We start from the raw sequence: 69,024 nt of genomic DNA, 5'->3' as shown, positions 1-69,024 counted from the left end.
CTGTTTACATCCCGTTTATCACGTCCAAATACCAGGATCGCGATACATGGTACAAACTGATGGCAACTATCAACACTGCATTAAAGTGGAAATCACCAGCATCGCATTATACTCATCACCAGCGCTGGTGGTGAATCAATGATGATGTATGCGTTACCACGGCTCCACGCCCATTGTGGCACAATGGCTAGCCCATCAACAGACGCGACCCGGGCCTGGTGGTATTGCTCGCGCGAGAATGATCTCATCGACCGCACTGTTATATCATCTGCACATGGGCTTCAACCGTGTCCATTTTACAGCTGTTTTAGCACCCATCCGCATTTGTTATGCAAAGTTTTATTTGCCCTCCCACTATCGCCGAGGCGTTGGAAAATTGACGCACCCAACTAACACCCAATTTTCACGGTTTGGGGCGATTAAAACAACATGGCCTAAAGAACTGTTGCTTGTTAGCTTCATATTTGCTCCGTTTCTTGCTGCGGGCAAATAACATGCATGCACCTTGCAGTTCTTGTGGACGTCAAGATTTGCAAGCTCTTCTGCACGGACACACAAAACCGTCAACAGAATTTAACGTGCTGCTATACTGTCTTCTGCCTCGCCAATGCAAGGAGAATAAAGTTAAACGTTATTAACGCGGCGAACAGAACTCAATTCCTCTACCTTTGTTTCATTTCTGTTTTTGCCGAACGGCGCAACACATCCCTGGAGATTTTTGCCAGTCACGTCTGTTTAAGCGACCGCACCAAATTTCGCCAGGCTGGGAGCTCCCTCAACGTCCATCCGCGAGGCTGAGCCAAATACGGATTGTCCGCCCCCAGATAAATGACCCTCCAGTTGGCTCGCTCGGCTCGCGCAGCTCGGAGCAAAACAAAGGGAACGAAACGAGAGAAAACCGCTCTTCGTTCGCAAAAAGGATTGTGCGGTCTGAATGGACTGTCCAGAGCCTACATCCATTCGTAAAGCTCTCAGTGGTTGCCAAATGATCTCCGTGATGTGCCGGACCGCCCGCATGTGTCTCGCGGGATGCTGCACGCTGCACGCTGCATGCTGCTGCTGACTTCGCACTGAGGTGGCCGACGCGGGACGCAGGTCCGAGACGCGAGTTACGGAAGGTTTGAGGGCGGGTCACCGAATGGTACGATCGCTTGACTCGACCTGTGTGTGTGCTTCCTGGCAACGTGCAAGAACGACGGTCTGCTTTCGACGTCCGACGCTAAGCCCTTCACGGAGAAAAGGGCGAAGGAGGAAGCAGATGGGCGTCGAGAACCGCAACCTCCACTGATGCTCCGCAGACGTGTCCCTCTCGTGAGGCTCAGGGAGCTCACAACCACCTCTAGGCAAGGATATGTTCGGAAGCTGCCCGTGTGAACTGCTCGGAGAACATTTTTAAAGCGTTAAAAAGTGGAGAGCACTGACCTTACTGCCGGGTCGCGCTGCCAGCTCACCCTCGGAGCCGGCCAAACAGCACCGGATACCTCGGCCGCAGCGCGCGGCACACCCATCGGTCTCTCATCTGGCGCCACGTCAACGGCCATCAAACCGAATAAATTAATTACCACCCGGTGGTCGGCCAGCGTCACTGTCCGACGGTATACCCCCTCTCGCTGGCAGCTGAGTCAGGGGACCAGCCCCCCCCCTCGGCAAGCTCCCCCACCGAAGTCGATCTGCGCCCATCTGGCTCGCGGCGGATCCCCTGAGGGCATCGGCCGAGGGGAGGTGACCGATCTTAAATCAAAGCCAACTCATCTCCATTAGGCGCATTGTTATTCCGCGCGGCTCCATTTGGTCGTCTCACCTTTTCCGTGTTCGTGCTCGGCCGCGGAGGGGACGGCGGGCTTTGGATGAGGGGAAGGGCGGGCGGGGACGCGGCGCTCCCCGGCTGAAAGCAGGCCAGTGATGCTCAGCCCAGACCAATTGAAAAAGCTCCGGGGAGCGGGGCTGTGACGGCGCCATTCCCCGGGGACGCGGTGACTGACAGAAAAACATCTCTATTCAGAAAAGGCCGAGCATTTATTGACGTTTTGTTACCTCCGAGATCACGCTGTGTGCGTGGGCTGCCGCTGTGATGTGGTTGCCACATTTGCTTGCAGGCGTTTTAGGGCGTAGAGAACAATGGCAATGATAAAAACGGTGCATAATTGTGTGAAGGCGCTCGAAACCGGAATAATTGTATTGGTCCACGGGGTTTTTAGAGCTGCACGTCACACCATATACGTAAAAGTCCTTATCGAGCTGATATGTTTCAATCATCACTTTATATTCAGAGCATCGTGTTCCATAGCACGTGCGGACGCCGCATTTTCCAATACAGACAGCAGCATTTCACGCCCTTCACCATATGCACACACAGATCCATTCCAGGTTATATTTTTCCATTCGACACGTATGTACATTGAACAATGGCAGCATTATGACTGGGCAGACCGGCCGCTCAAGCTTAGGATGGGAACAAGCATTCACAGAAACGTACCGAACCGGGATGTGTAACGAGGACTCGGCAGGAACACGTTAGTTGCGCGGCTTGTATCTTCAACCAGGATACACAGGCCCCACAGGTCAGGTCAATGTCAGGCGGCTGTGGTAGCAGGCTGTCGAAGGGCGACTGATCCAGTCTGCAGGATAGCTTGGCGTGAGATATAATTGTCATTGTGTGGCGGAAGATGTCTGTCACACTTGTCTGGGTGGGCAACGACGCGTAACGACGTGTGCGAGGTGGCGCTGAAGCAACCCTGTGAAAGCCATGCACAACGACCGGCACTGAGTGCCTTTGTGTGACTGAAACGCGAGCGTGGCTGAACCCTCGACCTGGCGTTGACACCGACGATCGACGCACGCAGGTCACGACGGTCAAGGGTCAAGGTCAGCCGTGGCTTGTCGTTGGGGGGAGGGGGGGGGGACGCGGTTCAGTATGAACAGCGACGGAGACAGTGCTGGGCGCGCTCGACCGAGGAAGACAGGTCGTCAAGTACTTAAAATCATGGCCACAGTGGGATTCGTATCGCAATGGCGAAAGAGCGGTTGAGATTGATGGCTTCCACAACTGCGGGGACAAAGCGAGCACATCATCATGTTCAAATAGACGCACTAACTCGCACGCCCCTGGCTTAACATTGCATGGGTCAAGAATGCGACTCAAGGGTAGCGTATGTCACAGCGAGCTTCACAGGCATGGCGAAGAAACCCGAATGATGGCACCAATTATGAACAGAGTTCCACCGACCACAACCATAGCTTGGGTGCTAAGGGCGGGCGGGAGGGAACAGCAGAGCAAACGAAGACAAGCTAGTCAACAACAGTGTAACGCCACGGTATTGCCTTGGCACAATCAACTTAACACGATGAGAAAACGGCAAATACGCACGCAAACACATCACCGTGTACCGAGCCAACACATTCGGCGTCAGCACGTCTGTCTACTCCTCTATTTTACACGACATTTACGTATGCACTATAGGACTAACCGGTCCATCAAATACGTATGATATCACAGCTTTCACGTAGCAGGTCACGGGGTCGTCTTCACTGCAGCGCGGCGCTCTCCAGCTGCAGGTCACACCCGGCACAACGCCGCTCCTCCGATTGGACGTCGCTGCTCCAATCAGCGGCGGTGGCGGCCGAAGCAGGACCTTGCTCAAGGTCATTGCACCGGTCAGGCCCCCTTGCAGATAATAATGTTGTCGTCGCCAGCAGGGGACGTATTGCACTATGGCAGACGGCGATCATTCTGCAAACAGGGGTGTCCTTTGTTAGTGGGCGTTGATGTGAAGCAGCTCCGCAAAAAGTCGGGCACTTTCCGTCGGGCATCTCGCCGTCGGGCATCTCTCCGTCGGGCATCTCGCCGTCGGCATCTCTCGGTGAGTTTGTTGTGGTGTCACATGACTTTGGCACCGCATGACCGGCGATAGCTGACTCCTCGTCCACCGCGCATCTAGCGATAAGAAACGAACCCTGACCTGCAAACATGCCTGCCAAAGCAGGAAACACTCGTAAAAACACTGCGCAATGTGCCTTCCTGTTGATCGCATAGGCCCATCATTGGAGTTAATGGTGAGCAGCACGCCATGCTAATCGCGAGCTCAGGACCTGAGTTGAGCATTTCTGGTCGAGAATAAGCGTCGCGCCCACCGATTGCTGCACAAAGTAGACCAAACAATGGGACGGCGTCTCAGCACCGCATCGGGCGGGCAGCGTCGACAAAACGGGGAAGACGTCATTTGTAGTGCGCAGCCTGATGCTGACTCGGCCTTAAAAAGTATCATACGCGGAGGCCAGTCGTTTTTGGACAGGCGTCCCGTGACACTGGACCAAAGTTGGTGTCGTTAAGCCTCTGAATAGTGATGTACGGCCTTACATCGAGGTGACAGTGGTGGCGCTATCGCGCGCCGATCTTTGCCAAGTAATTGGCAGATTAATTTCCTGCAAGGCATCGTTTGCCGTGGAAGGGTTGTTAAGCTGACAAACACCCGGCCAGCTCCGGCGGGCGGTGTCGGTCGGCCGGCCGGCGGTCCCCGGGAGAGAGACGGCCGCTCACCTCAGTGGGCAGGAGCGCCCGACCGGAAGTAAGGTCAGAGGTCGGCCGGCCGGGCCGGAGGTCACGCCCTCACACGGGCGACACGTACTCGGCCGGCGGGACGGAGCCGGAACTACCGCTGAAACGAGAGGACGAGACTAGTGAATGTAAATACACGACTAGTGAAACAGAAAAGCATGGCTGAGGAGACGGAGATATACGCCTGGGGGACGGAGAGATGTCAGTTGGCGAAGGGCCTCAGGTACAGCTTGGAAACGGAGAGACGTCTGGAGGAACGAAAAGAGAAGACTACGGAACAGGGGGGCACGACAGAGTGGCGGAAAGGCACAGGAAAAGAACAGGGGGAAAAGATGGGACAGAGACGGGAGCTGACTGAGGAACTGACTTTCGCTAGGTTCGAGAGCAGGGATTGCAGGAGAACAAAAATAGTATGTGAATACTGAAGAGAGCCGAGCTATCGCGCCTCTGTTAACTTCCCAGACTTCCCACAATAAACGTTCCACAGCAGGCAGTGTTTGCATCGCACGCCAGGCAGCAGCCGCGCGCCGTCCTTCTTTTTTGGAAAGGAAGAGGAGCTTGGAAACTTTGAGGCGAAGAAACTTTGGAGAACGGAAAGAAAAGACAAGAGAAAGAAAACGCACGACAGAGGAGCCTTCTTGCCGCTTCTCGCCCTTTAATTCGCTTTCCCTTTCTCGTTTCTCAACCACATCGAACTGAAATGCCGCTGCGGGCTCGTGTCTCAGGCTTTCCGCTGTCAACGAATGGCTGGAACGCCGCAGCAGTGCTGTCATATTGAAGCCGGGCGACAACCAAGAACGGTCTGCTGCCACCGGGCTACAGAATAACTGGCGGTGGTGGAGAGAACATCGGCTGGGCGCAGGCCGTGAATATCCCAGGCCTCTGCATGAACCTGAAGAGCGTGATGGAATGCCAGGCACGAAGCCAGGGACGTTGCTGGGGGTTATCAGTCATTGTGTCATCGGTCGAGTGGCCCTGAAACGCACGCAGCTGCTCAGGCTGCCCTCTCGCCTGGCAGAATTCGGTCATTGTTTCCACGAACAAAACGCGCACCGCAGCGCTCCATATGGCAGGAACAACTTGCCATCCGCTGTACCCATCAGGAGAGGCCGTGCAAGGACAGTCGCAAACTTCCCTTCCACATCGCGGCGGCCGAGGAAGGCCAGCGGTTCCCTTGAAGACAGGTGTTACCGTGTTGACCTGAATTTGTCGCTCGTGGCGCCGCCCTCCACTTGCTCCGAGTCGTTTGGCATGGCACGTCGCCTGCCTGTCGGATAGCATCAGCGAAGGGCGGGTATCGCTCGGGCCGTTCCTTCCAACATTCACGCCTTTGTATGCGTGCTGGCGCCATGCCGCCGAGTATGCATCGTTGCGCAAGATGTGCAGTAATAAAGTTGCACCGATCCAGGTGTCAGCTAATCTGGGTTGACATCTTATCTCAGCCATCGTGTCACGCACGTCGAAACGGCACCGCAATATGTCATCCAGCTCCAAGTTTGGTTCGCGCGTGGGACGCGTTTCGCGATAATGATTTCAATTATTTCGGCAGCCCGGCATATCTGGTGCAGATTATGGAATTCGAAAGTCGTTCGTAAGATATTCGCCTACGCGCTGCCTGGACACGAGGTTGTGTAGTAGATAGCGCGATATAGCCTGGTTGGCGGTACGTGTCTATAAATAACCAGCCTTTTACGGTTTAAAACAACACCGGCGAGCGAGCCAGAATTAGAGCTCATACGCCCGTCAAAGGAGCGCAGTGGGTGAATAAGCAAAGCTCCGAATATTAACGTTCAACACCTTTTTTATCCTGCTTTTGTAGCTCGCTGTACTGCAGTCATTGGATGCTTCGGCCGTAACCCATGAGAGATCAAAGGTGCACGCAGGTAAGAGTTTTTGGAGGGGAAAGGATAGAATCACTGACGACCTCGCCCCGCAGCCATCTATGCGTTTGTATCTCACTATTTTGACTACCTTCACTGCGAATGTCCTCTGAGCGTTCATTTTGGTTTGTTCACGCGCCACATATGTATACATCTCCCCACCTATCTACCACCACCTGCACCTGCAATGCCTATCATAGATTGCAGTGATTGTTGCAGCCAGCGCTGGCTATCCCCGTCCTCCAATTAGCACCTCAGCTGCCCCCAACGGGATCTGAGTGACAATTACCGCACACGAACCGTGCAAACGAACAATCTAACGATGCACAGCATCGAAGCGGCTGCTGCTATTGTTTGTTTGACCACTGCTGTAGGTATGGCCACACACACACACACACACACACACACACACACACACACACACACACACACACACACACACACTATATATATATATATATATATATATATATATATATATATATATATATATATATATATATGTGTGGTGTGTGTGTGTGTGTGTGTGTGTGTGTTGTGTGTGTGTGTGTGTGCACATGTGTGCGGTGTGCGGTTATATATATATATATATATATATATATATATATATATATATAGTGTGTGTGTGTGTGATGTGTGTGTGTGTGTGTGTGTGTGTGTGTGTGTGTGTGTGTGTGTGTGTGTGTGTGTGGTGTGTGTGTGTGGTGTGTGTGTGTGTGTGTGGTGTCTGTGTGTTTGTTGTGTGGTCTGTGTGCATGTACGTGTACGTTATCAGGATTTCTCGATTGCCATCTGCGAGGCTTGGGAATGGCCTCAAGAATCAACGTCAAAAGGTCGTGATTCGACACTTTCGTCCGACGTGGCCTGTCACAGCGGCGCAGCATCACGATGCAGTGAAGTGGCGTGTGCTGCCGTGTTGCTGTGGTCTGTGCCAGGTCAGTCCCAAGCCACCCCATGGGACATGGACCGACTTGCGCCCGGGATGGGCATGACAACGTGTGTGAGCTGTTGCCCGTGTTGATCTGTGCTGCACCATAGCCAGTTACCTTTCGTGACATGTTGACCCACGTGACCTGTGTCACGTGACCTGTGTCACGTAACCTGTGTCACGTGACCTGTGTCACGTGTGGTGATATGGGGTGAAATGTGGTCTGCGGTGGTACCTCATCTCACGTCAATGACCTGAAGCATCGCCGTGGCTGACAGTGCACCGTGACCCGATATCCAGCCAGTGGCTGACATCTTGCAGCCTGAAATCGGGCTAGAGCTCAACACCTCGATGAAATCGGAAGTCTTATCGTAGCCAAATACCCTGTCGTTGCCTTCCATCCTATCGTCATTTGGTACCGAGACATGATGCCAGCGCCCGTGACGTTGTGCCAGAACATGACACTCAATCATTACCTGACAGCCCTCCACAACACCTGCCAGGGTCCGACGTCTTGTCTCATTTGACCCCATCCTGCGACTCAACGACCCATCATAACCTAACACCCTGACACGACCCGAGGTCGTGTTTCAGTCTGACACCATGTTGCGACCCCCAGCACACCATGACCCGACCCCCGGTGGAGAGCTCCGCCCCCGCACCGAGTCAGGGCCTGCGACTGCGCGCGCTGTGGCCGCCCCCGCCCGGCGCGACGACACAGGTGTCCGCGGGCCCGGCGGCCGGAATGCTAATGTGGTCCTGGCGTGACTGAGACGCCCTGGACAGCATTCTTGCGGTAGATAGAACGCCTGTCGTGCGCCCGCCGAGGAGGCCGAGAGCGGGACGCACGCACGCAGAGATGACATCTGAAGCAAGTCTGGTGGCGGCAGGTCGAGGTCGAGGTGGTCTGGTCGAGCAGGTCTGGAGGCGCCGAGGCGGGGACGCCTGGCGGTGGGCAGGCTACCAGGGACATCCTCTAAAGGAGCAGGCCTTAGGCGTCTCACCCCCGCCCCGCGACACGCAGATGAATGCGGAGCCGCTGAGGACGGACGCGGGCGCATCCGTCGGCAGGAGCGACGCCTTTGCCGGTACTGCGATGCAGCTTCCCCATTTGGGGCTCTGCACCCGATGGCCAACGCGATGCGGCGCTGTTTTGACGGTGTTGGGTCGGTAGCTGCTTATCGTGCCCGCTCGTCAAGCGGCCGTCTTCACCCCGAGCCCGGTGACACGCTGGGGTTGCGTCAGATTTGTCCCTCGCTCCGCTGCCCGAGCGGTGTCGTGACACTAGCCTTGAATTTGCGGTGCCGTGAGATCACGTGTAACAGCGCGTCCTTTGCAGCGCCTGAAGTGTACCAGGTGCTGTGTGGGGCGTCCCAGGCGGAGCTGAGGCTGTCTCAGCGACCGTCGCTGCGGTTGACACCGGAGCCGGGCGGAATGTCCCGGACGGGTGAGACCTGGCCTGACTTCCTCGCAGTGAAGCCGGCCTACCTTGGGAACCGCCGCCGCGGTACTGACGTAATCCGAGGAAATCGCGCACATGATGTATGTGAGCGCATTACAAGGTGGCATTTTTGCGACTCGACTGATATAGACATTAGACCTGTCCGGTCTGGTGCACAACCGAACCACTCGAGAGCGGTTTTTTGAGGTGGGCTGGGCCAGTGGGTCAAAGTTTTCTGCTCGGGTAGCCGTGCAAAATGCGGCAGATCAATTAGAAGTAGTGGAAAAGACTGGGCAAAAACAAGTGGGACGTGACAAGCGGTACAAGGGACCACCCTGCGCCCGCTCGTTCGCTATCTGGCCACCTTGATGAAACGCCTGCCAGCTGGGCAAAAACTGGTGCAATTTGTCCCACCTGCCGCTGATTGATGTCGAGAGAGCTGATTCCTACCCTATCGCGGGACACTCACTCTTTGTATGCGGCTGCGTATGAGGCCATCTCCACAGGCATCTGTTGTCGCGCCGTCTGCTGACTCTGCTGCACGTGCTGCTGCTGCTGCTGGTGCTGCTGGAGGTGGTGCTGCTGCTGGGCCGACAGCTGCGTCTGGTACACGTCCGGGCGCCGCTCCAGCGTCGACGGACGGGTCGAGCCCAGCGACGAGCCCGGGTAGGGACCGCCGTAGCCCATGGCGCCGCTGTTGAGGTGCGCCAGCTTGCTGAGCGAGCTCATCTGGCCAAGCTTGAGGCTGGGAGGCGTCTGCGGCGGGGTGTCGGTCGGCGCGTCGCTGTACGAGCCGCCGGCGGCCGGCAGGCTGGGCGGCGGCGGCGCTACCATGCCGCCGTAGCCGCCGCCGCCGGCCGCCGCGCTGGCGTAGCCTCCGCCTCCGCCTCCGCCGCCGCCGCTGCCTGAGCTGTGGTGGTAGGCGGCCGAGGCGGCGGCGACCGGCGACGCCTGCGCCTGCGCCTGCGCCTGCGCCTGGTGCGAGTAGCGGGAGAAGGGCGCGGCGCCGGGCGCGATGGTGGGCGGCAGCGGGAAGGTGGTGGCTGCGGTGTGTGCCGGCAGCCGCTCGGCCGGCCAGCCGTGGCCCGGCGGCGGCGGCGGCGTCTTGCAGACGGCCGTATCGGCCAGCGACCAGATCTTGGGCTTCTGCGGGTCGCTGCAGTCGTCGAGCGGCTTGTCCTTCCAGTCGCCGCCCGGCGAGAGCGTCTCCGACTTGACCTCGGCCCGGGCCAGCGGCGACAAGCCTTCGCTCGCGGCGTTGCTCAGCGGCGACTCTGGAATGGTGACGATGCGACATGAATATCCCGATCAGTTACGCGATTAGATAAGTTACGAGTTTTGAGCAACTAGCTGCAAGCTATTGCGAATTTTATGTGTGTGGACTGCGCGCTGTATTAGTTACCAAAACGGTGGGTTTTCTTATAGTCTGATACGTTTTGGGCTACTTGGATAATACAGCGTGCCTTTTTCTGAGGGGATCGAAAACATATCAATGATGTCAAAGTTGTTATGATACTCTTAAACGAAACACATTTGGGGTGCAAAACATCGAGCGCATGACATCAAATGAATAAACTGAATTGATAGATAATTGATCAACGATGCATTGAAAAATCCAACAGAAGAAATGAAATGCAAAGTTAGCGCACCGCAAGAACCAAGCATTTTACAGCGCCTTCACGAAAGTCATGCAAACCAACGGCCCAATGTGAGGCGGCTGGCGAATGCGAGGAAGGCAGCATCAACTTGGCGGCGTGCGGATCTCATGCCCGTCTCACTTGGGCGAAAGGCCGGTCCTAATTGATGGACCGAACCTGTCATGGTCTGACCTTTTTCACCGTCCGTTTCGTCCTTGTCCGTCTTGTCCTTCTCCGCGGCATTGTCGTCCGCCTCCTCGTCCGACTCCGTCTTGTTCTTCGGCTCCCAGGTCATCTTGTTCTCCTTCTTCAGTCTTCGCCGGGCGTTGGCGAACCACGTGGAGACCTGCGTCAGCGTCATCTTGGTGATGATGGCCAGCATGATCTTCTCGCCCTTGGTCGGGTACGGGTTCTTCTTGTGCTCGTTCAGCCACGCCTTCAGCGTGCCCGTGGACTCGCGAGTGGCGTTCTTCCTTCTCGCCGCCAGATCGTAGGGCGCACCGTACCTGCGGCAGGGAGGACAGACTAGTGAGGTGTTTCGTGAGGGCGCCTTATGTGAACAGGTGATACAACAGCGGTGATCAAGACGGAACCGTATCTACGGTACATAATGCCCCTTCTCACGATGTGAAGTGAGCTAATGAAACGCGATTCCAGACGTTGATTCCCCTGAGAATAACACTGCACAGCCCTACAACGTTCCTCTCGTGACTGCAGGCGGGACGACGAGGCTGAATTGGCTGCAGTTGACGAGATACATTTGTATGCTAATCAGTAATTAGCGTCTTGCAATTGCGTCTGCCGCAAAACAGTTAAATGTCTTTTAGCAGTCAGCTTCATCATCGTGTGCATCACACACCATGTTGTGCATTGCCTGCTGCCGTATCAGGCTGACTACTTATGAAACTCTATTGGGTGGGCTTCTCTTTTTTCTCAGTTGACATGTATGAAGCCTGTTTGAGCGTAATTCGGCAAACGTTCACCACCCGGCCCGTCCAGTCACCCAGTCCAGCCCTCTGGCTGAAGCCCGGTGGGGTGTAGATCAGCACACACCTGCTGCCCACCCTTTCCAGCCACCCAGTCCAGCTCTCTGACTGAATCCCGGTGGGGTGTGGATCAGCATACGCCTGCTGCCCACCCCTCTCAGCCACCCGGTCCAGCCCTCTGACTGAAGCCCGGTGGGGTGTAGATCAGCACACGCCTGCTGCCCACCCCTCTCAGCCACCCGGTCCTGCCCTCTGACTGAAGCCCGGTAGGGTGTAGATCAGCGCACGGCTGCTGCCCACCCCTCCCAGCCACTCAGTCCTGCCCTCTGACTGAAGCCCGGTGGGGTGTAGATCAGCGCACGGCTGCTGCCCACCCCTCCCAGCCACCCAGTCCTGCCCTCTGACTGAAGCCCGGTGGGGTGTATATCAGCGCACGCCTGCTGCCCACCCCTCTCAGCCGTTCGTCACCGCCGGCTTATCTGGCCGACGGAGGTCCCGCTGCTTGGTTTATGCACGCGCCAGCCGGGGCCGACATATCGCGTGAGATCAGGCTCAATTATGGGCCGTAAATCCGAGCTCTACCGGCTGGCGCAGCTCTGGTGTGCGTCATGTCCGAATCCGACCAGGAATCCGGCCCGGACACTGGACAGCGGAGAGTCCGGAGTCCGGACGGGGGAGGTTTGGGCAGGCGGATGCCCGGGCTGGGCAGGGTTGTCCGGCGAGTCCAGCCGGGCCAGAACGGGAATCCGACCCAAGCAGTGCCGGACAGTCCGAAGTCCGCATGATTAAGGTCATGCAGGCGGGAGCCCGGCGGGTCCGGGCAAGGCAAGAATCCGACCTAGCCGGGCCCGGTCCAGTGGGGATGAGACCAGACCGGATTTCAGCCCGCCGGAAATGGATTCGGGGTGCGTTAGAAGTTGGCATCCGAGGAGAAGCAGCCGGGGCCTGTTTGTTCCAAATGCAGTACTCAGAAATGCATTCGAATGCTCACAACTCACTTTAGAATGTCGATGATCCATGTTATGAGTCTAGTTTCTGCCGCACTGCTGCATACCATTCTTACCCCGACACCTTTCAGACCTTAGATGCTGCTCGCGTCGTGCAGATCCGCCCGACTTGCGCTCCCCTCTGGCGTGAAGCCGCGTGAGACGCCGTGACCCAAGTTTCCCAGACCGGAGGCGACGCCGGTGGCCGTGACCCTCCCGAGCTGTCCCGACGCGGGTCCCTGGCGATCTGAGTCGCCTCTAATGAAGCGGGCCATCCCTGCACGGCGATCCATCGCGGGAGCTAATCCACCGTGCCCGGCCGGCGACGAGCTGGCGTTAATCAGACGGGGAGGAACTGTGACGGCCGGCCCGGCCGCCACCCCGGGCGGGAGGCCGGGAGGCCGGGAGGCAGCGGCGCTCCCGTCGCTCAGCTGGGTGCTGTCACTCGGCTGGTGGCTCGGCAGGCCTCCCGCGCTAACCGGCGCTGGCTGGCCGCCGCCCGGCTGACCACTGCTGGCTGACAGCTGTTGGCTGGTTGGCCTGGCCGCTAGCGAGCTCGCCGCTGAGTCGGCCGTTGCTGGTTGGCTAGCGGCTGGGTGGCCGTCGGTTGGCTGGTCACCCGCTGCCGGAACTCTAGCTGGGTAGAGGTTTTCTGGCTTGCTCACTGCCGCTAAAAGACTTCCGGCTGTCTGCCGCCGCTGGCCGACAGCTGAGTGCTTCATCACTGCTGCCTAGTCGCTGGTCGGCGGACCACTATTTGGGGGCCTCTGCCGGATATCGGTCGGACATTTCATCCACGGCATGTCTAACCGCCCAGCCTCTTCAAGCGGTGTACTTTCTGGAGGAGCACAGTCCGATGGAGGCGGGAGATCAAGCATGACCATCTTCATGCCGCAGAAGGCAAACGACGCAATCACCCGGCTGTGCTTAATAACGGACAAACATCATCCGCCCCACAGTTGCCGCTGGTCAACTGCCGCTTCCCGACGTCCATCCACGACCGATCTCCTCCAGGATCTAGCTCATCTCAACCACTTTTAGGCCCAGCACGCTTTTCCTTCGCGCGGCCTCATTGCGTCTATAAATAAGCCCCACGCTTTGTCATTCAGACAGTTACAGATGGCCGCTCGAGACGATAAGCGTCTGCACCTCGGCCACGGCCGGTACATGAACTCATATCGGTTGCAGGACGAAGTGACGCCCTCGTGCGCTGTGCCCCGGAAGCCGTTCGGCGATTCTGTCAATCAGCTGTGCCCCGGCCGTGAACCGAGTTCCATAGACGGGGTGGTGGCGGAGTCGAACATCCATCACTGTCGCGGGGACTGATAGTCCACTTCGCTGTAAGAGCGCACGGGGTCCATTAGAAAGGAGTGGATCTTTGTGGTAAACTATGCGTCGACGTCGATACAGTCGTCCGTCCTGTTTTGCAAGTTGCAGTCAGTGCGGAGGAATGTGGCAGAAATTTGAAAGGAAATTCATGCGGATAGTTGCAAAAAAGCCAAGTCGCGAAATGGAGCCCCATCGGCAATGGGAAGAGAAGGACACGTATGAGATCTCCACGAAGTCTGCTTAAAAAAGAAGTCACTGGCCCTCGACTTATCATTTCAACCAGGAGGGATGGCGTTGTACCGAAGAGATCCCTGTGTTCAGAGCCGGACCAGGTCGTGACGCTGGCAAGGTTGAACCCGCATTGAATGGCCCGGTTCCTTCCCACCGCGCTCTCGTCAATCATGCTCATCCTCGGCACACAAGAAGTCGACAGTTATATCATTCCCGTGGACATAAGTTGGATTTTATTAGTTCTATTAGGCTGACGGTTGGCGCCTGGCTGGCGGGGGCGACCGGCGAAAAAGCGATCCGTCCAGTCCACTCAGGGGCGGGGTAAAAACTGGCTGGAGCGGACGGACGACGCTGGACACGGCCGGACCGGGGTCGGCTGAAGAGGCGGCGGCGCTGAGAGGGCGCCCGGCCGGCCACTGAGCCGACGCCTGCTGGCGACCGCCCGGCGCCGGCCGGCGGATCTCAGACATGTTTGGTGCCAGTTGCGTGGAAGTCAGGACGCTGGCGAGGTTCTCGTCTAGAAGGGCAGCTGGCAGTGTACTTGACGTCGTAGATATGGAGTTAGCTTATCGCATTTGGTTCAGCGAGCCACTGTAAACCGCTAAACAAGAGAACAGGACGGATGCGCGGGATCTACTGTCACGTCTCGGGGATTTTATCTGCCTTTAGCATCTTCGCTCTTCACAGAAAACTTAACTCCGGGCATTCTCCCTCACAGTTCAGCATTCGAGCCAGCATGTTTCGCAGGGCCGTCTGCAGTCAACGAGGCTTAAACAAAATGGCAGCACATTATTGCTTTTGTATCTCGCATTACCTGCGACCATTTGCAAGTAATGCCATCAATAAATCTCTTCAGGAATCGCCGCAAAGGAAGCGTCCTGTCCGGAAACGCCGTGCATAAGGCGACCGCAAGCATGCCGTTTGCATTTCAACCGCCAGGCCGTCGCGGCGCTGAGAATTTCGCTCACCACTAAGCCTCCTCAAGCACCTCTCAACATTATCAGCACGCGCTCCACCAGCCCATGACATTTATTCGCCCGTCAACTGCACCACGAGCGCGTCAATGACGGTCATCGCCATCAAGACGCGCCATCGCAGATCGACCGTCGCTCCGTCGGCGGCGACGCAGCGTCGGCATCGGCGCTCGATGACCGGCCGTGCCGACCCTGCCGCCGACTGATGTCGTCCCTGCGTGACGACCGGCGCCACATGTCTGCCAGCATGCAGCGTCGGTCGCGCCGCCTCCCCATGTGCCAAACAACTTTATGTAATAAATGTAATACTAATTTGTCGGGGCTGCGCCAAACACTTCACGTGCGGTGATCACACTGCAATAAAACCGGCCGTAAAGAGCGGACGGTGTAGTTTTGAGGTAATTAGGAGCCGTTAAGCGTGCTGGCACGTTAGCAGCGGCCGGCACGACCGCTGCCAGCACGGTCGGTGGCCGGCGAGCTGGCAATGTCGGCAGCCGTCTGGCAGGCAATCGAGCTCTGGATGGAGCGCCGCTGGCCGTTTCATGAGCTGCTGCTGTGTTCAATTAGCAGTCGTCTTGTTTTGGAAATGTCAACTTGTTCGCTGCTGTTTTCCGGACTTCTTGGGTTTCGGTTATTTGCGAGATGAGTGCATCTGTTCCCTGCTTATTAGATTAGCATCAGTTGGCTGTTTTCTTCATCATTCAGCCGATTGGGCACCAGGCCGTCTGCCGGTCACTCCGCCTTTGCAATCCTGCAATCCATGACGCGCTCATCACGGGTCCCTCCTTCCTCAGTCCGAGCCCCCTCAGTCTGCTGCTCAGTCCCATCATCCAGCCTTTAGCCCCCATTGCCCGAACGCCAGCTTTCAGTCCCCAGTCTCCCAGTCCCCAGTCTCCCAGTCCTCAGTCCCTAGTCCCTAGTCCCCAGTCCCCAGTCCCCAGTCCCCATCCCTGCAGTCCCTGCAGTTCTCCATCTCCGCCCTCGGGCCGGCTTCATGTCTGGCGATCATTGGCGTGCCGCACCACAATTACGTCCCATTTGGCCGACATAGCTCAACATCCATTGCGGACGGACGGAACAAAACGCCGGCCGGCCCGGCCGCCATAGCTGTTTGCCCTGGGGCTGACCGTGCAGCGAGCGGAGCGGGGCAGTCGGGCGCAACGGGGCAGGGCTTCACAGCTGACGACCAGGAGGGAGGGGCAGTGGGGAAGGGGCGGGGGGGGGGAACAGGACAGCGCGCAGAGCTTGGAAATCAGTGGGTATCTGTGGTTGTCCATGGTGCGGCAGAGGGGTAAGATGGGAGGAGGTTGCTTGTGAGGCATGGAGACCTGGACGGTGTGGAAGCAGATGTGAGGGGGATGGGGACGAGGGAGCATGGCGCGAGCCGGAGCGAAAAATGCAGCATGACATGCGGGGCAGTGACCACGCAAACTTTCCTCAAAAAGGCACAATTTTAGCTTTTCTTGACTGAGACAGGTTTACTCCAACGCATTGGCCAGCCAGATACTCGCATCTCTTTCCATTTGGGACATGGATGGTGACAGGAACTCCTCGAGAAATACCAGTGGAAAAGGTTGGCATAAGGGGAGAGTGAGGTGGGCTATGGAGAGCACGCCTGGTCTCTTGTATATATATATATATATATATATATATATATATATATATATATATATATATATATGTGCGTGTGTAAATATTAACCAGGCTTTCAGTTATTTGCGAACCTTCTTAACAGGTCTCCATTGCTTAAAGTAAACCAGCGTTACCCAGCTCAGGCTAGGGCGGGTCCGTCACAAAATCTTCACCTCCGAGCTAACGCATGTCCGACACCCTCCAGCTGTTGTGGCAGACGCCGCGACCGAGAGTTGCGTGGCGCAGAAGCCGTAATGCAATGTCTGCCACGCCGCGGCCGACAAATTGGATACACAGCGGCCGGCGGGGCTTCTCGGCGGCGTTCGGTAACCAAACCCTACGTCACGCACTGCTGCAGCGGCGGCCAACACAGACAAGCTCTGGTCGGGGGCGTGCCCGATCGGCCTGCCCTGGTCGGCTGCAGGGCTCAAGGCGATGCCGTAAACACCGCACGATCGGCTGGAGTTGATGGATGGACCCTGTAATACCTTCTTCAAAGTTCCGCTGCTGGTGGCTTAGAGCGCAGTGATTGCAACGTTAGATGCATTGGTCGGCATAACCGGAATGTTTGACGTGCTCGGCCCGCACCGTCCGCCGTCGTTTGGCTGTCATTGTTTCCAGCGGTGGTCAATGGAAATGGCTCTCTTGACGTGCCACGCTTCCAGGGCGGCCTGGCTTCGAATGACAGCTAGAAAATAATAGTTGAGTGGTGCGCACTCAGCTTAAAGCATGAACACAGCGTACCTCCCGAGCGATTGAAGGTAAGATAGGTTAGAGTAGCAAAGCTGCCCGAACGAAAGAAGCTTCGTTCGAACGAGATATTTCATGAAAAAGTAGTACAATTTTTGCCTTCAGTTGGGGCTTATTGGATTCTTCATACGCGTACGATACGACGCTTGCTACTTGTTCTGCGCTCATTTTGCAAAAGGAGACAACATTTGATATTTTTCACATTGACATATTTCGAAACAGTATGGCGTGCCCCTGCTCCAGCGTTCGCCCGGGCTTCCTTGTGGCGACAGCCCCATCGGCACCTGCCGGAAGCGCCCAGCAGCTCCGCGGCCGTCCATAATCAACTTATTAACCGAGAGGCGCCGGCGCAGATTACGCCGGTCTGCGCGAGCGCCGCCGCCGCCGCCGGCCGGCGCCTCTGAGTGGATTACGAAGCGGCGACGGCGGCCGCTCGGGCGCCGCCATCCACAAAAACGCCGCCCGCCGCGGCCCTTCCGGCGGGCCGGCCGGCCGTCACCGCCCCGTGTGAATCGATGCTGGCGCCGCCGAAGGCATGGCCGACTCCTCACGGGCAGGTGAAGATGAATGGAGCAAATCAGGCGGACGGGCCGGTCGGCGGCGGGGTCGACTCCGGGCGAGTGGAACAGACGGCGCCCGCTGGACGACAGGCTAGGGCTTAGCGGTGTTGTGTCGCGTGCCGGCCGCTCAGAGGCGAGTAATTAACTGGTTAAATGGGCACGTAACGGCCCGGAGTCATGGCGGTTGTCATAGGCCTTTCAAGGATAAATGCAGGAATGTCGCGTTCTCAGACGGCAGGTATCTGACTCCACACCTTCATGGAAGCGTCAGTAAGCTCTTCAAGGCGAACTCAAGAGAACAAGCTAGTATCCAACCAGTAAACGCACAGGCACATGCACTGTATCACGCAACACAGGTCCAGTCTCTCCCATCACTAAACCGTATGACAATGGTCACTGACTGACGCTGGGCGGCTGTCCACAGCTTCTTCCCAAAGGTGGTAAAAAACGAGCTTTCTCCTCCCTAAGCCTGGTTATCGGTTCATTGGCGTATAATTTGCGACAGAACCCCACAGATTCGATGTCGGCTCCACCCCTGATATTGCTCGCGCGGGGTCGGCGCCGACGCCCCGTCTGCTGCCGATAATGCGGCACAGATGCGGCTGCCACCCGGGGTCGTAAGTTCACCTGAGCGTCGTCGCTCGACGTCGAACACTTGCCGAGCATGCCCACGCGCGCCGGTGCCGGCGTCGGCGCCGGCGCCGGTTCATTAGCGCCTCGGCGTCGGCCAGTCGCGGCCGACGCGTCGGGAATTAATTAACGTCAGCGGGCCCGCGCGGCCCGGCAGATGTCGGAGAGGGTGAGAGGGGTTTCTCGGCAGATGTCGGAGAGGGTGAGAGGGGACTCTCACCCTCTCCGAGAGGTGTGGGGAGAGGGGTGGGGGGGAAGTTAGAGAGGAAGGGAGATAGGATAGAGACAAAGAGAGAGAGAGAGAAAGAGAGAGCGGGAGAGAGGGGAGGAGAAAAGGGGAGAGGAGGAGAGAGAGGAGAGAAGGAGAGTGGATGATGGAGGCTTCCTGGCTCTCTCTCTCCCCCTCGATTCCCTCTCTCTCTCTCTCTCTCTCTCTCTCTCTCTCTCTCTCCTCTCTCTCTCTCTCTCTCTCTCTCTCTCTGCACGATAGGGATGGAAGGAGGAACAGAGAAATGGAGCAACGAAGAGAAAGGGAGAAAGAGAGAACAGATGGAGATCGGGAAAGTGGGAGACATAAGAAAGAGAGCAATAAGAGAGTGGAAAGATAAGGTGAAGACAGAGACGAAAAGGGTTTATTGGATAGTTGATGTTAAAAGCAGCGAGAAAGAGACGGATGGAAATGATCGAATAGTTTGAGAACCGTTCTCAAACAAGAAAGAAGCAAGCAACTGGAAAAAAGAAGTGAATAACCAGTCTACCTCATGCACTTATCAGAATTAATAGGATAATAATTGGAACCTTAAAGGACGTCACATTCGCAGGGCGACACCATTCTGATCCACAAGTAGAGAACGAAAACACTGCCTGTTTGTCAAATGCAGCCTATTCACAAACATGCAACGTCCCTGAACGGGGCCCGATCAAAGCCGAGATAAGCTAAAATAAGCAAAAACTACAGCATCACTAACTAGCTTTGGAAACGGCACACTGCGAGCCACGGTGGACGGGGTGGGTGGGACCTAAAGCAGGGCCACAAGGCCCGCGCCTGCTAACTCACAGCCGCAGGCGACAGCGGCGGCCGGCTCCGTGCCTGACTTAGTCATTTTGCTGCAGCCTCAGTAGCAGCACATGCTGTCCTAGTACACGTGGGTAATGCCCGCCAATTTGTCTCTAGCATTAACTGAAACAGCACCCAAAGCTGACAAAACGCCACCCAAAGCTGACAAAGACCGTGTGGCTGGGCCCCAGCCCCAGCTCCCCCGCCCCCCCCCCCCCTCTCCCCTTTGCGCCGGGTCAGATTCCCCGCTCAGTCAGCCCCGTTGCTTCAGCATTTGCCTGGCGCCCCAGCCAGGTTCGTGCCACGGCCTCATTTGCAATGTAAATTTGTCATTGTTGCAATGGCCGTGGCTTGGGGTCTTGATGACGTACTAAATTAGATTTACTGCGCTCGCGCGGTGGCGGCGCGCCGCTATGGGCGGCCAGCACCACCCTCCCTGGACTCCCGTGGGTCGTGCACCCTCCCCCACACGCCTGCACAGCGGGAGAAGCCGTCATGTGCTCGTGCCACGAGAGCGGGGAGCACGGAATGGGCGGAGGCGCTGCAGTGGTGCACAGTGGTCTAATATACGCCAATAAACGCTTGATGTGCAATCGGCGGAATTAGCCGAGATGGCCAGGGGCCGGTTTAGAGCGTCGCTCATGCAGTCGTGCGGGCAGTCGGCACACGACCAGGTCAAGCGGCTCGAGGAAGAGCGGCGCTCCGACCGCTTCAAGCACCCGTATCGAACTGAGCCGCTGTGAATAATTCACAGGCTTCGTGCACTCCGCAAAAGTGTGCTAATTGTGCTGCCGTAAAACCATTAGTGAATAAGTGATTGCAATTAGTGTCGCCCAGGAAGGCAGCCAGCTTCTGCCGCTGCAGGTCAGTGCTCGTAATTATCGTGGTCCACCTCACAGACGCTGTCCCCGCACGGGGTCCAATCCGCCCCAAACATACCACCACACTGTCCTATAATGGCCCCCGGGGTTGAGTCGTTGTGTCTGTTATGTGGCCGGAACTCCGTGTTGAGCCGTGTTGACGATTTGTCGGTGCACTTGGCTATGTCGCAATTGCGAGGTATGTGGTGAAAAACACGTTAAACCGAGGCCCTCGTCCACATAGCGCACGCTCATTGAGGGCGTTCCAGCGGCGCCACTGTACCGCGCACGTGCCGTCCTGGCGTGCTCACCCGTACAGCGAGGGGTCGTAGGGGCTGTAGCCGTAGCCGGCCGTGCCGCCGAGGCCGCCATAGACGCCCATGTCTGCTCCGCTCGACTCCTTCAGGCCGTACGGCGTGCCCTGCAGGACAGAGCGACGGCACGCGTCACGGATGGGGCAGAGAAGTAGCGCACGTCAAAGGTGGGGCTGAGAGGTGGCGCACGTCACCGTTTTAGGAGGAAAGTGGCGCACAGAAAGAAGCGAAGAAGGGGCTCATGTCACAGATAGACCGGATAAGTCGCGGACGTCACGGATGAAACAGAGAAGCGATGGCGCGGGCGGAATCGACAAGTGGCGCATGTCACAGAGAAGAGCAGTGGCCTCACGTAATAGAAAGAGCGGATGTGGCGTGCGTTACGGGTGAACCACAGACGTGGCGCACGTCATGGGTGGACGACAGGCGTGGCGCACGTCATGGGTGGACCATAGACGTGGCACACGTTACGGATGGACGACAGACGTGGCGCACGTCGCGGGTGGACCACAGACGTGGCGCAAGTCATGGGTGGACCATAGACGTGGCACATGTCACGGATGGACGACAGACGTGGCGCACGTCGCGGGTGGACCATAGACGTGGCACACGTTACGGATGGACGACAGGCGTGACGCACGTCATGGGTGGACCACAGACATGGCGCACGCCGCGGGTGGACGACAGGCGTGGCGCACGTCACGGGCAGAGCGGAGACGTGACACACGGCATGTTGGTGGAAGGGAGGGGGGGGGGGGGGGCAGAGAGTTCATTATGCAAGACAACTGGCGCACGTCTCCTAGCGGAGAAGTGGCGCACTTCTTGGATGGAACGGGCCTGTGGCTCATGATGTGGTTGCCACAGATCGGTCGCCCATGTACGGGATTGAGCACATGTTGTTGCATGCATCAGACTGGAGACAGAGTTGCGCACATCAGGCAGGGGACAGAGAAAGGAGGGGACGTCAGAACTGGAGCTCATATTAGCACACATCAGGGGCAGGTGGAGGTGGCACAATGCGAGAGGGAGCAGAGACGCGGCACGCGTCGCTGCAGTAACGCCTCTTCACACTTCACCATAATTCCCTTAACCCTCGCCCCGATTCGCCCCTTTCCATAACGTGAGCTGTTAGGAGGAGGGGTCGATGCGACCGGCCTCCCGTGCCGCTTCCAAACTAAGAACAACAGAGCCTCACGGAAAAAGATCAGTGGACTGGTCTCAACGAGGTCTTTCGATTGGTAATACATCGTACGTCTTTAAGTCAACAACTGATCCTATATTGCAAAGACAAAACGTCATTTTTTCGAAAACCACACTTTTCAGATTGCTATGCTCATACTTACGCCTCAGAGCCACGCAGCGACATGCCACTTCCACAGGCGTTTTCCTCGTTGAATTCTGTGCACATTGCGATGCATTTTTATGTGCCTTGACATGTGGGGCAGTATTAGTGTGACAGTGTCGGCCCGCCTCGCGCGGTCGGCGGACCTGTCGGCTGCCGGCCGGCGCCCGCGCCCGTGCGGCATTCCTAAAAACAGTCACTGCTCAAAAACAGGAAACGCTGAAGGCACGGCGCCTGTGTCAAAATACGCGCAATAAATGTCACATAATAAAATCTTTTAGTGCGTTTCTGAGTGACATCCTCGGAAAAAGTAAACGGGGGTCACACTGACCATCTGTCAAAACGAGCGCTAACCTCGCTTAGCGAGATTTAATGTTTTTTTCCGGTGCCAAAGAGTTGGGACTACGAAAAACTGCAAGAACAGCTTGTTTCGATCATCTGAAGATACTCGTTGCTTACAAATGGCACACAGTGAGGTAACTCAGCAAATTCGAATTCAGTCATCGCCAACTGTACTTTAAATCTTCGCCACATATGAGCTGAATTGGCGGTGTCAGCGAAATGTAAAACATTGCGTCAAAATAAATACATAAAATAGGTAAATATGCTTTTGCTCCTGGGAATCACACCGAGCCGTGGAGTACAACTATCTTAATCGGAGTAGGGCCACAGGCTGAGCGTGTCCTGACGCCAGATAACCATAGTTTGTGTAGGCTCACAGCGGCTGGGCGCGGCACAGCTCAGTCCGTCGCGTTTTTGGCGGGATAGCCTTTGATTGACCCTTTGCAATCACTACTGTGCCGCCATCCATACTCCAGTACAACAATGTGGGCTATGAATTTGCGCGTGGCCATCGTGCAGCCATTACATCGCTTGCCTAATTCACGAAATAGGAACATTCTTATTCATGGCTTAGAACCATTGCGATGTGTCCGAAAACGGCCGTTTCCATTGGCATAGGTCTTGGTGACATCTTAAGTTGAAGTCGAGAACGCCATCCGACCAGTAGGTAATGCGTTCATTGTCAGTCGTCCTTGTGCAGCTTTAGTTAAAGTCGAGAACGTCATCCGATCAGTAGATAATGCGCTCATTGTCAGCCGCCCTAGTGCAGTTTTAGTTGAAGTCGAGATCCGCATCCGACCAGTAGATAATGCGCTTGTCAGTCGCCCCCAGTGCAGTCTTAGTTGAAGCCGAGAACGTCATCCGACCAGTAGATAATGCGTTCATTGTCAGTCGCCCTAGTGCAGTCTTCGTTGAAGCCGAGAACGTCATCCGACCAGTAGATAATGCGTTCATTGTCAGTCGCCCCAGTGCAGTCTTAGTTGAAGCCGAGAACGCCACCCGACCAGTAGGATAATGCGCTCATTGTCAGTCGCCCCAGTGCAGTCTAAGTTGAGGCCGAGAACGCCATCCCACCAGTAGGTAATGCGCTCATTGTCAGTCGTCCCAGTGCAGCCTTAGTTGAAGCAGAGATCGGCACCCGAGTGCGGTCCAGACTGTGGCTGATATAGGCTGATGTGGGCTGAGTGAGTGGGCTGGGCTGTGGTCCAGTGGGCGACCGAGGTCAGTCGCCAGCCTGGTGAGGTGAGCTGATCACCTGCACAAGTGTCGACCACGTGACTGCAAGCACCCGCTACCGTGACAGTGCCAGCAACAGCCCCTGCTCACCAGACGGCTACCGGGGGGCGCTGTTCAGTTGCGACACCTCCCTTAAATGTCATATCGACCGCCATCTTATCCGTGCAGATGTTATCCAGGATTGACGTATGCTACCTTATCATTAGTATAACTGCTACCGGTCGACCGCTGGAAGCAATAACATTTAGGGGTGTACCTGTCGCCAACACGTGAATGGCGCCAACAATGGCACTTTATCTACTGGGATCGGCGCTGAAGTGGCCGACAAGCAAATAGCTTAGATCTTGAATTGAAGCATGTGCGATAGTCGACCAGGATGATCAGGTTCTACAGGACCACACCCGAATCGGCGCGGACTACTCGTGAACGCGTTCCATTTGCCTGAGGTAGTTATAACGATAAACCCACGTTGAGATAAAATTCAATCGTTTTAGTAGACAAATTTTGTACAGCCTGCACATAACGCTCAGTGTAGGAGGGCATAACGCAAATTATTGGCTAAGGGTGGGCATAGCCACATTCCAACCATAAAGCACGTTGTTCAGACAGCATTCATTTATCACGAATTTTTTATTCCGCCTCACTCGAAACACTAACGGCTAAATAATGCTTATAGACACAAGCCATTATGCAGGACATTTCCATAAGAAACCTCCGATATACGATAAGCACCGGGCTTAAAAGCATCGGTTTTAGCGGTGCGCGTTTTGTGCAATGGACAGCTGTCATCGTTAAACAGAGTGGACAGATGCACATACCCACTGCTATCTCACGGAAGAAACGGCCATTCATTGCCTATCAGGTTCGTACATGGGAAAGCGTCAGATGCGTCAACGCAGTCCACTCTTGTCAAAAGGAGAACGAAGTAACACGCGCATCCAATATCATGTGTTATGAATCATCTTCCCCTGCGATCAGCGGGGAGTCGGGGAGCGTCAGCAGGCGTCAAGTCGCGGCGCGGCAGCCAAGGCGGTGGGCCGTTAAACCATCTCCCTGCGCCACCGCGGACAGGGCCCGCTGCAAGTAATTTACAGCCTGGCTTCGACCGTAAATAGCATTCACCTGGCTTTTCGCGCCCGTCTGCCCTACAGGTCACGTCGACGGGGCCGGGTCACGGTGGGCACGTTCGGAGGGGGCCGTGTTGACGCAGCGCGGCGCCGGCGGCAGTCCTGGCGCAACAGAGACAAATGGCCGACGTTGCGCGATTCTTCACCGTCGAGCGTGGTTAGGCACGCCGCGTTTTGACAAATGATTCATGGAATGGCGGTCGGCTCGTGACATTTTGTGACTGGAGTCGGCGGGGTGCGCAGGCAGATGGATAGCTCCCCGTTCTCCGTCACAATGGCGCAGTGACTTAATGCTGTCGTTACAGCGCCATTTGGGGCCCAAGCCGGAATCCGATCGTAAATATTAATAAGTAATCTTCGTTGTCTTTAACCACTCTCACTGCTTCAGTTAAACGGCCCTTATTTTAGTCGGACAGATTGACAGGGAGTTTTATGCACTGTGTCCCAGCTGGCTAAACGGAATCACTTATCTGCAATAAAAGCGGCTCTGTTGGAGAGAATTGTTTGTGTTTCAAGTTACGGCCGGGGAAGGGCCATAATTCATTCCGCCTCCGAGCGAGGGGCGGACAGCGGAGGGGGAGGGGAGGGGGCACCCGGCCACGAGCCGGGGAGATTTGCTTCCGCCAGCTTCGGCGGACTCGCCAGCCGCCGGCTGCCGCTGGCGGCTGGGGGTGTGGAGTCGGGGTCGACGGCGGTGCGCGCGTCCCGGTGACGCCACCGTGTGGGCGGCTGCGGCGTGTTGACCGGATCGGCGACGACGCTCAGTGCGCGGGCCGTCTTCGTCGTACTTGTTGGGGATCAGTGAGGGCTGAGAAGTCGAATTCTTGGACCTTCTAGGGACTGGCCGTGTCTAGCACGGCAAAGGCAGCCGAGAATTGGGTTCGATTTTTAAGCATTTTGGGGACTGGCGATGCCAGCTAAAAACTGGCACATTTCACAGGACAAGCATTTTTTCGGAAAAAGGACTTACCCAAGGGGCGACCGATGGGCACGTGGTGGCCAAACGGTGAGCGCCTTAGGCTTACATGCGGCGGCGGGGGGGGGGGGGGGGGGGGGGGGTAGAAGGACACACAACAGAGCAGATATGCCCTGCTGTGTGCCGGGTCTGAACCCTGGCTGTGCCATGACACTTGAGCGCTGATACGGCCTCTACAGTCGCTGCTGTTTCATAAAATGGTGATAGACGACGTGCGTCGTGTGCCTTTGAAGATGCGTGTCCTGGGAGAGTGACGTGGGGTGACCAATGACCGAAGCATACAACTCTCCCCACTAGGACAGCCCTCGCTCATCGCAGCCCAGCTCATTTTTCCCAGACAGCTGGCACGGGGCTGCCGAGCGACCATGCTGCCGTACAAATGGGACACACTCCAGAATAATCCGCGATATGGAAGGACGGAGCATGCTCCAGGATAGTTCATATTCCCGTTCACGCGGGTTTGCCCTAAGGCAGGCAAGCTCCCACACAGTGGGAGACGATGCGGGGAGCCAATGCTCTCGGACCACTGAGACACGATCCCAGGATTCCCCAGTCCCGGATCGGCAGAGCGCGCCGCCACCACATCCAGTGTTCCCGATCAACGAACTCGCCACGTGACGGACACGCGGCGACATAACTGGACCACGCGGACGTGACAGGCCACGTCTCCGGACAGGTGGGGCGCGCCCCTCGGGACGGTAAGGAGGTGTGCACTGTCCGACGGGTGCCACCGCTAATGGAAAAGCCCTGTTGTGCGCGGCGCCAAGGAAGCGCACTGACAGCTCATCCATTCGGCCCGGCAATTATTATCAGATCCGGTACCGACGGATCCTTCCAGTGAGCCCCTCGGGACCCCTGGACACCAGAACACACAGCAGGGACTGCATCAGTATAGAAACGACCATGTCATGGCCTTCCTACCTAGTCCTGCGCCTCGACCGATCTACCGTGCTGCGAAGTCTAATTAATCGAGTTCGAACTGGAAGTTATCAGGGTTCCAGCGGAAGTGAATGTTTATTTACACTTTCACCCAGGAAGAATGTCCTCGGCCTCAGTATTTCCTCATTTCAAGATCAAGTTGAAACGTGTGTCACGTCTACATGGTCGTAAATTTTGACACTGACGTCGAATGCTCTAATCTTGCAATGAGTTGTTCTTGGTGTATATCTTAATAGCTCGTTTATTTGTTCAGTGTGCGGTTTCTTGAACCCATGACTACTAATGCCTGTTAATGCCTAATAATGCTTATTGATGAATACCACCGGCTGGCAGCCAGGGACCAATAAACAACAAGCATCTGATAATAAACACCCCCGGACCTATCCGTTGCGCGATCCCATCATTGCAGGGTTCCACCCCGGCTGGGCGTGTCCAGCTAAAGGTCTACTCCACCCTGTCCCCCCCCCCCCCCCAGAACCGGGCCCGGGACCATTCTGACTGACAGGAACTTAATCCTGCTCCCCGCGACTCCCGCCCACGCCGCCGCCGCCGCCGCCGCCGCCGCCGCGACTGACGGGAGGCGCCAGCCCCGCGCTCAGGCGGCCGGCGGCGGCGGCGGCGGCGGCGGCGGCAGCACCCCTGACGGACGAGCGGCGGCGGGCAGACGGGCGTCTGCCGCCGCCGCCGCCGCCGCCGCCGCCGCTGTCCGGGCAGTAGCCGCGACTGGTCCCGCCCGAACAGCCGGGGGCACTCCCGGAGGGGGGCTGGCGAGGGCTCTTCTGGGGGGGGGGGGGGTAAGCGGGGGACCCACCCTGGAAGGGGGAGTGGTCGAGGAGGAGGCCGAAGAGAGAGAGCGTGGAGAGGATACAGAGTGAATGAGGAAGGCAAGGAAAGAAAAGGAAGAAAAGGATGAAGACTGAGGGACGGACCCGGAGCACACGGACAGAGGAAGGCGGATACGAAGGGAGAGAAGATAAGGAGGTCGGAAGACTGATAGGAATGGATAGATAGACGTGGTACAAAGCCAAATGGACTGCAGAGTGGGATAGGCTTCACCGGAGACCATATTAAATGGTGAAGTGCAGCAAGACAGAGATTTGAAATCGAAAGGGGCAAATAGTACGGAACAACATGGCGTCGAGAGAGCATTTGTCGAGAGAGCATTACGCCCATACTTTATCAGTCATTTTCTGGAGAAAACGCCTAATGGGCTGGTCTTCCAAGGTTTTGCTGACGGTGGGTGTCGAAACAATTTATCTGTAAAAACGTCTCTGGCAAAACATGCACCGAACTGCGACGCCTTCAGGGTGAGCAGACCCATTAGTGGGGTGACATCTCAGTTCACGTAATGGGTGGGGTCCTGGCCAGTGATGGCGGGTTGCTACTTTGTCAACAGTGTACGGCCGTTCTACTTTTCGATAATCACAACGCAGGAGAGCAAACCTCCTTTTTGGCATGCATTCCCTGCCTTCAGACTTCTGAACTGAAGGCAGGCAGTTTCACTTCACTTCACTTCACTACTTCTGGTATAGAAGAGGCGAGGACTGTGGTAAGTCCATTCTAGGACATCAAAGGGAGGGGAGAAATCCCGAACTCGTAAGGTGAGGAGCCCTTGATGGAGCAGTTGCTCAAGAAGACGCCGAAAAGACATCACTCAGCGGACAACATGTCACAAAGGTGGTAATGCATACAGGAATTATGGATGGACCCCAGACACAGCACTAACGAGACGCTGAAGTAGGCAAACCGGACAGAGCGGTACCCATTAAGGTGCTGAGAAGCAACGCTGGACGGAGCTGGACACAGTACTAACGAGGTGCTGAAGTAGGCAAACCGGACAGAGCGGTACTCCCGAGGTGCTGAGACAGGCACACCGGACAGAGCGGCACTCACGAAGGTGCTGAAGTAGGAGGAGTCGACGCCGATGCTGGGGTAGGGGTTCTGCTCGCCGCTGGGGTAGCTGGTGCTGTAGTGCAGCGTCGAGCCGGTGCTGAGGCGCGGGTAGGAGTTGAGCGCGGCCAGCCGGCTCGGGTCGTACTGGCACGAGCAGACGGCCTGGCCGGTCACGGGGTCGGTGCCCACCACCCGGCCCGTCTCGCAGCACGACGTGCCGGCCGTGCTCGGCGTGCTCGGCTGGCCCGGCATCAGCAGCTGGCGGAGGAGGACACGCTCCGGTCAGTATGGCTCACGGGTGAGCACAGGGCAGCTTGGAGCACAGGGTTCAGGCTAACTTGGGGCACATGGTTTAGGTTAGGTTGGGGAACATGGTTCATGTAAGCTTGGGGCACATGGTTTAGGTTACCTTGTGACACATGATTCGGGTTAACTTGGGGCACATGGTTCATATAAGTTTGGGGCGCATGGCTCGTGTTAGCTTGGGACGCAGGGTTCAAGTTAACGTGGGGCGCATGATTTAGGTTAGCTTTGAGCACATGATTCATGTTAGGTTGGGGCACATGATTCAGGTTAACTTGGGGCACATGGTTCATGTTAGCTTGGGGTACATGGCTCAGGTAAGCTTGGGGCACATGGCTCAGGTTAACTTAGGGCACAGGTTTCAGGCTAGCTTGTGGCACCGGATTCAGGTTAAACTGGGGCACATGATTCAGGTTAACCTGGGGCACATGGTTCAGGCTAGCTTGGGGCACATGGCTCACGTGAGCACGAGTAACGTGATGCCACGCAGGTCAGAGGAGATCTCAGAAATCAGCTGGGGCCACAGGTGGCAGTTGAGGTCCCAGGAATCAGGTCACCAGAGGTCGCAGTGCTCAGGTCAGCAGATGTTGTCCAGAAGTCACTGTAGCTTTCCAAAATGGATCTAAGAAGGTGTTCAGGAGGTAAACATAACTGTATGCTACCAAGATCCTTGCTCTCTGGTCGCCGAGGCACGTGCAGTTCGTTGGCGGCCAATCTATCGCCGTTTGATCCCAAACGCCGACCTTTGACCTGCCCGGTCTATTTGCCAAGCCCGAGGCGCCTAGATGCTGGGTTGACCGCCGCCCTGTTCGATGCTGATTGGCCGATCTTGAGGAAGGTTAGGGGCAGCAGGCAGTGAGCCCCAAGCTGGGGGGGGGGGGGGGGGGGGCGATGGCATGAAAATGTTGGCATGTCTGCTTCCCAAGCGGCCGAATGTTTCAACACTGGGTCCCTAGAGATCACAAAGGTCATCTGATGTTAAATAGGTCAACTAAGGCTGAGGTCACGCAAGGCCGCGGTGCCAGATAAAGTGACAAAGATCAGCTGAGGAGGTCACACGAGTAAGCTTAGAGCACGTAGGTTGGTAGGGCTCGTGTGGGTCAACTGAGGTCATAGTGATGCACTGGGACAACTGGTCCACTGTGTTCATGCGTTTCAGTCCGGCTGATGTCACGCTGGTCGTGTGAACTACCGCCGCACTGTGCAAGTCAAACGAGGTCAAGACGGGTCATCTGGTCGGATCAGGTCGGGGTCACGCCGAAGACATCTGGTCGTCACCGGACGCCGGAGTGCGCCGTGGAAGGTTGGGGGAACCACGCAGGGTAAAAGGCAAAGACGCGCGCAAAATGTCCCGAACAAGCCCGCCAAATGTCACACCGGTACACCACTGGGATAGCTTCGCCCCATGCAGCTAGACGAGTAAGCCATCCGAGTCGAAGGAATGCACCACAGAGTTACTGCCCTGGCCACTGAATACACAAATGCCTATTACCTGTGCTGCACACGGTATTAATCGATGCACGACGGACGAGCAGCTGCAAATGAACATTATGCAATGCGCAGATTGCATTACAACTGGCAACTACCACACACTTCGTCACTGTACCCGAAGACTGATTTGGCATGCAGTACAGACATTTATTGGTTCGCACTACGTTGATAAAGGGACACTGCGCAAATGGAGGGTTGCCGTATTGTACTTCTACGAAGCAGGTACGTTAAGCACTTACCAAAATGAACTTGCATTGTCATGAGCTCAACGTCATCATACTGACCACCTAGCTTTAGATGGCGATGAGGATGCAAACGGAAGCCAGGCAAGGATGCGGCGATAGGCGTGCGTGGCTCGGAGGGTGGAAAGCTCTTTACAGCTGTGAACAACGTCTCCACCTAAGCTACGTTTGAGCTGGCGACGGGCCAGCGCCGGACGTCGTCCAGCGAGGGGCGCACGTCGGGTGGGAGAGCGCTGGTCAAAGCGGCTCCCGCCCGTCCCTCGCGCCGCCCGCCTGACGGTGGTCCGCTGGTCGAGCGGTGGCCAGCGGCTCCCGCCCGCCCCTCGCGCCGCCCGCCTGGCGGTGGTCCGGTGGTCGAGCGGTGACCAGCGGCTCCCGCCCGCCCCTCGCGCCGCCCGCCTGGCGGTGGTCCGCTGGGAGGCGGGCTTCCTGCTGCGCTCCGGTCCGGGCCTCTGTTCCAAGCGTGCCTACGCACCGCATCTCCGACCCCCCCCCCCCCCCGCCGTTGTTCGCCCGTTGTCCGGCCAGCCCGGTGTTGTCCCCGCGGACACGGTGCGCAGCTCGCCCGTCCACCCAGGATGAGGCCAAAACGCTCGCATCGCATCTGACGCGGAATGTTGTGACAACGTGCAGCCCGGCTTCCGCAAGCAGATACGGTGCGGTTCCCCGGAACGCCACTGCAGCGGTCACGGCTGGCGGATTGCAGGGCGATGCAAACGCTGCCGGGCGGGTTTCCTGTGTCGTTTTGATTGCAAGGACGAGGTAAATAATGAATGCAATTCCTAATGAAAAACGAAGTTGTAAGCCGAAGTAGGCGCGTGATAAGGCGCGGCTATGCTGCAGCCGATCGGTGCCATGTTTTCGAGCACAACATGACGTTTTGTCGGAGCTTGACCCGATATCCGCCGCCTACGCCTATGACTGCGGTCGTGAATGGTCCGTTGCCTTGCTGGATGGGAAGCACGCGAGCGGATGGGGTGTGGGGCACCGTAGGCGAACTGTCAGGACCAGCCGTTCCAATCTTTGCGATGTCCGGTCACCTTAACGTGATGCGTGAAGTCAACGTGTGACGACAGCGGCTGGGCAGGTATTGCAATGCTTTGGAAAGTTTATTATAATTTTTTCTGATCGCGGCCACAGCTCATATTTTTAAGCAGCGCCTATACGAGCCAGGTTGTGAGTCGGACACAGTTGTAACGTGTCGTGTCAGCGGTTTGTGATCGCACAACAATGTGCCACATGTTCTAGTTTGTAAAATAGCCAGCACACATGTTTGAACAACGATTGTAAAAACGTGGATGCTAATATTCATGTATACTTGATATCCTGTCAGCCATGTGAGGTCTCGCTGAAATGTGAAAAGCATGGCATGCATCCCAAAGCAAGTAAAAGTTTCATCATCAATATTGATCGTTCTTCCAGCGCTTTGGAGCCAGAAACGATGCCTGGACACGATCAAAAGCATAACACAGTCTGACATTTACAGCTTGTCCATTACAACATCTGTATCACCGACGTCTTTGGCGATATGGCCACAGACCCTGAGGCACGTTCAGCTTCGTAACTTAGCCTCAGTTCAACATTGGGCCCGGCAAAAGCTCTGACTCACGATCTCAGTCTGGTACCAAACTTTTCACCCACGTGGTGGGAAACGATGCGAAGTTGACAATTTCCAGGGGCATTCGAGCTCGAAGTAATCGCTTGATCAAGGCATGTAACAATTTGCGCCATTTCTACACTAGATCACCTACTCACGCGATGCTTAGAATGTCTATAAATAAAGTAGCGACACCGGCATCAGCTGGCAGGGTTGTGCTGTGGCCTTTGCTTTGCATCCATGAGGTCAAAGTCTCTCAGTGACACCAACGGCATCGGACAACTTGTATCATGTTATTTGAATGCATCGTTAAAGTAATTGTATCTTCTCGACTTCAATTGATGCGTTCTTATTCCAAAGGACTCCTGAATAACAGTCCCAAAGTAACATATTTTCTCAAAACATGATCGAAAAGATAATTCGTGATGTGAATGCCTTCCATATTACCTAATGCGCCACAATTGCCATCGTAATTGATGGGAAGATAATAAATACACGCTTTAGTGATCGTTCGCAGCTTTGTTTTGATGCTTCAGTTTCCACAATTATCTTTGTTCCCTGTGGCAGTTCAAGAGCTCACGTTTTCCTTTCACATTGGTGGGTAAAACCGGGGGTAGAACCGGTTATCTGCAGCATGCTGAGAGTTTCGGGTTCCTAACACACGCCTCCCCTACAATTTCCCTCGTTGCGATGAGCTTGGTGAGCGACCGTAAATCATAACCTCTCAATAAGGGTCAACTCATCCATGGACATCGATGCCATCAGCTAATTTGTTGATACATTCTGATGCCCGTGATGCCCATGAGACATACTCTGTTTATGAATGCAGGTACATATTGGATAGCGCGCAGAGTCCCAACTCGCTTTGCCAGTGGTGGCTGAGGGCGTGGGTAGTGCTCCGTCCTGTTGTTTGTCCTCATCTGGGTGAGCTTTGATACCATTCTCAGATCATGGCATTCGCCATCCTGCATTGCCCTTTGCTGAGGTGATAACGAAAAATATAAATGCTTGTTTTCATACCTGACAATATTTTTATGTTCTGCATAGCCCGTTCGTTGGGTTTGTGTGTCATTGGGTTTCTACGACGCACTCAGCTGCTGAGGCTATAAGGCGTCGCCTGCCTCTCACTCTGGCAGGAAGGGCGGGCATCGCGGGGAGCCGAACCCCGTACCTCTGGTTTCCCAGACGCGCAGTGGTTAACGCAGACGCGCTAACCGTACACTACCGGCACCCCTACGTTCTTTGGGTTCAGAGCTGAAACTGGAGTGTAGTGTTATTCGCATTTCCCAGTAAGTAGTCTATTTGGGCTGGTATGTACGGATCTGGGTTCTACACTTGGCAATTATGCCTGCCTGGCTGCCTCTGGAACTCGCACATGTTGGCTGGTTTGTGCACATCGCTAGCGCCAGTTTGCATTCACGTGTGCGACTAGCGCCAGTTTGCATTCACGTGTGCGACTAGCGCCAGTTTGCATTCGCGTGTGCGACTAACACCAGTGCGACTAACGCCAATTTGTATTCATGTGTGCGACCTATGGTTTGTGAATCAGTGGAGCCCGGGAATTTCTCTAGAGCTAGAGGAGACATCTCCGCTGCCTGTTGCCAACCACTGTGTTCTGGGGATCAGTGGTTGGCACCGGGAATTCTCACAGACGGTATTCGCGCCGAGCCGTGAGGCGCTGCCTCACGTGCTGGTGCTGGTGCCGGTGCTGCTGTGATAATCAGATCCGGAACGTGTGGCACCGTTGACAAATAGCAACGCCTTAGCTCGTCGATGCTGGTTAATTAACTGTACTACTGTACAAATAATTGCTGGGTCTGAGAACGACGAACGCATTTAACAATCGCACAGACAGTGGCTTGAACCTGGATTTTCCTGTGTTCTCACATTATCAGTGTTTTGTTTGTTACAGCTATTGTGTTCGAAGAGCGGAACGCGGTATCCCAAACTGAAATGTTGTTCATTTGCAGCAACCCAATTTTGCGCGTCACGCCATACCCAGAAATGAATTTTGAGTGCCTTCCTCCATTTTCTCTAGAAATATTGAAAGGGAAACGCGCTAATCCTTTGCAGGGATTGACGCCGCACGGTATTTCCCGGAGGCGTTGTAATCATGAGGAGCCACTTCATTAATCCTATGACGGCGGCTCAGCCGAGAAGCCCGATCCGCTAGCGAGTACACACGCTTGAAACTCGAATGATTTGCAGCCAATCACGGAAGCGCCTGTGGTCACGCTGCGGTACGAGCGAAGGAAACCGTGCTAGCTGGCCGATCTGGTCCGGTCTGGCCGATGCTTTTTCAGCCGGTTGACCGGGTGGGCCGGCACTTCCGTCGGCTCGATTCGTCTAAGTTTCAATGTTTGTGTGATGCGGCAATCCTCGAAAAGTAATGAAGCACTCTATTTGCAGGGAGGGGATGCTAATACGGATTATAAGCCGATATTGTCAGCATAAGCGGCGAACACGATGAGCCTCTTAGCCAGGCACGAGTGCCGCGTGAAGCCCGCCGCACGCGTGTCGAGCCGGCTCACCTGCGAAGCAGCCGTCACGTAGGGGTAACCGAACTGGGTGTAGGCCGACATGGCGCCGATGGCGTGCCGCCTCAGGTCAGAGTAAGTCAGGCCGCTCCGTGGCCGGGTCACGTGACGAGGCCGCGGGTCGGCCGCGGCGGTGCGGCGCCGGTCGTTCGGTCACACAGCACGCGCCCCTCTCTCGCTCCGCGCAGCACGGCAACTGGCCGCCGCCGGCCGCCGGCGCGCCGAGCGTCATCAGTGGGCGGAGCCTCACCAGCCGCCGACCAATCAGCGGGCGCGCCGGCCCCGGCTCCGCCCACAGCCATTGTGGCCGACGGGAGAATTAGCCACGGTATTTGCTGACTGGCTTGCTGGCCACACCTCGACTTGGCGAAGAAAAATAGCAAGGAATCTGAAGCGGAATTTTACAGACGTTAGTTTAGTGGTGAACAAGAGAAATATGGGCTTGGGGGCGATTTATCCTGTTTTCCAACCAGGAATCATGTAGGACGTAATGACACAAATTGTGAGAATGCTGTTAACCACTGGGAAAATTAGCGTAGATGGATCGGGGTGAAGCTTTGAAGTGAGCACACACGTGCACATTACAGCCTACGTAATTGTTATCACCCCGTGTAGATACCAGACTAGGGCGAGAACCGAAGTTGCACTTATGCCACATTAATTAAACCGTGATTCATGTTTAGCATAGTTCAGCTAAGCCTCCGGGGCTGAGAATATATGGCAAAGCTTTGTCCATAATTGCGCCATATAGCGCATCCACCCACTTGTGCACATCTTATGGACGTAGATTGTGCTAGCAGTTTGCATTTCTAAAAGTCAATTCAACATTAAATATCGCTCATCAGGAGCATCACTATTCACCTTGCTTACCACGTCACATAAAAAGAACACACGACATATGCAAGCTTAGTTCAAAAAGGAAAGCTGAAACAAAATTTTCGCGCATGGTAATTACGTATCGTTGTGCCAGCGGCGCTTATAAGAATACGACTGCGCATAGAGCGTCACTGCCGTGTGACAATGGGGAAGGATGAGAGGGGAATTGATCTCCTTTCTTGCTGTTCCAATCCGTGGAAAACTGAACCTTCTAGACAGGTTCAACCAACCATCGCGGTGAAGTAGCCTATCCGACTTCGCAAAGTAAAATCAAATGTGGCAGAAGTCACATTTAAAAAACATTCAGGTGCTTCCCTTTTTAAGTCAACGTACTGTTGAATTCTACATTGGGTTGATGCATAATAATTCTTGGAAGTTGGACGAAAGGATGTAGCTTCTAAGAGTTCGCAACAGCTGTATTAGTTGCTCAGCGACGCACCATTGCTGCCATCTTCTAACGCAACAGCAAACCTTATTATACAGCGACGCATTATTGCTGCGATCTTCTAACGCTGACAGCAAACCTTATTATACAGCGACGCACCATTGCTGCGATCTTCTAACGCTGACAGCAAACCTTATTATACAGCGACGCACCATTGCTGCGATCTTCTAACGCTGACAGCAAACCTTATTATACAGCGACGCACCATTGCTGCGATCTTCTAACGCTGACAGCAAACCTTATTATACAGCGACGCACCATTGCTGCGATCTTCTAACGCTGACAGCAAACCTTATTATACAGCGCATTGGCACGATGTCAGAAGTTCCTTTTAACGGCTTACTCACTACTGTGTTCATACCTTCTGGAAACACGCCTCTCTACTTATTCACTGTAGCTTCATGTACAAAATAAAAACAATAGCAGACTTTTGACATGATGACTGCCAGTTTTATTGCGGGTATAAGTGATAAGCTGTCGTAAGCGTTTTAAATAAAGGTATGACCAATGGCTCGATTTCTCGCAGGACTTTCGGACTGCGTCACATTTGCCCCGCGACGTTGGTCTTGGGTATTAGTAAGAGCACACGCACATGCACTTTCTTACTGGGCATGGATGTAACGGGGCGGTCGATGGAGATAGCACTTTCAGCTCATAAATGTGTAGCTGGTGCCCAAGCGGCGTGATGGCACAAAACATTATATGCTCTGCGGCCGATAACACATATTAAAAGGTGCAGCGGTTTGAAACCGGAAGAAGATCATGTAGCCTTAGAGAAGCAATCGCATAAGGCAGGGGTAGGCTTTCTTATTCAGATGCAGGGGGAGGGACTGCAGTCAGTACGTTGAGAAGAATGTGAGCGAAGCCCGGGGAAGAACCCGCCTTTGCGTATGTTGGGATAAGTTGAGCCATTTTCCCTGCTCATCTCCCCACCTTATTTAACAAAATTGCACCCCGACGTGTTAGTCCCGATTCACATTGACAATATATCAAACGTTTGTGAGCGAATACAAGACGATTACGAATGCACAGGTGCATCACTGCGGCATGGTTATGGTGCGGCGCTATCTCTAAACAGCGAAGCATATGCGCAAATTGCGTCAAGTCGTACTAGACACTCATAACATCGTGTACTCAATGTGCATACTTACCCGACCTGCCCAGCTAGAGTATGCAGGTGACACCCATGTTCGCAACGTCTGCTACTAAAACCACGAGAGGCTATCCCACCAGCATTGTGTTCAGATTACCCAAACAATGCAGTTTGTAACAATCTTAAAATTTCAGACTACAGGAAATTAAGGTTACACAAGCTGTTGAAAATCAGACCAGTAGTCTTATACTTATCCAACTCAATGTATAAAAACTCGCTATCCCAAGCTTCGAGGCAAGCATTGCACGTGACTCTGCAGCGGCGGCCAAACTGCGGCGCACTGTGTGCCCCTGGGTCTTGGCCACATCGGCGGTCGGATGCTACAATACCACCTACAAGGAGATAATACCAGTTTTACCCGTCGGCAGTTTCGTGCAGCGGACCTGCTACATGCCGAGTCCATTCCTGTTTCTGCTGACATTTGGAGATATCGCGTCTCTCGAGTCGTTCGGAGGACCCAGTGAATTAACTGGGGCCCTGTGGATGTCCTAAAAATCTAACGTCAAGAGATCGGTTTCAAGGAACAACGACTTCAGCTAAGTACGCACATCCTAGAAAACTGCGATACCACGTCTCGATTGGCAATCTTTTTTCTAGCCATTCGCCGATTTGTGCTGCGCTGCTGCTGCGAAATTCCATTTTTAACGTGGAACCTAAAGCTGGTTTATGCCATATTGTGCTACAAATAACATGACGACTTCAAGACATCGGTCCGCGCGGCCCTGAGCTAAACAAAACGATTGCAAGTCGCATAGCTCCACTCCCCAGCATGGGTGAGAGCAGAAGCCTATACTTATCGTTAACTCTTTCTCACCGTTGGGGAAAATAGCGTTGATAAGCCCTTTTGTGGTCTCCCCATTACTTTAGGAGATACTTAAGAAAGGCACATGCACGACATGCAAGTCGGTAAGAACCAGCTGGAAGACCTGCTTTACTTGGCTAAAATTGGGGACCAGAATGACACAAATCATCCCATTATTCCGCGTCCTACTTTAACCATGACCCTTCCAGACTACGAGGGCGACCTAGCATCGGCTCACGCGCGTCGTCTTGTAGCCTCGCGCCAGTCGCATTCCATCCCCCATCGTCCAAATGCACCGTCACAGTGCCCGCCGCCTGCGAAACCCCCGTAGCGCGCTCCATTCGAGCGGCCCGTCACGGTCCGCGCAGATGGGCGGCGCCGGCGGTGGGCTCCCGCTTGCAGGAAATTCGCTCCATCAGCTAATGCTCATCGATCTGCGCTCGTGTCGGAGCAAAGCCACGATTAATTATCTCGATGCGGGGCAGGACTGCGGTGTGATGTTTATTCACGAGCCCGGCGGCGCCAGGGGATGCGGAGTGGCAGAGCCGCGGCAATCCGCGCCGCGCACAGCGTTCCTGCTCGGGGTCTGGCTGGACGAAAACGGTTAAGCTGTTTGACTTTAAATTTTCAATGCGGTTGGTTGTGATATTCATTAGCTTTCCCCAACTCCCAGAAATGTCACGAGGTACGAACTGTAGTCCATAACGTGCGTTTTAGCAGCTGATGTCGGGGGTCTATTGACACGATGGTGTTCACATCTCACGGTGTCCTGCGTCACGAACAGTCACGGCGATGACAGTGGAGGGTACCGAAACGCGGCTGTTGGCAAGTCTCGAACCCATACCCTCACGGTTCCAAGCTAAGCAGCACGTACATCCGTGAAGAAATGCGTGTTTAAGTGTTGGAAATTCGTTTAAAATGACCAGTCCGATTGGAGCAGTTTGTAAATTTGATGCGACGACTCAGTTGTGTCGGCATTTCCACCTATCCTCTTCAGCGGCGAGACGTGAGTGCTAGTTTGGATGCATAATTACTTTGTGACGTCACTTTTCCTGCATATCCAACTCGACAGGTGCAACAATATTTCATACTTCTACGGATATGGAGTGTTATCATAGGGTTTCTTGTAGCATTGACGGGCTGTACTTCTCTTTGTGGGAAAAGCGTTCATTGCTGTTCTCACCGGAGCAGAATTTTCTACTGGCTCCATAAAAGCTGGCTGAAAGCTATAACAGATGCAAAAAATTGTTTTCGACGCTTGTCATCCTTTTATCTAGCCTCTTCCGACCAATACATGAAGCTCAATTGCTGATGTTTAGCGTTTTCATATCAGCTTGCGCCAGATTTGTCTGGGCAAACGTGAGAGAACATTCCGTGTCGCGTACTCCCGCCGACAGCGGGGGTCCATGGCCCATAGGATTGTCTTGATTCTGATATGCCATACATCTATCATCTTTCATTGTTGCTTTTCTGTCAAGCAACAGCCAACAAAGGCGCCGAAATTTTGAGTATTTTACTTTCAGACGTGCACCCTACAGTTCTATACCCTTACTGGTAAGGATAATTCGAACCTTTTCAAGCCTTTGCACTTTCCGCTGAGGACAATCCTCGAACTCGCTGTGATTATGAGACACGGAAGAATGAACTGTCGGGTGCTCGTGAATTTGTAGCCTCTCTCAAATATCGGAAGCGTTGGGAACGTCTCGATCCAAGGCAGGGTCTTCCCCACGCTACGCCAAATACTGCGTACCGCCTATAACTTAATAAGATATCTTGTGTGACGACCAGATCACGGAAGGTTTCATTTTGAATTCCTCATGCATGTACGCCGCCTTATCAGTGAATCATCCAACAATGGTACCTTTTCTTCCCAGCCAATGGCACGTTTTCACTCGTGATACAGGGTGTAGTATAAAAATAATTGTGACACATTCCATTTGCTCCGGCTCCGAATTTTCCCACAAAACATGCGTGTTGCCGTTAGGCGGACAGAACCATGGTCGTGTTCCACCCTACGGCAGAGCAGCCTGCAACTCGTGTCAGAATGTCTCGTGCAGATTTTGTCCGGGGTACTGCATTTGTCCATGCCATTCTTATCATTACACAACGTATAACGCCTATCCCTCTTCGCGCTGATGTAATTGATATGACTTTGCAGTTGCTATTTTGCGCCCATGGATCGATGCGAAGTTACCATGTTTGCGCATGTGGATATAGTCCGCACAAAATGTCATCGTTATACCATTTTCATCCTCCCCATGGCGTTTTAGGTATATCAACTCTCTGCGAAGTGTCACAACGCTCACAGGAATGGAACATTTCAAGATAAAGTGTCAGTTTCCATGTCCTTATCCCCGTTGATTCGGTTAAAGGGTCCTGCCATGACTCTCGTCCTGACGTTTCTGGGAGTCAATTTTTTACTCTTTAAAAGACACCGGATTGCCCCATGACGCCCCAAAAAGTCCTCTGAGAGCCACGCTACGCCGCTACGGGTCACAATGGAGTCATGGAAACATGGCATTGCTTTAAGAATTAATTCCTCATGACGGATAATTGGACGAGTTGCACTGGAACCCGCTTAAATTCCCATTAGGATGGTTAAGTCTTGTAATTGACATCGGACAGCCAGGAGAGGGTCTCCCCATGGGCCGGCCTCGGCACAAGCTGAGGTGGGTCTCCGCCGGACGGGGTCCGGAGTGTCAAGCCGCGTCTGCGGCCTCGGGGCCGCGCTGGCGCTGTTGGTCCGGCCGCTGCGTCGGCATAGCGAGAACGGTTTCTGCGCAGGCCGTGGTAAGAGTAGCAGCTGCAATGGTGCTGACAAGAACCGCCGTTATGCTATGACTGGTGAGGCTGGCCGTCATGTGACGGTTCTCGCTGGACAGTAATCTGTGCTGGCCATGGTGGGCCCGGCCGCCGTGCTGGCCATGGCGGGCCCGGCCGCCGTGCTGGTCATGGTGGGTCCGGCCGTCGTGCTGGGCATGGTGGGTCTTGCCGCCGTGCTGGCCATGGTGGGCCCGGCCGCCGTGCTGACCATGGCAGGCCTGGCCGCCGTGCTGGGCATGGCGGGCCCGGCCGCCGTGCTGGCCATGGTGGGCCCGGCCGCCGTGCTGGGCATGACGGGCCCGGTAGCAGTGCTGGCCATGGTGGGCCCGGCCGCCGTGCTGACCACGGCGGGCCCGGCCGCCGTGCTGGCTCCAGTGAGTCCTACTGCTTTGTAGTGTATGTGGATTGGATCTGATGAGACGTGATCTGATGTCACCCCAAACATGGCCCTGCTCTCGTGATGCCAAAATATGAGCCGACCTAACGGTATACAAATCGCGCATATTGCAATATAAATAGCAGGGTAACATGTTTGTGAGCCCACCTTGCTGTGGACTGACTTTTACGAGAAATGTGCTGTGTTACGACTCACGGTCGTGGTGTGTCATTTTACTTACATTGTTTTGCCGACAGGTAGCGTCACCGTCAACACTGTCTATTACCCTAGTTATTTGTAATTCCTTTTGATGTGCTTGCGCGATTGGCAATCTGTTTTCGAGCAAATTATGCACAACTGAGGAATGTAGCATACAGTGCAGGGACCACCTGGGCCAGTACGGCGACCAGGCCCACTATGACCAGCAGGATGTTCCAATGGGCTCGTATATTGTTTGATTCTGGTTAAAGAGAGTGTTCCACATTTATATGGGGGTTTGAACTGAAATACCCATCTTGAGCACCTTTCGGTGCTGTTCACAAGCCTGCCCTTCTTAAGACCCAAGCTCCTCTAGTTTCTGAGCTACACGCCCGCGAAAATGGGGAAAGCTATATCGGGGAGGGCATTTCAAGGTCATCTTGGTATTCATGACGTCATAATGACGCCATTCAAATCCTGCCATTCCATAAGCCCTGCGGCGATCAAGGCTGAAAAACATCATTGTCGAGGCGGTCATATCTGGCGTTCGTGATCGCGATTTTCAGGCATGACAAGCGTCAATTGGCTCCCAATCAATGTTGTGCAAGGTACGTGACGTAAACAAACCATGACGCATTGAGGGACATGTTGACAAAACAGAGAATTGTGCTGTCTAAGCAGCCTTTTCCACTAAGAAGTATATCAAAAGTTGAAACTGAGCTTCTTTCATCATACCTGATGCCTGGCTGAATATCTTCAAATGTGAAACAGTTCCTTTGACTAAGAAACATTGTTGTGCAAGGCAGACGCGCAACATATTTAATATCGCTTACGTTGGTATGTTTGCCTCCAATCTTGTTACTTGTACAGGTGTGCCTCAGTTTAATGATTGTCAACATTTAGTCTTATGCGTCGTATTTCATGTCAAAAATAGATAAGGGCGTGGGGTACGTGATCCCTTGAACACACCCTATGTATAGGTTTTTCTTTGAACCTTTTTCAACTCTTTATCTCATTTGGGTTTATTGTTTGGTGGATATGCTCCTCGACTTCGTTCTTAAACTACATCTCCAATTTGTGTCGCCTTTGTGTATAAATGGAATGTGCGGGACCATAACACTTAATATGTATAAATTACTCCATAAGCCAGACCAAAGTATAAACCATTATCTACACCTCGTTCGCAGGATGTACACCCCAGTCTCACTTATCTCCTTGGCACATTGCGGACAGCACCTTTCACGACTTCACTTTTGGAGGTAAGCTTCAGCACTGAGAAAGGCGTGAAGGATATGCCAGCGCGCTTACGAAATGTTTTAACCGACGCAAGTGTATTGTTGGGACACCTACGATATTGTAAAAGGCGCTTGGGTACCGTTTTAGGGATGTAAAACGCTTTTGTCTAAACCCGTATAAAAGGGTGATTTGGATATCCCTACATAGAGGGCCCTTACACATATTTTTTGCGTCAAAATACTCCTTGATGCTCCTGAAGGGCTTGTGACATCACCCGACAAACAAAGAAATGCTGCGCAGACAGGCGATGTAGCCGACCCTAAATAGTCTTTAGGGTGGAAACGTTGTTTTCAGTCTACAATACTGAGCCAGTAATTCCCGCTAACGCCATAGAACAATGGTTATAAGATGGAGCTTATGGCAGGAAAAGATGTGAATTTGACCGACGAATTCTCCGACAGATCAGAAGACCGTAGAGACGGAAATGCCTCGGGCAGGCTTTAAGCATTGTTTAAACGTTCTCAGACTTCATACTGCCGGATTTGTGGTGATCGGTTCATTAAGGAAACCAGATATGCTAGAGCTGAATAAATCGCAAAAGAATTGCTACCCGTCATATATCATGCAAGCTTGCAACCACTTTCAAACATAACGTAGGCGTTGCGTGCAGGCGGGTCTCTAAGTTAGTTTCGGTTATTTAGTTTCCGGATGAATTTAACACAAAATGGACGACAGACAGAAGCCACAAAGCTAAGTTACGTGCAAGCCGTACGCCATCTTGACAGCTGTTTAAGGAGCCATAAATCCTTCGGGCTCTGCTAGTCGCTGCTAGGGTGTGGGCAAGGTGATTTTACGACGGCTGCAAGTCATTTCTGCACATAAATCAGGCATTGGGACCGGACATAAAATATCTGTCTGTCATCTTGGGCTAATTGCGCAAAAACGGACGGGCGGCAGAAAATGTAGCCTGCCGGATGCTGACGATATGCGACCAGTTTTCATCGTGCCACCCAAGAAGAGAAGTGTCCTCTGCGATGAGTACGCTGATATGAAGATAGATATGATTTCGCTCTTGGCGAGCAGCTAAGAGTAACATAATGCAAGCGTCAGTTGATATTTGACGGAGCTCATGCATGGAGGAGTGAGTAATCCACGAAGTATGGAAGAATGCATATGATCGCTGTCATTTGTGCTATTCCCGCTGCACAGTTGACAGAGATCCGGACCTTGTGGCAGATTATGCCATCGTGTCTCAAAAATAGCGCTTACAGGATTCTCTAAAGCTGGTCGGCTGCTAGCAGCCAGGAGGCTCAAGACGGCTTGAGACGGCGGTGGCGTCGAGCTGCATCACACGTCAAAATCCCCGGCACTTTTTGAATGAAAGGCCGAGGCGAAATTTGTTACATGAGCTGCTGCTGCTCATGTGCGCTGGAACGACAGGGGCCTCTTGCAACAAGCCACACTTAGGGAGGGCATTCAAATCAAACCAATCACCACAGAAGTCAACCTTCAAGGAAAAACTAAGCACAAGTGATTGTTGACTTCTTTGTGTTATCTGGATGGTACCATCCACTTGCAAATGCGGGAACAAAACATCTAGCGCACATTTGCTTTAGTTGGCTTCTTTCGCTTCTAACAAACGTCTGTGGATGTTGGCGTGAAGCACCGTTTCCTTGGGTTTGTCGTCAAGCAGTTTATCTTAGGATTTATGTGGTGATTTAGGAGAGTGAAGGGTGGTGATGCCCTGCGCAAGCACAGGCTGATCCCTTCAACTTCTGTTGGTGTTTGCCCGGTCCATAGTGTTGACGTTTGTCCTCCGCAGCTGCCTGACATGCGGATACAGCGTGTTACACTGCGCCAGTAAGGCGAACAAGTGAAACTGCAAGTGAATTAAAGCGGCCCGCTGACGAGTTTGGCCTCAGTTGATCTCATCTTTATTTCCACACGCGATTTACATGCTTGCCCACCTCCACGCATGCTGTCTACACACTGATGGCTGGAGTCGCGTGCCAGGGACAAGACCGCCGGTTTTGAAACCGCATGTCCGACAGAGTGAGAAACCTATCCGGGTCTGGTCTGACCACGCTCCAGCGATCTCAACCACTAAATATAGAACCGGACCCTCCCAATGTAAGCGTTGGATCACTGGCCAAACAAATCAGGCGGTAATTACTCGTATTAGCCGGCTGTTAGCCGTCGCTGCCTTGTAATTAAACATTATTAATCACAACGGATGGAGCCAAATAGAAATAGTGAGGTTCCTTTATGCGGCCGTAATGAACGGTTTATGCCCAGTGCCAAGCTGAGGGCTTAGAGTGATGTGCAGGAAAATTATGCCGCAAGTTCCCGCAACATATCTATGTGCGAATGTGGTTTGTATTACATAAGGTGGAAGCGGCACATGTGACTGGTAGCGAGCGAGACTTACTGCACGAACTCACGAGATGTTTTGCACCTTACAGCCGCAGAATGTGGCCAGCAAAACTGTGCACTATGCCAGAGTTTTGCTCGCGGAACCAAATCAAGCATGATTGTTAGTGTTCCGATTAGCAGATCATTGCCCTACATGCCTTACACTTAACGGTTAAGGTCCAACTCCTCTGTCGTCTGCTCTTACGGCATGAGGCTATGAGGGAAAATGGGCTCCGGTCCAATGCATCGAAGCCGCACCGAAACTTAGGTGAATGAGATCAACGGCTGCTGGTCGGATCAAGCTACAAAGCCTCAGCCCAGCGTGCCGGAAGAGATAGGCCTGCCCTCACCGCCTCAGTGACCTTACATCGCAAGGGATGTGCCTTCCCTCACTGCCTCAGTGACCTTGCGCCGCGAGGGATGTGGCTGCCTTCACCGCAAGTGAACTTGCACCGATAGAGATGGGCCTGCCCTCACCGCCTAAGTGACCTTCCGTCTAGGTTTACCTCGCTTCATCACATGCTGTCCTTGGCAGTAGTTCCCAGGCACTCGTGGCCGCGCCGTGTTCAGTACAAATAAGAATCAGTTGACGGTCAGCATCGGCCAATATCCACGCTTGTGATTGTTGGTGACTGGAACATATGGATGACGTACACGCTGATGGAAGGTATATAATTTTGATATAATCCTCGAATGAGCAAAGCAAATCAGTCAGGCCCTGCTTTCGTGCTGGGTTAACTGTTGCCACATTCGCTACCGTCCCCGTGCACCCGTCGGTTTCACTCCGCCTGCTGTGAGACTCCAGCATCCTCGCCACTGATCGTGATACGTCACTATGAAGACTCGCAGGCGACGAGGGCACCGCCAGTCCCCGCCTAACCCAGCTGTCCGCCAGCACTCCGTGCATCCTGTACAGTCACACTCCACTCCTGATTCCCCGTGGTCCCCCCCCCCTGCCAGGGTGAGAAGCAGACGCCCATAAACTCTCAGCAGCTGAGTGCATCGTAAAGCCCCAACGACAACGATAACGACAGTCCGCCCCCACAAGGATGCACGGCTCAGCGAGCCTACCTCTTGCCTGACCGCTTGTCGCGGTGTGCCAGCCGGGCAAAATGCCATGCGTCCCGCCCGCTCCCTGCCCGCCACCACGGTCACTCCCGTCCGCCAGTTGGCACCGGGCATGCCCGCCGACCGGTGGGAGCCGTGACCTGCATGCCGTCGCCCCCCGCGGCCACCCCCAGCCGCCGCCGCTTGCCGGCCGCTCCTCCGCGGCCGGAGGCGGCTGCAGCGCCGGGCTGGGCTGGCCGAGAGCCGGCGATGGACGGCGGAGGCGCCCCGGCCGACAGCGACGGATGGCCGCCGACAGCCGGCACAATGGCGCTCACAGGCGGACCCGTGTGGGAGGCTGATGAATTCGGCTCAGGCAGCGGGACAATACACGCTCTAATGACGCCACTTACCGACGGCCCGAGACAGCGCTCGTGTCAAATGGCCTCTTGCATGATGCACTCCGCAGGGGGAGCGGCTGTGCACGTGTAAGAACTGCATGGGTCCAGCACGAATGGCACATGACTCCCATGGCGGAACTGGCCGGTTTTAGGGGGTGCAGGCGCATCCCCAAACATTTCAGAAATTCAACCCCGGGTCCATGGCATTGGATGCAGAGAACTGACGGCCAAGAACCGTTCGCACCCCAACTTCTAAGGGTACAATTCCCTTTATACTGCAGCCATCTAAGGCAGGGAAGATTATTTACCCGAGAAGTGACTCGGGAACAAACCGACGAGTACGCCGTAAGAGTTTTCATAGCTACACGTAGGGGGGATTGTGTCGGGTGGGGGGGGGGGGATGTTGTCCATCCACTTCTTGTGAAAACCTAGAGGTTAGGCAATGGTTGCGGAGAGAATGTGAGAACACAAACAGCTTGTTCACTCGCAACTTGGACCACTCCTTTGTTTCTGAGGAGTTCTACCGCGGGAGAAGGACAGAAAAGGAATACATTGGAAAAGTAAAATTTGGAAACTTGACAAGAGGTATTTTGGAAAGGTAGTAGGTAAGATGTAATGGATGCAATAGCACACGCGCATGAAGTATGCATTGAAACGTAGAAATAGGCAGGAATTGGATCAGAAAACAAATGGTCAACAGCTCGCGGGCTCCTTCGGCGAGATGGCTAGAAATGGGACTAGCTAGACACAAGGTGACAAAATTAAATATATCTAGGTTTAGCATCGATAAGCTGACGACTTGTTTGTTCTGCCATGTCACAGAAAACCAAGACAGATATTGTTGATATCACTCCGCGCCCAGTTTAAGTCACGCGTTCCGGCAGATCAAACCGCGTGTCCAGTCCAGATTATCAGTTGACTGAAAGACGTAAGAGCTCTTATGGTGATAAGCTCGCATCAAGACATTATGGCCTCTTATGTTTGAAAATAGCTGACCTTCAATATTACTCGGGAAAGGGGTGTCTCTTAGTATAGTTTTGGTAGGCCTGAGCCTCATCAATACTCTTCTGCCTCCCCCCCCCCCCTCCCCAATGCATATGAGCAAAACAGGGCTTACTGGGCCAATTGGAATTCAGCAAGTGTCTGATCTACTGGTATACTAGGTCCTAAAAATATCAATATCTGTATCATTATCAGCAGATAACATCAGCATAATCACATCGGCTTTAACTGGAAAACATTTCATCAACATGAAAGCAATTTTGGAACCGGCCAAATATCTTTTAGTGTTAATTTGACGCCAGGGGCCCAAATCAAAGTGGCCGAAATCCGGGGAGAAATCAGGGGCTAAGGGTAGGTGTAGGTCAATTTTATTGGCTCCGCAGACCAACCAATTTTAGAAAGTGACACCCCTATCCTGTGATATTGGTAAAGCGTCATCAAGCAATCATTAGGATGATTTTGACAAAACTGGATGTTTCAACGCAGCGTTCATGATCGCTCACGTATGATTTGCTCCTCATAATGCAGAAAATGCATGGGCTCAATACCTTTTATGCTCACATCAAGGATATCTGACCTGCCAGCTGCCATTGGGGGCCCGGCGCCGGGTCCACAGCCACGCGAGGGCCTGCGTGACGGCAGGACATCAGCCAACCAGCCTTGCGGACCGCTGATACGACCTCAGCTGGGAGCGAGGCCATGTGTGGACAACTCGGCACTCGTGTTCTGGTCAGTCAGTTCGCCACTGTCCAGTGGTGCACGTGCGGTAGCGTTGATATCGGGGAGAACTCTACCATAGAAGATGGTGTTGGCTGGGCATGTCACAAACAAGTGCAGATGTCACTTGGGCTGCGCTCTTCAGCGCACGCCAATCACACATGCATCATTGCAGGTGTAGGAGCGTCCGTGGGGCGTTTGGCGCTGGAGAAGGAGGAGCAGATGTGAGGCATTGGGTGTTGAAGGAGGGGGAGCAGATGTGAGGCGTTGGGTGCTGAAGGAGGGGGAGCAGATGTGAGGCGTTGGGCGCTGGAGGAGGGGGAGCAGATGTGAGACGTTGGGTGCTGGAGGACGGGGAGCGGATGTACCACAGCGCATCCCTCTGTATAGTGCATTCAACACATCCAAGAGTCGGGCCACATCGCGTGAACATGCATATATATATATATATATATATATATATATATATATATATATATATATATGCATATTTCAAGTTTGCTATTGAATAGCAAAGAGTACAGGAAATAGTTTCGAAACACGAAGCCAAACCATTTAAGGCCTTCCTAGGTACAGGTCTTACACTGTCAGATAGCTAATAAAATGCCTTGCTCTTCTATTTCTTCTCCCCCCCCCCCCCATTTGCAAACAAATCCATAATATAACCGGAATAAAAAGACCGTATGCGAACGGGGAAGTTTTAATCGCATAACCTTTTGTGCCATCGGGTGTGCCTGCGTTTAGGAGCGAGGCAGGGGTGTAATATTCACTTGGCTTTTTTGATAAACGCATGCCAAAGATGCAACGCTCTGCTGCTCCGCTTGTGACAAGCCAAGCCCTGGAAAAACTGGAAACTTTCACCGAAAGCTAAATATGCATCGGTAGTGTTCTACATGAGAACGACCAAACTCCGAAAAATGCGGTTTTTAACACGAGGGATATGCCCATAGGTACTGAGCGTCAAAAAGGCGCAATCGAATGATTCATTAGTCCTCTGCCCTCGAATAAGAGTAAGTTAAGCTATGTGTTTGTTTTAAGTGGTATTCGAATGCTACGCCATGCAATGAAGCAAAATGTGTGCGTTCAGTGAATGCGTTTCCATTTGTCTTTCACTCGCCCGCGAATTGTATGTGACCTAGGATTACAGGTTCATATGCGACTTTTCTGGTTTCACAATGCACCGAAGATCACCGTGCCGTCTGTTATGTTGCAATCTTGCATCAGGCCGACAAAGGCTGCTGACAACTGACCTGCATGAGAAGTCACCGCAGCACCGAGATATCTAGCGTCAAACTGCGGATGCAATTCTGCCCAAATAACTGTCACTGGCACCATGACGTTTGGCAGGCCTGGGTGAGCCGCTCGGACGGGATCAGTCACGTGACGTTCGGCAGGTCTGGGCTGTCTGTCTGTCTGTCTGTCTGTCCATCTACCGGAGCTGGCGTGCGGCAGGTCTGGGCTGTCTGTCTGTCTGTCCATCTACCGGAGCTGACGTGCGGCAGGTCCGGGCTGTCTGTCTGTCTGTCTGTCCATCTACCGGAGCTGGCGTGCGGCAGGTCCGGGCTGTCTGTCTGTCTGTCTGTCCATCTACCGGAGCTGGCGTGCGGCAGGTCTGGGCTGTCTGTCTGTCTGTCCATCTACCGGAGCTGACGTGCGGCAGGTCCGGGCTGTCTGTCTGTCTGTCTGTCCATCTACCGGAGCTGGCGTGCGGCAGGTCTGGGCTGTCTGTCTGTCTGTCTACCGGAGCTGGCGTGCGGCCGGCCGGCAAACGAGGCTCCGATAGCCGGCCGGCTGTCAGCGGAGCGGAGCGAGCTCCATCTGGCGGCGGGCGGCAGATAAGGCCGGCCCGGCCGATACAGCCGCCGGCCGACGCTAATTGTCCACCACTATCGGCCGCCCATCGGAATACAGATACGGCAGTGTAAAGCTACAGGGATATGGATACACCTGGGATGAATGCAGCGGAACGGAAACTGGAGTACGGATTCAGAAATACGGCACAAAAGTTGCAGAGGTTCAGGTTAGTGCCGCGCATTAGGATTCACAATGGTGGAAATGTGTCTCAGCATCCGGCTTTGGCAATATCTGAATGCAGAAATCAGTACTGCAGTGAATGGGAGCACTTCGATGCCTACTAATACCTGTAGTAGGAGGACCATGAACGTTAGGGCAGTAAACGGAGAATAATCAGAGAATAATAAGAGATTGTTACAGATTTTACCAGCGGAAGGCCTTGTTCTGTAAAAAGGTATATTACTGCTGCGGCAGGTGAAATGAGAATGAATGGGGCGGCAGACACAATGTATGCGATCCATTGCCTCGGGGAACGGATGCAGACACAGCAAACATAAACAAGGTGGAGAGACAGACTGCGGAATGTGGATGCAGTGATATGACCTACATGGCAGGTGTTCATACGGTGATATTACCGGAATGTCAGGTGATCATATAGGGATGTGTCCTACATGTCAGATGATCATGCAGTGATGTGATTTACATGTCAGATGAGCATACAGTGATGTGACCTACATATCAGATGGACCCAAAGTGGTGTGACCTATATGCCAGATGATCAGACTAGTGGTGTGGTATACATACCAACTGATTATACAGTGATGCGGCCTACATGTCAGATGATCATACGGTGATGTGACCTACATGTCAGATAAGAATGCAGTGGTGTGACCTACATACCAGATTAGCATGCAGTGGTGTGACCTACATATCAGATGGACCCAAGGTGATGTGGCCTACATGTCTGGTTATCGTACAGTGATGTGACGTTCATACCAGATGGTCACACAGTGAGTGATCTGTGACGCAGTCACCCTACTTACGTGGACAGTTAAAATCCCAATCCAGCGGGCGGTCGTCTCTGATCCCTGATCCTGTCCAGATGCTGACCCTGAACCAACCGCACGCTCTGGTCCGGATTTCAGCTGCCCATGTAGACAGGGTAACTGAAGCTCCATGTTTGAGGTGCTCTTGAGCTCAAGCAGACAGCAGATAAAAAACCCGTCAATTTATCGACACGCATGGATTAGAAGTTCCATGGTACCGGTCCCATTCTGCACCGATGTACTTATCATGCTCGACCTTTCCTTTGAGCTGTTCCGAAACCTGCGTACAAACACGCTCACGGAAAAAAATGCAAAAACGCCTCCAAGTGTTTGTTTCTGGATAATAGCATGTCAATGCACCAGCGGGTATACCACTCAGAGCAAAGAAATATCAAGCAGTCAACTCCGTAAAATTCTGCTGAGCACCACGACTCTGGTGTGATCGGTTGGAAACGTTTGTTGGGGTATTAGAAAACGGTCGTGATGAGCCAGTGAGGGATCACGTCCGCAAAAACAAAGGTTACCTTGTTTTACAGCTGGGAAGTTGCATCATTGATCTGATCCATGCGCTCAGTTTCTTGTCGCCAGCCGTGTATTCTTTAAGATGGAACGCTTCCACAAAGTGCTTACCTGCGGTAGATTAAATGAAATTGACCGTTGGTAACGCTGCCGGGTGCCAGCAAGGCGGCATTATTATATGTCAGAGCATTACCGCGTGGTGGGCAAAGGCAAAACGGGGAACAGCTGCAATGTTTTGACCGTTCGGCATTTCTTTGTGTTGAAAACCCGCCATTCGCATTCGCAGTTGTATTCTCGATATGTACAAGAAATGCTGCAGTCCTGATAGCCATGCAAAACTGCACCGCTCTGACGCTCGCTGCCGTTTTTCGTAACATACCGGGCATATTCTCCCCTCCACAGCAAATCAGCTGACCGCAAAACAGCCATTAAAAACGGCCAGTACCTTGGTTTATTAAATACCGTCCAGTTTTTGCAGCTTCGTCTAATGGACATGCTGTGTCGTCGGATAACAAGTTGCCGCTGCAGCGGCCGGAGATGCCGTCCCAGTCAGGCCCGTACAGCTGTGTGTCCCGCTCCAGTCCGATAATTTATAGCCCGCTGTTTATATGGGTGTAGATGGGCCAGATGAGCCGAACAATGCCACCATTACCGGAATAACATCAAATTTTTGACAGATGTTGGACAAAAATAACGTCTGAGCTTCGGAATATCGGCTCTACGCATCCGTGAAAGGCAAGGAGGCTGATCATTATTCCTGAAGCTGCAAAAATCGTGATCACTGGGCGCTGGGTACACGCTAAAGGATTCGACAGTTCATTGATGCTGCAGACGATTTAGCGCTGTGCACGTCCATATATGCTCAGTACAGTCACTTCAGTTACTGCGGGGAGGCAACTTCTGACTTGACTTTAGGACGTCATTTGTGCAATGAACGCAACCCAGTTGTTGGTTAAGCACTCAATTGAGATTATGCTATTGAAATAATTGCATCCAGGGAAAAGTAAATATGTGAGACGGAACAGCTTTCATGACACTAAAACTTTGCGGCGTTGAATGATCGCGAAGAAGGCAGAGGGCTAAACGTTTCGTAGCTTCAACAATAGAAAGCAGGTGAAAAATATGGATACGTTCCAGAATGAGAAAAGTCTTGTTCAGCAACAGTGCTCCAGAGGTGCGCCTGAGCGCTGTAGCTGCAACCAATTTTCACCTTAACACGTGATTGGCGCCATTCCTCAACGAGGATTTTTTGGAATATCACGTTCATACTGTGAACAAAGGTGCTGGTATATGTCTGGTATAAGGCTACGGACCTCGCGCCGTTGCAACACGGAGGCGTTCAACCACGCCTTCGTTTTGGAGCGATGCCCAGCTATGCCGTATATTCGACGATGAACACAAACATATCGACTTTCTGCTAGCCCCCGTTGTTGCTGGCCACGCCCACGCCAAGTGGCTTGTCATCCGGTCTCGCCCATTCCACACCGAGCGAGCCGTGCTGGTCCCCCACGGTCCGGCAAACCGCCATAAGCAAACACAGGCGGCCCTCTTCGCATGCCGGCGCTTCTTCAAGCCCTCGCGGATGGGTGGCTGCGGCTGTGCGGTAGCGCAGGACAAAGGTCATCCGAGAGCGACTCCAGACGTGACCCGAGCGCCGCGTGCTGATCGCTCGCGGGACCCCTCGCACGAACCTGCAACGTCTCTCAGTGACCATCGCGCCTCCGCAGCTGTCGCGTTGAAGGCAGGGCTCCACCTTTGTATGGGTTTTTAAATGAAATAACAATATTGAAGACCTTCTGATGCAGCTCACGGCTATGCCCATTTCAAGACTTGAAATGCTCTGGTTCTTGGGGTTAAAGAATATCAAGATGTAGGGGTAATTTGGGAGTGTTTGAAGGTCACCTTGACATTTATGACGTCATGTGACATTCATGACGTCACGATAACGTTCAAATACTATCATTTCATAAGCCATACGGTAATTAAGGCCTAGAAAAGCATAATGGTCGAGTCGTTCATATCTGGCGTTCGTGGTTACGATTTTTGGATATAACGGCCGTCAATTGGCTTGCAGTCAATGTCGTTGCAAGGCACGATACGTAATCCAACCATAACGTATCTAGGAGTACATTTACTAAACAGAGAAATTGTGTTATCTAGAGCGGTCTCTCCCACTATAAAGCATGCCAACAATCATAAGTAAGCTTGTTTCATCATATCCCATGTTTTCTTCAATATCTTCCAATGTGAGACATTCCCTATAAACAACAGGTGGGGGCCACGGTGGGGGCGAGCGCGCGAGCCTCCACGACATCGCGCACGCCCGGGCTGCTTGTGCCCCGGCGAACGCATCACAACTCGTCGACCAGCGGGCGTCAGTGCAGGCTGGACCTCGGCGGTGACGTCATGGATGCATTCCAGGGGCGGGCGCCGAAGCGAGCAGAGGGTCGTCGCATCCATGTGCTGCATATCCGAGAAATCCGGTGGTGTCGATGGTGCGATGTTGTCAATGATGTCGACGGTGCGATGGTGTCGATGGTGCAGTGGTGTCGATGGTGCGATGGTGTCGATGGTGTCGATGATGCGACGGTGCAATGGTGTGGTGGTGTTGATAGTACGATGGTGTCGATACTGCGCTTGTGTCGACGGTGCGATGGTGCGACGGTGCGATGGTGCGACGGTTAGCTGCCCGCCGCCATTGGCAAGTTTTCGTGACACAAATCAGCGAATGAAGTCTCCTGTATTTCGTGTCGAGGACTGAAAGGCCCCTAGCGATCCAGCGACGGCTACGAGGCTCATGCCTCATGCCATGCGCAATTTCATCTCTTACCGTTTCTGGTGACGTTGTTAGATATGACGCTGTTTTAGACCATAGCATTACAGGACACGGTGCAGAAATAGAGGCATCGTAGTCGTTCGGTGTTTCTTGTGGTTTGACAACTGCCTTTTGCTATGGAAACCTTTTGCTCCTCGTGGGAAAAATGCAAACTGAATCGCCTTGCTATCTCCATATCTTTAATTCGATTTGCTGAGTGATGACCCAGTTTCTGTTAGCAATCCATGCATGCAAATTAAACAGACATTTGCATAACATAGCAGATCATGCTCTAAACATTGCAGTCGGCAGGTATCGCGATTGCTATCGGAGCCGCGCTCCTCCTTAGTGTTCAGTCTGGCCTTTCTTAAGCTTGTCCTTGCTTCCTAAAATATCCTCGGCTCGTCCATAATGGATGGGAAGCATGTTTGTCACAAGATGGAAAGAAGATGCAACACCCTAAGCCGTCCATCAAACGCTGGGCGCGGACATTCGTCGGACATGCGACAATCCACGGTCCTATTTTCGAATCAGGACTTGAACGAGCTCGTTGTCACTCTCGAGCCCCCAAGCACGCTGGGTACGAGGACATCATCGTTGCGTGTTGCAATCATGTAAGCAAGGGAAACGCTCGATGATAAACGGGCCATCGCATAACTGCTGTTGGTCTCGGCTCGTACATAACTTCAGCAGTCAGCTTTGAGTTGGTGAGGTACATTCTCGCTTGGCTTGACACATCCAGCTCACGGCTGACGTCAGAGGCGTCCTCCGTTGACGGTAGGTCAGAGGGTCCGGTCCGAGCTGGCGCTCAGGCTGATCCCAGATCGCATGCAGAACGACGCCGTCCTCGGCCGCAGCAGGCTCGCTCCCCATCGCCCATCTCGCGCGGTCGCCGGGTGCATCCAAACCCGGTTCGTGAGCCGGTGTCATGCATCGGCGCACGGATGCACGGGTGCGACACCAGCCGGCTGCCGAGGCGCAGCAGGGCCCAGCCGCGCCGCCGAGCCTCGGCCCAGGGGCTCGACTTTCTGCTGAGTGGCGCTTGTCTGCGCGCGCCGGTCGTTACGGGGTACCTTTGTTTTCCGCGGCGTCCTGCTTCATTACGACTGTCATCAGCATCGCAGATGAGCGCGACGGTGGGGACTCAGCAGAGCCGATGTCCTTCGGCCGCTGGGAGGTACTTGTGGGGTGACAGTGAAGCTGTTCTTACATTGCCTCGACCTGACCCAGCCTCAGCCCCGGGGCGGGTTGCATTCTACAGCTGCTGCGGTCCCTCTTCCCAACAGTTTGCGGGGAGCCTAAAGGGGAGGTCCTTCAACTATCAGAGTGTGAAACACGTGAATCCACGGGGAAATCCGACGCGTGGCATACTTGGCCATGTACCACCGGTGCATCCTAAACTGATATAGTGGAGCGACGCCACTGTTACACTTCAGCCTTGTCTCCGCTGATATCTGACGGACCAACCCCGCTGTCTCTGCTGCGAACTCGAGTACAATATTGGATTCAGCCGGCATCTTAGGGGACAACTCTGTTCGTTGGCGTTTTGAGAAAGCCCTCAGGAATTGCCCCCCCCCCCCCGCCCTCCCCACTCACCTCCATTATGGATCCGCCCATGCTCGTCCGCTGTGAGTCCCGCTGCGTCCTCGCACGGGGCACGAACACCACTCGCGCCCCACCCACCCCCTGTCGGCCCGCTTTACGAGGCATAAATCTGACCAGACGGGCGCCATGGCGGCGGCCTAACTGCCACGTCAGTCCTGGACGGACTTACGGCGAGCTCCGGGGACGCCCAGCGACCCAATGGCGCGCTGAACATGCCGGAGAGAGCGCCGAACGCCACGGGGTGGCCCTCGGGGGCGCTGGGGAGGACGTCGTAGCGCGCGGGAGGCGAGACACCGAACGACTCTGGGGCGCCGGTGCAGGGTAGCTGTCGCGTCAAGCTGGGGGCGGAGAGCTGCCCGGTCTGCCGACGCGTGCAGACCGGTATGCCACGTCCTCCGCGGTCCCACGGACAGGCCCAGGACCGCGCCGAACGAGAATGCGAGAGGGGTGCTAATCCCCTCCTTAATGTAACGGTGTCTGAATCCGCCGAGAGCCGCCGCGGTGCCACGAATGGCACGACTCCGCCGGCTTCGTCTCCACCACCTGGAGGTGCAGCGACGCGCCTGATGAGCTGAAGCCACGGACATGTGTCCTACAGAGCGGGGTGCTGCAGAACATGGTGTGCGGCGCTGAAACTACCCGCGATTTGCTCACGATTCCACACCCCGGCGGACCTGCGAGCGAGACCGGTGCGGTTCGGCGAGTCTCCGAACAGCGACCAGTGCATGTGCGGTGTCTCACACCTCGACGAGCTGGAGATATGCTGAATCACTACGAGCGTCTCGGCGGCAGATGTTCACCGAATGGTAATCCTGTTAGGCCGCAGTTGGCTCGGCTGTGGAAGGCGCAAGTGATCTTGCTCAAGAAAGACCTGTTTAGGAACCTGCTGCGGCTCAAAGGCAGCAGCGTGACGCAGACTGAAGTGGAGCTTGTCTAATCTTACATCAAATGAAGGTGATTTGGGCCATCCCTCGAGTCTTTATCAGAGGCAACGCATAGCAACGCATACAAAGCGCGGGTACAAACCACCCGAACGACAGAAAATGTTGAGCGGTAGCTAGAAAGCATGGGTGTTCATAGTTTTCTTCATTACGTAAGCCATCTAACACACAAAACTGTCAAGTTCACCTGAGTGCTAAAACTACTCGAAACAAATCCTACCAGCGTGGTCAGTCACGCACAAGTGCACCGGCATTTGTCGCCGGTCGGCCACGGCAAATGTCGGCGCGTCGATGACAGTTGTCACGCACCTGCGATATTTTGTCCCCAGTGCACGTCCAGTCACTAGCCGTTTCGCGAGCGTTAGCCGGAGACAAAGACGGCGGAGGTGGAGGTGGAGACAAAGTCATCGGAGAGCATCGGAAGTGGAGACAAATGTGGCCGTTCATTCCGGCCGTCCCACCTGTCTGGGACGGGCGGCCTCTGAACGGCTCGGTCCCGTCCAGTCCGCGCGGACTCGGCCTCACGTAGACTGACACCTCCGCTCCATGGTGTCACCGCCTGCCCGGCGCGTCTGAACGGCTAGGCCCCGTCCGGTCCACGCGGACTCGGCCTCACGTGGACTGACACCTCCGCTCCAAAGCGTCACCACCTGCCTGGCACGTCTGAACGGCTAGGTCCCGTCTAGTCCTCGCGGACTCGGCCTCACGTGGACTGACACTCCCGCTCCGTGGCGTCACCGCCTGCCCGGCACGCATTGTCATAGGTAATTGGTGTACTAGCTAAGGTCGTACGCTAGTGGCTCGGAGTCTTAATGTTCTTCTGAGCTTGGTATAATGTTCTTCCGAGCTTGGTGCAAGCTTTCATCCGGCCCGAAAGGGGCTTTTGTGGGCATATGCATATCTAAGTAACTGTCACGCTGTTTTCAGCTGTGTGCCGGACTTGCTCTGTTGAATGCACGTTTTCGGTGGTAGGTAGAGCACGCCGAAGACATTTTTTAGCAATGGGCTTGGTTGAAGGCCATTACATAACAAGTCCTTATCCTTGCAGAAATTCATTTTCCTGTGTGAAATAGCCACTCTTAACCATTTAAGATTTGTTATCAAGATGTCGAGACTGATGACTGGCGCAGGCCGCTAATTTTGGTTCAGGCTGGGGTCGCATCGAATGCTTTCATTTTGAACAGATCCCCAAGCTCTAAACAGGATCAAGGCAATCTGTTCACGTGAACGCACGAGAGAGGGAGGAAGAAAGTGTATGGTAGAAAATCAGGTGTCATTTTGTCACCGATAGTAAAGACAGGAAGCACAACCAGAAGCGTGGGTTTTTGTATCGTGACGGATAGTAGGCGCTATCGAAACACCCTGCGTTGGGCGTAACCGATGTCATAGCCACCTGGCGCTGTTTTTCCTAGCCCTCTCGGTGAAGGAGTCGGCTGGGAACTGTCAGCCGGTCTCCGATCACTAAACCAGAATAATATAATCCCTACCGGCGCCGTCCGATCGCTCAACAGATGGCGCCACTCGCCACATCATGGATTAGTTCTCTTTCTGGTCAAAAAAAGAAATACAGGATAATCCAGTTGTAACTGAAAGCGCTAAATGTACTATTTTTAAGTCGCTGTACAAAAACGCTTTTTGATTCAATTAGGATGAAGCTCAGGTGGCCATTGACGACGTGATAGCAGCAATGCGTCGGAGCGTTTCCAGTGACGTCACAACTTCCACGCTCGGTGCGTCCTGTCTTTAGACATGTAACTTTCAACGCGCATTCAGCGGCGGTAGCAATGCTCGGCGCCGCTCAGCACTGCATGACCTGCGCGGCTATCCGGATGAGATAGAAGTGAGAGCCAGCTGTTTGATTACACGTAACGGCGAACTTAAAAATGTTATCGCAGGGAGGAGCGAGGTGCGAGCACTATCTCGCCTGCCTCCTTCAGCACGTAAAGCCACGGGGTTTATTTCCGTTTTCCCGGTGCGTGAGTGCAATGCCTTGCTCGCTCCCATTCATCGATGCCCGTGTAGGTGCCTGCCGCGTGGTGCGCCTCAGCGCTGCCATGAGCCGGTCGGTCAGTGCTCCAAGCCTTTGTCACACTAGCAGCTTAGGCACCCAAAGCTCTTAAACCGATAGGTGGAAACACGAGTCTGCCCGAGTGGTCCGCCTGCTAGGCTGTGCGATGGAGCATCGCCGGTGGCTCAAGTTCCAGCGGCGGCCGTTGTTTTTGGTCGCGACGCTTGTCTTCTTACCCTCGTTCGCTGTCTCCCTCTCGTCGTCCTGCCTCCGTGTTGCATGTTAAACTTCGCCCGCCGTGCTCCGCGCGATAAAGTCATAACTCCTCTTGTGACGGCGCATTAGCGGGGTGGTGATTACGATACGGCGTCGGTGGTGTCCCACGCGATGTCGGACACTGTGTTCCGGCGTGTTCCGTATGTCGCCCCGGCGGTTACGTGTCCTGACGGGGCCTCCAGCCGGGCAGGGGGCGGGCCAGAGGGACAGCCCTGGGCCGTCACGTGGTGGCCGCGAGGGCTACTTCGGAATGCGGTCCGCGACAGGCTACAACAATATACCGATGTTTTACAGTGGCGGCCGGCACCGAAAACGGTGTAGAGCGAAATTAAACGGTGGTTTGCACGTCCCCGCCAGACCCAACTCATAATTAGAGTTGGAACCACCAAACTGCTGTTTCACCCATTTTATTTCGTGTTGTTCGGGCAATTATCGCTGTGCGGCGAATACACACCGTCATCGATCACCTGAGTTTGGCAGTCAACATGTTCAACGAATGCTGTAAAAAAGAAGGAAGGTTTGCATTCAAGTGTTTGGTTTGTATGACAGTCGTTCTTGACAAAATCTTACTGACAGGCTTCGGATTGTCAGTGCGAACGATCAGTACAAACAGGTGCACACTGTACCGTAAATGTTCGTTGACAAAAGCCCGTGTATGCACAAGCTGCGTGGTGGGCTCAATTCAGAAATGCTTCGGTAGTGATATCTGGAATACGGTGAATTCGTCACCAAAGTCATTGAGAAGGCTCAACGTGGATGGCTCCGCACGCTTAGCGGAGATGCCTTACGAATATCGAAAAGATGCAGTATCGCTGGGTATTTGATTCATCACTTCCTTGAAACTGGCCTCGTCCTCTGACTCTTCTAAAATGCGTTCCGCCCAAAACATTGCCTAACCCTTCGACTGCCGGTAGCAGTGGCTTAGGGAAGGTAAGTCTGTTCCACGGCATGCGATTTGCCTTCCCAAATCCTAATGACCCCGTAGCCGCTTGATTGCGTTTGTTGACTGGTCGTGGTGGCGTGGGTATGATAGCTTCGTCCATATGATTGCCTTCCATGTGAGCTCATCCTCGTGTGCGGTCGCTCTGTTCCGTACACCGTATCAGCAAAATAACTCGGAGTCAAATCTCAGTCAGGGAGTCCAGCTCCACAACTTCACAGGCGGCAAGCATCAGCAAAGCCAAGCTTTTGGCTGCCACCAAACCGTATCCAGCGCCAGCAGCCCTCCAGACACGACCTCTCCTTAGCTGCAGGTTATTCTATGTAACAAGCCGACCGAAAAGAACCCAAATCGCCGCGAGTATTTTTGTTTCCGCAACTGTACCCATCCGGCTTGCATAAACGTACGCCAGATGGCACCACTTTCATGCCGTTATGCATAGACTCTTGGTTTTATGCTGCAGGTTCTTTTCTGCAGCTGTCTGGCGAAGACATCCAGCGGCCTATGATTAAGAACGCCAAAACATATTGGTCTACTTGATATGTACTCTGGACAGCTGGTTCTTGGGCATAATCGTCCAAAGGATAGCTTAATGAAGATAGCGCACGATTTGTTATCTGTTACATGCACGAAAATAGGCTGATGTCTTTTTAGATTACACCAAACTACCCCTATCATCTTTGTATGGCTGTCTGAGTTAATGATATCCAAGTTATGGTTCTTGCAGCAAGCCAAATTCTCACATTGCAAATGTTCACAAAAATCCCCTGTTCACGACCACTTCGTGTGGAGGGTGGCGCACAACAGTTCCCATCTCCGCCATCGTGCCCAGCTACAACGTGCCGGCTCCGGCGGACACACCGTACCGGCTCCGGCGGGCTACACCGTGCCGGCTCCGGCAAACTACACCGTACCGGCTCCGGCGGGCTACACCAGTACCGGCTCCGGCAGGCTACACCGTGCCGGCTCCGGAGGGCTACACCGTGCCGGCTCCGGCGGGCTACACCGTGCCGGCTCCGGCAGGCTACACCGTGCCAGCCCCGGAGGGCTACACCGTGCCGGCTCCGGAGGGCCACACCGTGCCGGCTGCGGCGGGCTACACCGTGCCGGCTCCGGCAAACTACACCGTGACGGCTCCGGCGGGCCACACCGTGCCGGCTGCGGCGGGCGTCTGTCGCGTCACATTCCTGTCGTCTGGCGCCCGGCCGTCCCAGGACAAGCGTCCCGCCGGGCGGCGGCGCGCCGGCGCGGGCCCGTCCTCCGAAACAAGATCTGTGGCGCATTGTCCTCGACGGGGTCCGGCCGTGTCCCGGTCCGGCCGAGAAGCTGCTGTTTTGTCCGCTCTCTTGTTCCCAACACGCGCGGCCAGCGTAATTACCGGCCGGGTCGCCGGGCGTGACATATGGCCACCGGGCTGAGGCCGCGTCGCGAACGTCGCCAGCGGGAGGAGCCGATTATTGAGAGGTGTTCCAGTAGAGTTGGTGACGCCTTTCGGTTTCTGGTGCAGGGCCTCGACCACAAAGCTGGCAAAAGATCTAAGAAACGACTCAAAATTAGCATGCCTGTGAGATGGAAGTGACACACAGCCCTTAAGTGGTACCACAATGCGGCTATTGCCAGATACCTGGTGAGATAGATCTGGACATATGGGATAGGATGTATGGTATTGATGCATGAACGTATATAAGATATTGTAAGCTAGCGAGATTGGAACGGAGTGGAGGCCCAAATCAGTTTTGAGGACGTTTTTATCTTTTTGACTTTTTGCTCTTTTACTCTTTCAACACACCGATCCTGGGTTTCATGACCGAACGTGAAAAAAACACTGGGTGGCTCGTGATTTCCCCAAATGCATCAAAAGCTTAACTCAAGTCCCCTGGCGGGCAGACTGGTAACACAATAGCCTTCTATGTGACTGGGTGAATTGAGAACGAGCCGATGCTTCCTCCACTTACATAATGCGAAGGTAGATCCGAGGGATGCAAAGGTAGATCCGAAGGATGCGAAGGCAGATCCGAGGGATTCGAAGGTAGATCCGAGGGGAAGGCAAGATGCTCGCGAACCCTCAAGACACTGAGAAAGTAGAAGATTCGAATAATTAGTGGAATAACCGAAACTTTCCTCCCCCGGAATCAGATTTTGAATTTACCCTTGACATTATATACAGTTACACTTTCTTGAGAGCAAGATTACTCCCCTTAGTGGTCTCACGGAACGAGGGCATCCCGCGTGACCTGCCCATCTGTTGATGGCATCTCCTGCGCACCTAAGCGGGAGTGCGGCCCGGCGCCGAGGCCACGTGCCGAGACTGCAGAGCTGATTTTTTCCCGACACTGGGCTCGCGCCACTTCAGCAGAGACGGATCACGGACACGTCTGGTCGCGTTGAGCAGCCGGTCAATGGCGGCCAACAACTGAACTGGCCGGCCAACTGGCAGACGGAATGAATGGTGCAATGTCGGGCCTGTCAGCCGACCCCGGCCCGGCCATACGTCAAACCGGCCGCTAATGGATTGCAGAGGAAGCTCCGCCGAGATAAGACCGCGCACTTCTTGTGGCCGAGCAGCCTATATCGGCGAGAGAGGTGTGAGAATCCGTGTCACCGAACGTGATGCGTTATTCATGGGCGCCCCTCGCCTTATGTATGCTGCCTCCCTCACGCAGACGCATATCCAGCCAGTATGAGCGGTCTGGATCGGTGCCGGTTAGCATGACCCGTTAGAGCGTTGAAAATATGCGACATCTGTGCAGATTCCTGCATTGGAAACTACAGCTCAATATTTCATTTGATCTGTAGTGCTGTCCTGTGCTGTGCCAAGTCATTGCGCGCCTTGTGCCGTAGTGGATACTGAGTTAGATATAACTGGAATGCGATGAATGTACGTGCGTCGCCGCTTTGTGTGTTATGGAGCCGTTTGGTCGAGAAATTAATCAAAGGCTGAGCTTATAGCCGTAGGTGCTTGGGATATCGTTGAGAAGACCTTGGTTTGTTAACCCAAATTGTTATCGATATTCTTTGTCGCTGGTTTTCTTTTCGAGGCATTCATTTCTTCTTAAAGCCAGAGAAACATGCTCTTGCACACAAAAGCATTCAAGTTTTACATTTGTACTCTGCTTTTCATCACGAATCAGTTGCATTTCATGCAACTGATTGATGCAAATGAAATTCATGCAAATGCCCTGATCTCGATTCTGGTACGTGTAGGACATGTCTGAAGGAAAGTTTAGTGCCCAAGGTCATGGACGCGAGTTTCGACCTAGCTGCTTGTTAGTAATGCAAGCAAACGATTGTGCACTTTACGCTCACAGCGTAGGTCAAGGCCCTGTTCACCAGTTACGGTCATCCGACGATTGGACCGCTAAGTCACGTGGTCCCGTGACGTATCGTGAGATACCGCGTCCAGCCGCTGTTGCCCGTGATGTTCGTTTGAGAGCTGCGCCCGAGGTGCACAAGAGTCGTCTGACTGGCCAGGTGTTGATGACGTCAGTGAAATAAGTGGCCATTTGACCACCGAAAAGAAGAATGACGGAAGCCCGTCGTAGGTCTGCGCTTTTCGGCGTCCTTGCAGTGCAGCCCTGTACAGGCGCGCCCATCTGTCACCAGGGCTCCTCCACAGCGGATACAGGCCGCGAGCTTTCGTGGCACTTGGCATCATGTCTGTGGCACATGAGGAAAGAAAGGCCTCGCAACATTTAGCAAGAAGGGTCCATTCTTCCCTGTGCTGTGTCAGTGTGAAAATTCGAAGGTCACGAAAACGTTGCATGCCATTTTGTCGGATCTATGGTCTAGATATACAACACATGAGCTGCCTCTTAAAACCCGTGTCTCAAGATTGTACGGAGACTGTAGACAACTGTTCCCCGCATAGCAGTCCGGATTACTAACCTTATCTCACGAAATACGATTCAAAACGATCCATGATAGTCAAACGTTATTTGTCAAGTTGTTAAGGTCAGCGGGTGTGTGAATCGCAAACTGCCGCAATCAGTCATCACGTTATGTAACCCTGAACTCTCTCTCTCGATCAACTGTCATGTACGAATGTCCTGACGCCGTCAATTATGCATGACAGACGCCGTGGATTACCATATTCCGAACATTAAACCGATTCATTAGCTGATGGTGTTGAAATTTTGATGCCCTGCTTGAGCCGGAGGTGTCGACATAACAAGTGTTAATCTGACCCCTGCCCCCTGCTTGTACCGCCGTTCGATAAGACGGCGACATTTGTTAGGGCTGAACTGCTATGCGGATTAGGAGGCTCCACAGACATCGCACGTCTGGCGCTGCGTGTTCAGCGATGGGGAGATAGCTCGCCGCTGGCAGTCTGTCGATGATAATGGAAGGATTATGGCGTCTTTTTACATTGGTCCCCGTGTACCAATCGGGTGTTATTAGTCGGATTTATCGCTTATGAGAGACCAATTAATCTTCCGAGTGATGTCGATCGAAAAAGGAGCGATGACCAGCGTTTGCATCATTAGCTCGCTCATGTCAGCTTTTCGTGTTGTCTGCCTGATAAAGGCTTATTTTCATTGGCTGGCTGGTTTACCGGCACGAACAGCGTGTTTGGATGATATGCTGGAGCAAAGTCGACTGTGTCGCATATCGAAAGGCCTCGGACACACATAAAGTAAATGCAAGATAGGAAGGCAACCACACTTTGCTAACCATTCAAAGTTTACTGAACAGATCCTGCCAATATTTTCTGCAGCTGTGAATTCGCTCTTGCTCCTTCCTTCCCCGCAAAAGGTCGCTTTCCGTGCAGTCCATCAGCATCGCATTTGATGCTACGTCGCTCCGCAGACCATCGAAAACAACCCTAAGTTTGCACAAAGGTATCCCTTTTGCCCGATCTACAACAATCCAAGTCCCGCTGAGCATTAGCAACCTACATGCCAGGCCAGGGCCTCACGACGCGCGAACCACATGACTATTGCAGGGCGTTTAGTGTGCATGAAGTGCGCTACAGTGTGCCATCAGTTCAATTGACTGTTTTTTCTATTTCTTAATGTGATCAGATTTTATGTGACACAGATTTTGGGGTCTAAATATCTCACTTGCGTGGCAGCTGGCGCCACTGAGAGCTGCCACCGCTATTTCTCGCCTCCGCCTATTGTATTGTCGCGCAGGTCAGCCGCCGTCGGTCCGCTACATTCACATATCACAACAGAGCTCGCTTGAACACAACCCCGGCCACCGCCTCTCAGAGACGATGGCAGAGACGGCAGAGGCGGCGCACCGTCTCTCTGTTTCTTCGTGACCTGACATGACCTGGCCTAGCCCTACCGTCCCGGCTGGGGCGTAGGTCGGGACCGCGCCCGCTCGCTGTCACCATCAGTCAGCTCTGCTGAGGGCCCATCCAAACAAGACCCCGAGGAGCAAATGGATCGGTCCGCCGGTGGCCGACGGTGACTGGGCTGAGGCGCAGACGCTGAGGCGCAGAGACCGGACAAGGCCTGGCACGGGGACGGGCACGGAGGGACGGCCGTAGACGGACGGTATCAGAGAGACTGTCACAGGGGGACGGTCATGGAGGGACGGACGTGGAGGGACGACCTCAGAGAGACTGTCACAGGGAGACGGTCACGGAGGGACGGCCGTGGAGGGACGACCTCAGAGAGACTGTCACAGGGGGACGGTCACGGAGGGACGGCCGTGGAGGGACGACCCCAGAGAGACTGTCACAGGGGGACGGTCACGGAGGGACGGCCGTGGAGGGACGACCTCAGAGAGACTGTCACAGGGAGACGGTCACGGAGGGACGGCCGTGGAGGGACGACCTCAGAGAGACTGTCACAGGGGGACGGTCACGGAGGGACGGCCGTGGAGGGACGACCTCAGAGAGACTGTCACAGGGGGACGGTCACGGAGGGACGGCCGTGGAGGGACGACCTCAGAGAGACTGTCACAGGGAGACGGTCACGGAGGGACGGCCGTGGAGGGACGACCTCAGGGAGGCTGTCACAGGGGACGGTCACGGAGGGTCGGCCGTGGAGGGACGTTGTCAGGGAGGCAGGACTGGGCTGAGGCGCAGACGCTGAGGCGCAGAGACCGGACAAGGCCTGGCACGGGGACGGGCACGGAGGGACGGCCGTAGAGGAACGGTATCAGAGAGACTGTCACAGGGGACAGTCACGGAGGGGCGGCCGTAGAGGAACGGTGTCAGAGAAACCGTCACAAGGGGAGGTCACGGAGGGACGGCCGTAGAGGAACGGTGTCAGGGAGGCTGTCACAGGAGACGGCCACCGAGGGATAGTGACCGAGAATGTTAAGAGGAGCGGTTGCGGTGAGCGGTCACAGGAGACGATCACATATCAAATGAAAGGCGGTTAATCACACGGATCAGTGACGGCCTTCCGGACACAGAGGGGTGGTCAGAAAAGGCTCTGCAAAGCGGTGGTTACAGAGTGAAGGATAAAGGTGCCAGTCCAGGACTGTCAGTTTGGTGAACCAGCAGTGGATGGCCACAAAGAAACTAAAGCCTGCTCAGACTGACAGCCTGGAGTCAGGTTTAGTCAGCTGCTCCTGTAACGTGTCCAACATCACCCCTTGTCACACCTCACACATGACATCCCGGGCCATGCTCGTGGCGTTCCCACGGCTCAGATGGCGCCACCGTCGGTCTCGGCGGTCACCGGAAGCGAATCACTTCCGGGCCGTCGGCAGGCAGGCGCCTCTGGACCAGACGGTGCTCCTTCAGCTGACGACACGTGATCCGCTCCAAGCACCCTCCGCCTCTCTCCCGCCCCCGCGCCTCTCTCCCACGCAGAGCCCGGTCCAACTCGCGTTGATGGGGGTGAGAGGCAAGCTTCAGTGCTGTTCTGCGCGGTCGTTCGGCGGCGCTGCGGTGTTGATCTGCTTGTCCTGGATGTGTCTCGCAGCTGCAACATGCGACTCTTTCGTGTGTTTCCGCTGTTATCACCACCCGCCAGCCGGAACGTCTGGCCTCAGGATGTGTGCGATGCCCGGCACAAGAGCTATGGAGCGTTCCTCTCTCCGGAAGCGCTTGATCCCCGAACTGTCCGCCGCGGTCCCACCGGAGGACCGTCGGCGGCGAGGGCTCCAGCGCTGACCTGTCGTGGGTAGATCGCCATCAGCCGCCGAGCCCTGTTATCCCCGACGGGTCCAGAGGGACGGGTCGCACCGGCGCCACCCAGACGCCCTCTCCCCTCTCCTAACCAGACCCCGTCCACCGCCGGACGTCTGTTTGTCCACGGGCTGACGCCGCTGCCGTCGGCGGGGAGCCATCTCCGCCGGCCGCGCCGCCCCGTCGCCGCCCCGGCTGACGCCGACGGCGCCGACGGCGGCGGCCGACGGTGCCGACGCGGCCGGCGGTGTGTTGTTTCAGCGGCGGCGCCGTGTCGACGCCGGTAGTTAGCGGGAGGAAGGCCGGCTCCGGCGGGCTGTGCCGCCCAGACGCGGCCGACAGCGGGGTTACACGCGCTCGCAGCAGGCGCCGCCAGCCCGGAGACGGCGGCCAGGCGTCGGCCGACGGAACAAGACACGGCGGCGGCTTATTAGGCCCCGGAAGGGGAAGGACATTGTCAAATTAGCACCCGAACATGCTGCACAGAAAGCTAGTTAGGTTCCCGTAGAAATCATGGATATCTAACAGAGTGCACTCCCACAAACAGCTCTGTGACCTGGCGCTAAAAAACAGACGCTTGACTGTTCGAATTCAAAAACAAGGCTAATTGGTTTCCCCCTGAGGGCTCTTCGTAAGACTGTTGTTATTAGGTGGCACGGTGCGAGGGCTGCTGTGCTCCTGTGCAGACGAACTTACTCAATTATTCTTGTGAAGGAGGTCTCAGCTGTGAGATGTATCTGTATCCTACATAGTACCTGTAAGCAAGATGGAGTTCCGATGGCACAGCCGTAATCCATAACTGCGTACACGTCAGGTAATTGTGGTGCTCACATTACAGCAGACTGTTTCAGAAACGCGGAATGAAATCAGTCGTGCTTGTGCCGATCTAAGCTGGATTTTTTTAGTAATGTGTCTTGTTAAGGTAGACTGAGAACGGACAACTGGCGGAGAGCCATTCTGAGCTCTGAAGACACGTGAGTGCAGTGCTGGGATCAGACCGAAAAGGCCGTACCGTCAGATGACCTCCGCCGCGCGACCAGCAGATCTTGGTCTGATCGGACCACGCGTCTGTAGGAAGGGATGGAGATCACACGCTGTTTCGCAAAAAGGAGTTGGTGACGGGGCGGGGCTGGGCAGTGGAAAGTGGCACAGTCTCCTCTAAAATAGCCACCAAGGGGGTTATGGCTAGCTTTGGTCCACTTCCTTTCTAAAGTTGAAGGGGGGGGGGGTACCTGGAGTCCCCTTCTCTACTGAACAGGAGACGCATCCGCGGATGAAGACTGTCATGAAAATAAGAGAAGCAAAATATCATCTAAGGCAGTTTTGTTTCCGCCCGTTCGGGTGGTAACATGGTCAAGGAGTCGTGTACAAACGCCGCACAGTACGACGCTTCTACACACAGCTGAGCCAACTCCAGAGATCGCTGTGCTGAAGGACATGCTGTATGTCTTGCTCTCTTTGGAGTGTCACAAGGGACGGCCGGTCCGCGTCGTTTGTTCCGTGTTCTACACCTCTCGGAGAGGCCTCCGGGCCTCAACCCCGCCATGGGTGTTACCCTGTTTTCTACATCCCTGAGGGTTATCTCAGCGGCTTGCGCCTGTCGCGACCGTCGCTTCGCCATGGGTGTGAACATGGGTTTTACATCCCCAGGGACGTAGCCAGGTGACCCCCGCTTCGCCGGGGTGAACCACGTGTTCCACACCCGTCTGAAGTATCACCACGTGCCC

The 69,024-nt window shown here is 54.4% G+C and overlaps 1 protein-coding gene across 1 annotated transcript; it reads right to left on the bottom strand.

Annotated features, from left to right (window-relative positions):
- Positions 1-9,759: 9,759 nt before the first annotated feature.
- Positions 9,760-34,943, bottom strand: LOC119106396 (homeobox protein araucan; the record flags this gene model as incomplete). The annotated part of the gene is given in 5 exon segments (XM_037230037.1): positions 9,760-10,078; positions 10,634-10,947; positions 20,748-20,857; positions 28,606-28,863; positions 34,770-34,943. Coding segments are annotated over 5 exon segments (1,052 nt in total), but the record flags the coding sequence as incomplete, so codon positions are not given.
- Between the last annotated feature and the right edge of the window lie 34,081 nt (positions 34,944-69,024).

The sequence above is a fragment of the Pollicipes pollicipes genome, unplaced genomic scaffold (genome assembly GCF_011947565.3).
Source record: "Pollicipes pollicipes isolate AB1234 unplaced genomic scaffold, Ppol_2.1 Scaffold_6138;HRSCAF=7277_pilon_pilon_pilon, whole genome shotgun sequence".
Taxonomy (NCBI): Eukaryota; Metazoa; Arthropoda; class Thecostraca; order Pollicipedomorpha; family Pollicipedidae; genus Pollicipes; species Pollicipes pollicipes.
Note: the sequence above shows the minus strand (reverse complement) of the source record. Positions and strands in the feature narration are given on the sequence as shown.